Consider the following 71,804-nt stretch of genomic DNA (forward strand, 5'->3'; position numbering starts at 1 on the left):
CTTTAGTGTAATGCCAAGGTTTGCGCCGACTAACGTCTACTCAGCTGTTGTTTTTCGCGTTCTGCGATTCCCTCTTAATGAAGTGCATGACTGGACTTGCCGAGGCAGTTTTAATATGGAAGCTCCAGCTTAGAGTTTGTTACAATACCAAGAGCGTTGGTGGCTTGGTGGTAACTATGCTATAACTTCCTAATAATGAGGCGATGTATTAGGTTGCACGGGAGTGGAAAAGTCTTCGTTCCTTGCGAATGTGTCCTCCTCCTCGGCGTGTGAAATGAGCGGTGAAAGGTGGTTTTTAGGAGCAGTCCGCACGAAATTACTCCCTCTTGTATGGGGACCTACTTGTTGCATGCAGAAATCCTTAACAACACCGTGGTAACGTACCGAGACCAGACGGCGACGCAGAAGGCGGCCGCACTGTTCCAGTCCTGCCTCAATGTCGGTGAGTCTGCGGCGACCATAATCACTGTTATCATCAGCGTGACTACGTCCACCGCAGGATAAAGGCCTTGTCCATACCTCTCCCAAGTAACCCTGTCCCGTGCCAGCTGCGGCCACCTTATTCTCGCAACTTGTACAGAACAGGGTTAATTGTCAGCTGCGGGGAGCACAACTTAGCTTCTGCTATCGCATGCACCGGAAATTACATGGCTTATTTTAATTGTTTATTTTTTCTACGTTGTGAAAATAAAAAGTGCGCAACTTTGTGGGAGCATTTGTGGCAGCGATTTTCAGAAACTGCTATAAAATTGTCACTGTGACATCCAGTGCTTCGTTTAATCCGACTCATAGCAGCCGCCACGGTGGCTCAGTGGATATGGCTCTCGGCTGCCGACCTGAAAGACGCAGGTTCGATCCCAGCTGCGGCGGTCGAATTTTGATGGAGGCCGAATTTCTAGAATCTAGAAATTATAGAGGCCGGTCTACTGTGCGATGTCAGTTCACGTTAAAGAACCCCAGGTGGTCGAAATTTCCGCAGCCCTCCACTACGGCGTCTCTCATAGCCTCAGTCGCTTTGGGGCGTTAAACCCCAATCAACCATAACCCCGCCTAACAGCAGGTTCTACTGCTCGGAGAATAACTGAAGGGAAACATGCAATGCAGGTTATGCATCTATTCTTGCGAAAACAGTACCGATTCGCTTTTACTAGTTCTGGGATTGCTTCGTGCACGAGGCCGGTAAAAAAAAATTCTTGAGGTGCTCGCCTAGAAATACAGTTAGCGTTTAAATATTTGCCGAATTTTTCTTTCGAATTTTTGCAAAAATTTCTCTGGAAATACTGCACTAACACAATGCTGCATCGCCCATTATGGCCAAAACCGGGCACCTATCGACGCTCTCCTGTAACTATAGAATTTCAAAACTTCTCGCCTATACAAAAACGTTCTTTTCCTGGATCAAGGATAACATGGAAGGGAACAGGATCCTTCTCGGGCGGCCATTTTACTTAGAAAATAACATTTTTCGTGTGATGAATATCAACTGGTTCTTCGAAACGCGCGCTCTATTTCTGCTGTGGCAAGGCAGCAAAATCACGCGCGTCCAAGTCTGGCCAGCCAGACAGCACAAAACAGCTACAATAGGGGGCGAGCTTGCTCAGTGCCCGCGTATCCATCACCATCGTTATCATCATAGTCAAACCAGTCACGTCACGTTCACAGCAGGAGTGAGGTTAATGGACCTTTTCCGAATAACGTCCGGTGCATGCGCCAAGCCTCCTCAGCCATTTCTGCCGACCATGACCGGCGAAAATGACGGAGGAGTTCGCTGCACGCGTTCATCTACGAACTACATTTCTTCATTCAACAACGCGGCCAACTGCGGAACAATAATTAGGTGCAGTGCTAGCATGCCCTACGTCCTCGCAGAAGCACGCGTGGCCCCGCAAACAGCGGTTCCAAGAAAGGAGATGCGGTCAGGCTCTCCAGCCTTCTTTAATCACGGATTAAACAGAGAAAACGCAGTACGAAAGGAGTGTGCACAGATGACTCACCCCTATGTGCTCTATGTGCATTATTGCAAAATAACTTTCGCGAAAATGATTCAAGGAGCTTTCACGACCCGACCGGGCAAACGTAATTCGTCTGGGGGCCTTTAGAGTGTTGCGCTGCTGAAAAAAATGTTGGTGGTTTAGCACGGATAACCGCGAAATATTGTGCGAAAGCAGGTTTTTGCAGCTGGACACCAGCACCCCGTGCCTGAAAGCGCGATCGGAAGCGCGTTTCCTCTGTTACGCACAGAAGGAAGTTGATCAAGACGACGACGTGCAATGCACAGCGCGAGAGTGTGTTGTAGCTCAACACGAGGCGTGATCGGAGGCGATAGCATAGTGCTCTCGCGTAGTGGCCAACGAAGCTGGTCTATTCGAGCTGCCACGGGTTCAAAACCTATTCGCGGCAATATTGCTTTTATTTTTCCAGGTTTGCCAAGGTCACCCTCATTCAATTCCTCGCTTATATCCCGCATCACGTGACTAACTTCAGAGGCTTCACCACACACCGGAATTTTCTGGGTTACGATTCTAATAGTACTTGCGCACTAAAAAGGCCCATTACTATCTCTCGCCCTGTCAGCCGTGGGTACCTTTTCTCAGTGAATTTTGCAATCTTACATGACTAACTGCCGCCGCCTGCTATGTCGACGTGCTCTTGGAGTTCACTTCTGAGCAGAACGGACTATCGGTTGCATGGGTTTCCGTAGACATGCGCAACAGCAAGGGTACGCGGCCGCTGGAGGAGCTGCTGTCGTACGTGGGCCTTCCGCGGTGGCCCCTCCTGAACCGGACGGCCAAGTTCCCCACCTACCTGATCCTGGGAAACGTCATCCGGGAGTTGGGCCTGGACGCCATCGTGTCCGTGCGCGTGGGCCTGGACTACTACGACAGCGACCGATACCTGGTCTATGTGAGCAGCACTGCATCAGTCTCCGCTGTCGCGTGTGGCGCGAATTAGGGTGCCTCGATCCAGCTTTCTTTATAGCGCGAGTGGTTGATCAGAGCTGCTTCGCGGGCGCCGTGAGTAACAGGCAGCGACGTCCTCATGAGAAAAAACATGTACAGTATTGCATTTACGCAAGTGCCGAACAAATCTTCGAGCCTCAAACACAACTGCCGGAGAGAGTGAAATGTGCATATAGAACGTTGACACGGCTTCGCGAAAACTCGGTGCAGAAGGAAGCCTCACATTTCATGTTCTGCGCCTGTTAAAATCGTGATGGCGAGTACATTGTCATGCACATTTATAGCACGCAGCGTTAAATTTCTCTTTCAACCCTGAGTGGAGAGCGAAAACCTTTTTTTTTTGTTGTTGCCGAATTCCTCCTCGGCATAGCAATGAACTCATGAAAGGCGTAACGAATCGCTGTCACGAAACAAAGATACAGACCCATTGGGAACCATGAGCCTGGTAGTTAACGCACGGCGACTTAGAAGAGAGATTCAGCTAAGCACGGTCCGCGGCCGCTGCCGCGATCCACGATCGACCACGCGCCACCAGTGCGCACGTGCTGATTGGTACCGACGCAGCATGCCCGCGCGCAGCTAGCCGTCACCTTGCGGCATCTCGTGCGCTCAGGATAACTTGCACATGCGCAGTGGGTTCCCATGGTAGTGGATCGCGCTATGCTAAATCTCTCTAAAGTCACAAGAGAAACAGGCTTGCGTACATGGATGCGGCTTCTGATGGCACATAAAAGGAGCTTCTCGCGCAGCGCTTTGCGTCATTAAGCGGACTTTGAACTGTGTAAGCGCAACGAAGGAAGAACAAGCCCCGAGAAAGACTTGGCTAAGGATTGATGATGATTGCTTTTCCGGCTCCCAGATGTCGCGAGAAATGGGGGTCGGATACCTAGCGCACAGCCTTAGCTGCCGTTTCCCGCCCGTACACAGATCGGGCAACCTTCGTACGGCGTGGAGCCCATTGTGCTGCGAGGCCGCTACCGGTCGCCCTTCTTCCGCATTCTTCACCGCTACAAACTGTACATGTACCGCTGCGCGCTGCTCATGGGCTCCAACGTGGCTGCCGCCGACCTGGTCAACGAGATCGTCATCTTCGAGGCCAAGCTGGCCGCCGTGAGTCGGACCTATTGCTTTGATCTGTCCCGCCTCGCCCTTCCTCTCTTCTTCAACCACCGACGACCTTTATGCGTTACCGACCCCTGAGTCATTTCTAAGGAGACACTGTCTATCCTGGAGCACATCCACTTTATATCAATACAGCTGCAACTAAAGAAAAAAATGCATGACCTTGCCGCTCGTACTGACACTGTGCGATTGACTTGCGCGAAGAGGTGCAGGCAGTAAGTTAATTTTGGCGCCGTAGTGTTGCAGCTACGACATTCAATTTTTCATTTTTTAACCGCGCCCAATTTGCGTAGCCTTTTGCTCATGTAGCAGGCATTCAGATATATCCGGTCTGAAGCGTAAGCGCTGTTAGTCTCCATGACCATGAAATTCCAGTCGCCGAGCCTCCTTCTAAGTACGGTGGCATTTTTACCATGGTATGCTTGTTTCTAAGTGTTGTATGAGTGATTAAGAAAGCACGGCGCTGCTGCACGAGTGAAATCGACATTGACGGCTCGAGATAATCGTCCCTCTTCCGCCAGCAATCCGCTCTAAACAAACGCCGAATGGTTAGCTCGGTTTATACAGGTTGTATCAGCGTAACATAGACTAAGGTTTTAAAAAATAACGGCCACGTAGCTGGTACAGAACTGAGACAACAATGATGTGGTTGGTTGGTGAAGGAAGGAGGAGCAAACAAAACAAATTACCTCACGAAAGGAACTGACGGTCTTTTGAGTTTTGACAGGCGAGGAAATTTTAGATTGGGAACTAATACAGAGCGGGAAATGGCTCAATTTTTTTAAATAGAGCCAATTTTTCTGAACGCGTCTTACACTTCCTAGAGGAACCGCTCGAAACTACACAGAAACACGAGAATGGGTCAGCTTGAGGGCGCGTTGACGGCGACTGAATCATCGTAACTTTGGACTTGCCTTTGGTCATCCAGCACCTCTACGCGTTCTGGCCTTGTATCTTTGCGAAAATGTTTGATGTTGGGCTGATGTTTACCTTCGTAGATATCGGAACCGGAGGACGTAGCGCACAACCCGAGGAGAGTCTACAACCTGATGGCTTTGAGAACGCTCGAGGGTGCTATTCCTGAAGTAAGTTTCGAAGAGTTTTCAACAACCGCTGGGAACGGGGTTAAAGGCACCTGCGCCCACCGTGATATTGCTATAACGTTGTACCTTCAACACACATTTCGGATGTAACTTGGATGGTAATTATACATCAACCATGCATCGACTAACTTCGTTGCTTGCATCTACTAACTTCGTTGCAAGCGGGGATATGATGCGAGAGCATTCCACCATTATGCGACCCTACTTACATGAATTCGCTCCGCATGCGAAGTTAGTGGGAATGAAGTTATTGCTCTACTCAAGAAAACATCACAACAACGCTCAAAAAAGAATACTTAGGGCCACGCGGACTTGACGTGCTACTGGTGCTAACCTGTCGTGATATGACTTCAGTATTTAGAAGCGTGTTTCAAATGGAAAGCCTGTTATTCACACGCACTTAAATATTAATAATTACTGTCAGGCATTGCGTTTCTAAGAACGCTTATTTACTGACATTTGTTTATTGAGCGACGCCCAGTGTGAGATGACGCTAGTCGTCTGTAAGAGGGCTAGCATGCGCCATGTGAGTTTATTCCCCCCTTCCCCCCTCCTTTCTCCGCGGCTAAGGAAGGGGGGCTTCGTCGTTGAGCGGGCCCCAGGGAGATATGGGGATGCGCGCGGTCTCATTAGGAGCGCCCATCTTTCTGTCGCCTTTGGTGTCGCCGCTGCAGAACCCGGAGAGCCCCCGGCGGGGGGGCTGCGAGGAGAGCAGCAAAGCGGGCTCACCCAAGCCTCCCATTGTCCCCTTTTGGGGAAGGACGCGTGTTCCTCGCCTTTGTGCCAGTGCACAAAGAACCAAGAGCTTAAAAAGGTCAAGCCGCCGTTTCATCTTACGCCGACAGCTCACCGCGGCTCCACAAATACCACTTGCGGCCCAATTAAGTTTCGGACGCTTCGTTCGGAGGTTCGACCGCTTCTCTTTTGAGAAGAGAACACTGCCGAACGAAGCGGGGTCCGGTGCGTCCGGATGAATGGGAGCTGTGGGCGGCGGTGCAGCTGGCTGGCGTCCGGGATAGCCCCGAGGCTCGACGACAACGCGGACTCAAGAAACGGGCCGCGCGCAGAAGACGCCGCCGCACAAAACGAGCACTGCCACCTGCTTAATTGGGGACAGTGGCGGCCGCTTGACTGATGTCGCCGCCCCGACCCCGGAGGACAACTGGCGGCTTCGGCAGTCCATTGTGATCCGACTCTTATCGGAAAGTGGATCTGCGCTCCCTGGCGATGTTTGCGACAGTCGCAGCTGGGTTGGGGCCGACAATTGCCCTAGTGCCGGGAAGCGTCAAGGTCACGGGTACTGGGGAGACAGACGTGGGAGTGTCTTGCTATGTTGTTTTGTGTGTTTTGCTCCTTCCTCCTTAGGGGAGAGAGTTGGTCTGATATAGTGGGAGTGTTTTGCTATGTGGTTTGTAAGTATTTTGCTGTTCTTTCCATAGGGGAGAGAGTTTGTTTAATACGGTGGAAGTGTGGGGCGGGGCACGTAACCCAGGGGGCCAATCCGTGTGTGTGTGAATTCTTGGAATGTACTATGTTTTAAGGGAAAAAGATGCCCTTTTTACAGTATGTACATTTGGGAGAGAGTTATGTGCCTTAAGGAAGTTGGAGGACGGGCCACACGGCTAATAACCAATCGTGTTAAGAGTTTGACCCGATTGGATGCTGATGAATGTGGGTCGGGCCCATGTGTCTTTAAAACTGGGTCCCGGAGCCCGGAAAAGAGGTTCTGGCTACGGAGTTAGATGTAACGCATCTTCGGCTATGCCGAGTAGGGGCCTCCCCTAAATGTTAGCCAGTCCCATGTTGTTGTTGTGCTACCTCACTGCTCAACTTGTATATATATGTAAACTATTGTATATAAAGCTTCAAGTTATATCCCCTGCAAGTTCTCTGTTGTTTGCAAGTATAATCTCCTATAGACCTTCAGCCTTCAAGTAATAACAAGCCGTCTCCGACGGGGCACCCCTGGTGCAAGGGAAAGAAGAAAAAAAGAACCTATTCGCTTTTGCTATCAGAAGGAAGCAAGAGCGAAACTTTACTGGCGCAGTCGACAGGATCCTGTTGCTATCAGAAGGAAGCACAGGAAAAAGGGAAGGCAAAGAAGGGGAGACGTCCAGGCATCAACAAGTCGAACATCGGCGGTTCGGGAGGACAAGGTGCAGGCGGAGAGAAGCGGCAGCTGTCGAGGAAGCCAGGCCTGGTCATCGGAAGTCAACTGACGTCGGCACCAGTGGAGCGGCGACAGTCGAGGCCACCGGGCGGCAAGGGACAGCTGATCGCAGGCGGCCAACTTCAGGAGGGACAGCGACGAGCTACGAGGGACAGCAGTGCTCCGGTTCAAAGGGGTGAGTCCTCTTCGTTCTTCGCATTGGTGCGAATGCCGCTGTCCGAATAAGGCTTCCAGCGTGCATGGAAACACGCTTCGGTCACTTAAACCCCGAGAGACAAAAACTCCAGGAAATGAGTGACGAGGAGTACGGTGAGGGGGCCGGGACGAGTGATGTTCCGGTGGAGCCGGTTGCGTCGAGGAACCAGATGTTAGATAAACAGATACTGCTCGTAGAGCGACAAATTGAGCTTGCAAAACTGCAGTCTATGCTGCGGAGAGGCGGAGGAGAGAGCTCGGACTCGCCAGAGGCATGGGACGCGCACGGGGAGCTGAGGCGCTTCTCGAAGCTACTCGCAGGAGCCCTCCCAAAATTTCCGGCGGACGCCGAGGTTCCAGTGTGGTTTGAGTCCGCGGAGAACACGCTCCAGGCGTACGACGTCCCAAGAGACCGATGGGGGCAGATCATCTTCCCGCTAATAGCGGAAAAAGTGCAGTTTCTCTCGACCAGGCTGACGCCATCTCAGCATAAAGATTATGACGCGCTCAAAAGGGCGGTGCTAGAAGAGCTGAGGCTTTCCTCTGGAGAGTACCTCAGCCGCTTCCGAGGCTCGCACAAGAGAGCGAACGAAGGGTGGCGGACGTTTGTAACGCGCATCCAGAGTTACCTCCACTTGTATCTTGAGTCGAGAGGAGTCAAAACCCTAGAGGGACTAACCGCGTTACTGGTGGCGGATCAGGTAAAGAGCCACCTGTCGGAGGAAGCTCTAAAGTACATTATCCTTCAAGAAGGGAAGGAGTGGGTGAAGGCGCCCGAGATGGCCGCGCTCCTTCAAACGTTTGAGGAGGCGGAGGGTAAGAATAGCGCCGGCAAAAAGTCCGAGCAGAAGAATTTCGAGGATCCCAGCGCACGAGGTATCGCGCCAGTCAAGGAAAGGGGTAAACCGTTGACGCTAAATTCTCAGGTGCCGAGCGCTAAGGCGCGCTCCATCAGCTGCTTCAGGTGCGGCTCAACAGGACATTTGAGATCGAACTGTCCGCATAGCCCAAGCCAGACCATCCCGAAGGCACGCAGTGAGAACGCAAATAGCCTGTCCGCTCGGGTAGCTATGGGGTGTGTAGGAAGCGGGCGTAGTGAGCTGACGGCCGTGGCACTCCGTTGCAAGGGTAAGGAAATAAACGCTATCCTTGACACAGGCGCGGAAATTACGGTTGTGAGGGAGAGTGTCGTACCACCTGGGCTGACGAAGCCTCACGGGAAAATAAATTTAATATCCGCATTCGGTGAAAAGGTGGAAGCCAAGCTGGCGGTACTGCCAATGACTATGCACAAGGACACAGGAGTCTTCGCTGACGTAATGGAAGCCGTACCGGTGCTATGCGCCCTCACTGAAAAGTTGGTCACGCAAACCGATTGCCTTCTGTCGCAGGAGGCATGGGAGTCCCTCGAGGTAGAAGGAAAATCCCAAGGGATTATAGCTTCAGTTGAAAGGGGAACCGCGGACTTCATACAGTCAGGTGATACTGAGCAAGCCGCGGGAGAGACAAGTGGTACGCTAGTCGCCCAGACTTCCCTACACGATGAAGGAGTAGGCTCTGCGGAGAGTGGAATTGCTGAGCCCACAGTAACGCCAGGGAATGCGAAAAGCATGGCGGAGGTGTTCAGGGAGGAGCAAAGGCAAGATGAGACTCTACAGAAGGCATGGAAAGATGCGCAGACAGGCAAGGGAGGTATGACGGTAGTCGATGGGCTTCTCTACCACACGGATAGGATAGTGGGGCAGCCGGTAATGCAGCTGTTACTGCCCAAGTCCCGGCGTGCAGAGGTCCTTCAGACTGCGCACGAGTCGAGCTGGGGAGGCCACTTGGGGTTTCGGAAAACAATGGCTAGAATTAAGTATACCTTTTTCTGGCCGGGGCTGCGGGAAGACGTGAGACTACACTGCGATAGTTGTCACAGCTGTCAGACGCGATCAGACCTACGCAGGGCGGACAACGTGCCCATTCAACCGTTAGTAAGGCCCCGCTATCCCTTCGAGCAGGTGAATATTGATGTAATCGGGCCGCTGGAGCCTCCGTCAGGGAGAGGTCACAGGTACGCGCTGTGCGTCATCGATCTGTGCACTCGCTGGCCTGAGGTGGTTTGTCTACGCTCCCTCAGTGCCAGGGCAGCCTGCGACGCCCTCCTGACGGTGTTCAGCAGGACCGGGGTGCCGGAAGTAGTCGCGTCGGACTGCGGCACGAATTTCACCGCGGAACTCACTAAAGAGTTTCTGGCAAAATTGGGCTGTTCGCCGAGATTCTCAACCCCGGGCCATCCGGAAAGTAACGGGGCAGTGGAGCGCTTCAACAGGACTTTTAAGAACATGCTGTATCATGTTATACATAAGGAGGGCAGGAATTGGGACAGGTACGTTCCTTTCCTTCTGTGGGCCTACAGAGAGGTGCCCAATGACACGACCGGGGTGGCCCCTTTCCAGTTGCTCTACGGGCGGCAACCGACGGGCCCGTTATCTATTTTGAAGCGCTCTTGGACAGGCGAAACGAACTTGCCACCAACATTAGCTACGTCCCCCACAGAGTACTTGAGGCAGCTGCAAGCGCACTTACAGCAAGCGGCGGAAGCGGCGGAGCTGATCAGTGAAAGGCAGCAGAACGTGTATGCCCGCCAATATAATCAGCGTGCTTCCATCAAAAGCTTCGAGGTGGGGGAAGCGGTGCTCGTGTTTGACGATCAGCGCGGAGGGAAAATGCTCCCAAGGTGGAAGGGGCCAGGTACGGTCACCGGCAAGTACCGTGACCATTCCTACTTTGTAGAGATGCCTGAAGGGGGTAAAAGGCTCGTTCATGCCGGGAAACTCCGCGCATATCAGAGTAGGGTAATGGCGCTCAGCGTCATGCTCGAGGAGGACGACGTGTTCGGGGAAGTTGAATGTGCACCAAGCCCAAAGAGCTCCCAGCCAGGAACAGAGATACTCTCCGCGGAAATGACCGCCCACATGCAGGAGAGGGACCGAACTGCGATTCGGGACATATTTAAGAGGTACCGAGACCTGTTCGACGAGAAACCCGGGGTGGCTAAAGTAAAAGAGCACGACATAATCCTGGCAGAAGGTTTTGCGCCTAGAGCGTCGCATGCATACCGGGTGCCAACCAGCTTGAGAGGGGAGGTGAGCAAGCAGGTAGATGAGCTGCTGAATCTCGGCTTAATTGTCCCCTGCGAGAGCCCGCACGCCCATCCCGTCGTCTGCGTATCAAAACGGGATGGTAGCATAAGTTTATGCGTAGACTTCCGCACGCTGAATGCGGGAACGGTCGCAGACGCCTATCCTATGAAACCACCGGGAGAACTAATAATGAGAGTAGGTAGGGCGAGATTTATCACACTCCTAGACCTCCGAAGGGGGTACTGGCAGGTGCCGATGGCCCCCTCCGCTCAACCCCTTACAGCATTCGTGTGCCACCGGGGGCAGTTCGCTTGGAAGGTGATGCCCTTCGGGCTAAAGAACGCCGCTCAAACCTTCCAAAGGGCGATGGACGACCTCCTGCGGCCACATGCGGAGTACGCGTGTGCGTATCTGGACGATATTGCGGTGTTCAGTGAGACCCTGGAGGAACACCTGCAGCACCTACACAGGGTTTTCGAGACTCTGAGGCGCGTGAACCTGAAGGTAAAGGTAGAAAAGTGTCAGATAGCGCGAGAGTCGATAAGATACCTGGGACACATCGTCGGTTCGGGGAGGCACGCGCCCGACCCAGAGAAGTTAGCCGCAATCCAGGGGCTGAAAGCGCCGACGTCAAAGAAAGAGCTCCGCAGCGTTCTGGGTTTGTGCGGCTACTATCGAGAGTATGTGCGCAACTACGCTGAGGTGGCGAGGCCGTTGACAGAACTGACAGGAAAAAGGGTCGCGAACAAAATTCCGTGGTCTAGCGAGGCCGACAGCGCGTTCCAACGCCTCAAGGCTGCGCTTTGTGAGGCCACTGCTCTTGGGACGCCGTACCCGGACAAGCCATTTTGGCTTTACACAGACGCCTCCGCGTTCGCCGCCGGCGTCTGCCTTTCTCAGCGGGATGAGGACGGTGCGGAGGTCCCGATCGCCTTCGCGAGCCACAAGTTCTCTCCGACGCAAACCCGATGGTCCACTATTGAGAGGGAGGCCTTTGCAGTAATCTGGGGCCTAAATAAGTTCGACATCTGGCTTTTCGGCGCACTGGTCACAGTCGTATCGGATCACAACCCCCTTGCATTTCTAACGCTCAGCACTCCACACGGGGCTAAGCTAACACGTTGGGCGCTAGCGCTGCAAAGGTACAATGTAGTGGTGCAGCACCGCAAAGGGAGCTCGCACAGCAATGCTGACGCATTATCTCGGCTACATAACTGTTGCTGGCATTCGGACGGCGGCGTACGGGCCGTGGCGGAGGACGGGGAGGAACCCCTGGTGTCATCCGCAGCAGTGATGTGAACGTGTGTGAAAAGTGCGAACTCTCCCAGCGGCACAGTTCAGACATGAGAACACTGTGCCGCGGGCTGTGAAGAACACTGCATGCAGTCCGTGAAGCCGTAGCTTTCATTGTTTGTACGCGCGTTGGTAAGCAATCCTTGAACGGCAATTCCTCGCTGGCATGGACAGCAAGTGCAGAGTGCCGTCTCTATTTGTCACGCGCCATGTGTGTACGCGACGTCGCTTGTTGGCCACGCGGGAGGGAAACGACCGACTGCAGCCGCAGGGGTAGCGCGTAACGCGGAAGCTGTAACAGAGTTGCGGGACTGCTGGCGTTGTAGTTAAGCCACTAGCCCTTTTGTTTGTGTGTTTTATTCATCTAAGCGTGCTGCAACCCTTAGATGAATTTTGAGGGGGGCGTGTAAGAGGGCTAGCATGCGCCATGTGAGTTTATTCCCCCCTTCCCCCCTCCTTTCTCCGCGGCTAAGGAAGGGGGGCTTCGTCGTTGAGCGGGCCCCAGGGAGATATGGGAATGCGCGCGGTCTCATTAGGAGCGCCCATCTTTCTGTCGCCTTTGGTGTCGCCGCTGCAGAACCCGGAGAGCCCCCGGCGGCGGGGCTGCGAGGAGAGCAGCAAAGCGGGCTCACCCAAGCCTCCCATTGTCCCCTTTTGGGGAAGGACGCGTGTTCCTCGCCTTTGTGCCAGTGCACAAAGAACCAAGAGCTTAAAAAGGTCAAGCCGCCGTTTCATCTTACGCCGACAGCTCACCGCGGCTCCACAAATACCACTTGCGGCCCAATTAAGTTTCGGACGCTTCGTTCGGAGGTTCGACCGCTTCTCTTTTGAGAAGAGAACACTGCCGAACGAAGCGGGGTCCGGTGCGTCCGGATGAATGGGAGCTGTGGGCGGCGGTGCAGCTGGCTGGCGTCCGGGATAGCCCCGAGGCTCGACGACAACGCGGACTCAAGAAACGGGCCGCGCGCAGAAGACGCCGCCGCACAAAACGAGCACTGCCACCTGCTTAATTGGGGACAGTGGCGGCCGCTTGACTGATGTCGCCGCCCCGACCCCGGAGGACAACTGGCGGCTTCGGCAGTCCATTGTGATCCGACTCTTATCGGAAAGTGGATCTGCGCTCCCTGGCGATGTTTGCGACAGTCGCAGCTGGGTTGGGGCCGACAATTGCCCTAGTGCCGGGAAGCGTCAAGGTCACGGGTACTGGGGAGACAGACGTGGGAGTGTCTTGCTATGTTGTTTTGTGTGTTTTGCTCCTTCCTCCTTAGGGGAGAGAGTTGGTCTGATATAGTGGGAGTGTTTTGCTATGTGGTTTGTAAGTATTTTGCTGTTCTTTCCATAGGGGAGAGAGTTTGTTTAATACGGTGGAAGTGTGGGGCGGGGCGCGTAACCCAGGAGGCCAATCCGTGTGTGTGTGAATTCTCGGAATGTACTATGTTTTAAGGGAAAAAGATGCCCTTTTTACAGTATGTACATTTGGGAGAGAGTTATGTGCCTTAAGGAAGTTGGAGGACGGGCCACACGGCTAATAACCAATCGTGTTAAGAGTTTGACCCGATTGGATGCTGATGAATGTGGGTCGGGCCCATGTGTCTTTAAAACTGGGTCCCGGAGCCCGGAAAAGAGGTTCTGGGCTACGGAGTTAGATGTAACGCATTTTCGGCTACGCCGAGTAGGGGCCTCCCCTAAATGTTGGCCAGTCCCATGTTGTTGTTGTGCTACCTCACTGCTCAACTTGTATATATATGTAAACTATTGTATATAAAGCTTCAAGTTATATCCCCTGCAAGTTCTCTGTTGTTTGCAAGTATAATCTCCTATAGACCTTCAGCCTCCAAGTAATAACAAGCCGTCTCCGACGGGGCACCCCTGGTGCAAGGGAAAGAAGAAAAAAAGAACCTATTCGCTTTTGCTATCAGAAGGAAGCAAGAGCGAAACTTTACTTCGTCCATTAAAAAAACAAAAACAAAACAGATAGTACGTTGTCACCCGCTTTTTGCTACGCATGCATGCCACAAATATTTAGAAAGGTACGTTAAAAAACGCCATCGAATTTAAAGTGCGTAGGCGTGGTATGCCGTTAGTAAATTCTGTTTCGTTTCAAACGTCATGAGATAAAAGTACTACAGCCATTCAGAAGAAATATGAACGGTACTTGGGGCGATCACGCCAGCGATATTGCAGAGATACAAGAGCTAGAACTCGCTATGGTGCCGTAAATGACAATAAAGTCTTAGCGATGCACGTCAGCTTGTTTTCTGCGGAGACCTGCCGAGATATGCCTCTTTCAGTTTACTCACCCCGTGCGGTGTAGGTTCGGTGGACGTACTTCCTCAACCTCGTTCTGCGCGACGTGGGCGTATCGATGGACCTCAACGACCATGTGGTCGTCACGCACCCCATCTACCTCAAGAAGCTCTCCAGGTTGCTCAAGGGAGTACCTAGGTAAAGGGCACAACGCCTGCTTCTCATATTCGTTCTACAGAAGCGCCCGTGACGGTCATACGTTATCCCTTATGCGACCGAAAAAAGCGGATGAAGTGCTGCAGCGTCTGACGCTGCCCATGAACGCCATAGCCTTTAAATTCGGACCATCTCTTTCAGTCGTCTTTGAAGGTTTCCCCACAATTCCACACGGCACTCGTGCACGAAAAACCTATGTGTCCAGTAAAGTGAACCGCTAAGACCTGCTCATTCATCTCTATGTTGACGTTTGCGCACAATCGTGCAGTTCACCAAGCCTGACCACAAGCACAGGGTGTAGACATGTATGTATAGAGACTGCAAGCCCGGCACAGGCCCCATAGCTAAAAGTAGCCTTTCAGTGTTAATGTGTAAGCACGTTAGGCTGATGGAATGAAGCATCCAGGCGTCATGTACTACATAGTGGCCATAGAGCTCAGAACATCTGCGGTGCGTTTGTTATGAAAAATGTACACTTTGTTTCAGGGGTGTTCCCTCATTTCATGCTAAATATCATTGATTCTGCATACCACGGTGCCCAATGCACGGATTACTCGGTGCTTTAAAGCTGAAAAACCACCCTCGATAGTTTTTTCTCTCGCAAAGCACCCCGACCGCTTCACCTTCATATAGTATGTCACGTTTTCGTTCCGAACTGCATATGTATATAGTTCAGTATACTATCGCCGCTCCTGATCAATTTGGATGAGCCAGTTCGTCTGTGTCCCCAGTTGGTGCCGGCGGGATTAAACCAGTGAGACCTATGCTAGGATTAGAAATACACAATTCACTCGAGCGCCACCAATGGCTACTCAGTTACCTATAAATGCATTACACTCCGGGTGTTCAATTTTACACAAGTTTGTTCCAACATTCCACAACTGCAGCAGGGTCTTCGTGTTCATACATACTGTAGCGTGGCGCTGCCTAGGTTGTAGCCAAATGGTGTATAGTGGAACAAAATTCAAAAGCGAAGCGGCAAATACCTTTTAAAAGAGGCCCTCATGCAGCTAATGACTGACGTCGTCCGATCGTCATGACGCCGCAGTTAATCCGGTTCATCATCATCATTAGCTTAAATACGCCCACTGCAGGGCAAAGGCCTCTCCCATGTCTCTCCATTAACCCTGTCCTTTGCCAGTTGCGGCCACTGCATCCCCGCAAACTTCTTAATCTCATGCGCCCACCTAACTTTATGCCGCCCCCTGTTACGCTTGCCTTCTCTTGGAATCCACTCCGTTACCCTTAAGGACCAGCGGTTATCTTGCCTTCGCATTACATGCCCTGCCCAAGCCCATTTCTTCCTCTTGATTTTGACTAGGATGCTATTAACCAACGTTTCTTCCCTCACCCACTCCGCCCGCTTCCGATCTCTTTATGTTACACCTATCATTTTTCTCTCCATAGCTCGCTGCGTTGTCCTTAACTTAAGCTGAACCCTCTTTGTTAGCCTCCACGTTCCTGCCCCGTAGGTGAGTACCGGTAAGATACAGCTGTTGCCGGTTAATACTGGCTAACACCCCGGCACCTGCCAGCCCTATGCGACGTCGGGCTAACTGGTGTAAGGGTATTAACCGCGACGTCATGACAGCCGGTCGACGCCATTGTCTGGAGGGCCTACTTTCAGGGAGTATTTGCCGCTTCGTTCTCGAGTTGTGCCTCGCTAGAAGAGCTTCCGGCTGTTCCGGATTTAAGGCAGACTTGTTCAGTCTGCTCGGCCTCTTTAAGCAGCGTCACAACCAAGTATACGTCGGCGTGCTTCCCGTTGACACGCAGCTCGATGGTGGCCAACTACCTGGGCTGGCGCATCGTGGAGTCGCTGGGCCAGCACACCCTGGGGCGCTTCAGGCAGGCGCGCTTCCGGTTCGACCACTACCGCTACCTGCTGCTGGAGCCCACCGAGGTGCCGCGGGAGTGCGTGCGCCTCACCATGCGCCTGCTCAACTTCGCCGTGGGCAGGCTCTACTACGACCGGCGCGTCACCAAGGCGGAAAACCGATACAGGGCGGTCAGTATATTGACCAAATGTTTAGGGGAATCCCCCAAGGTGGAGTAGTTTTGTAATGAGGGAGTAATTACTCATTGACTCCACTTATAGGTCGCGGCGCCCCCATATTTGCTACGCACCCCTTTTCCGGTTTCGGTCCCGGTTAATGTCATGGGCCGCTAATGAAACCTTCGGCGTCAAGGCGGCTTGAACCATAAGGAGCCGGAAAACTTCATGAACAAAGGAAAATGTTTTCTTTATTGAAATATACGTGCTCTAAAAGATTTATAAGGGGGCTACTGTGTATGAGATGCAGAAAGTAATTCATGGTTTTAGAATTAAATAAATGGGAATAACTGCTCCCGAAGACTGTGCTGTTAGTTCTATGAACACGTTATGTACGAGACGTCTTAATTTTCTCATTGGTGTCTAAGCCGCCACCGTTTCTTAGTGGCTTAGTGACGACGGTGAAGAGTCGCTGAACGGCAAGTGCGCCCGCGGCCGTGAGGCCTAGCGACAGCAACGCTTATTCCTCCTGAGAGTTTGACTCGGCATTGGAGTACGTCAGTGCCTCGCAAAAGAAGATCGGACTTTTTGACGACAATAGCACGAGATGAGGATGCAATCATGGACCTGACAGCACTGAATATTCTTTTGCACGGTGCGATTTGCCCAACGTGTCGACGTTCGGCAATTCGCGTCCGTGAACCGGCCGACAAACGAGACGGACGACTCTGCTTGGAAGCGCCGCGAGGGAGAAACTTTTGGTGCTGGCTCATTTTAGTGGCAGTGGCTGATGAAAGGACAGTTTGACTCTTTTTTTGCGCAACTTTAATCACATTTCAGGCCTTCTTTTGTAAATAAACGTTAATTATAACTTTCAAATTCGTTTTTCTCGAAATGCAATTTCTGATACGTTTTCGACTTTGCCCACCTTATTTGTGGTACTTCTAGTACTCGGATCTAAATTAAATTTTACTCACATTTTCTCTAAGGTGCGGTGAACGCCGTTATTTTAATTATATATCAATATTATTTATATATATGTGACAAATTTCAAATAAAAACCTACTGGGGCCTGGGGAACTTCCCAAGCACCAGTTTTTCACGTGCATATGATATTTTATGCACTCTTCTTACTTAGTCTTTGGAATTCTACAGTTCAAAAGGAATAATATGAACCATGAATGGTTCATAATTATGGATGTTTAATGATGGAATAAAGGGGGCACAAAAGCCTACATTTTGCACTTTGGCATAGTACAGAACAAAAAATATGCAACTTGCAATAAAACTAAATGTATATTTGAAATCAGTATGAAAAAAACTATATAAGGAGGCAGAATTTCATTGTTCTAGGGTATGTTTTTAAGAAAAAGTGTCTTCGAGTAGCATCTCTCTTTAATTTTCTTTTTTGTGTCTAGGTCGCTACCGTTTCTTAGTGGCTAAGGCATTCGACTACTTAGCTCAAGGTCGCGAGATCGAATCCCTGCCGGGGTGGCCGCCCTTCGATGGAGGTAAAATGAAAGAGACGCGCTTGTGCTGTGCAATGTCAGTGGCGAGTAACAGCATGAAATGGTCCAAATTAATCCGGAGCCGTCCAGTACGGCATCCCTCATGGCTAATGAGCAGCTTGAGAACGTTAAACCTGTACACGTTATACCAGGTCACAGCATACCATATCATTGTTGTATTCATTGGTTTCGGCTAGCATGGAAAGCCAGCTGCGAGCGCACTCTTTTTGGCTTGAGCTGTTTTCGTTGCTCACCCCTCCACTTCGGTAACTCTCTCAGTACGGCAAGCATATCATCGCGGCTCTGATAATAAACGCTTTTGTTCACTGCCTATACCAACGTTCATGCTGCTGCGCAGTGCCCGTGGGCGTTACTACAACCATACCATACCATACCATACCATACCGTACCGTACCGTACCGTACCGTACCGTACCGTACCGTACCGTACCAAACCATACCAATAATGCCGCCGCGGTGGCTCAGTAGTTACGGTGCTCGGCTGCTGACCCGAAAGACGCGGGTTCGATCCCGGCCGCGGCGGTCGAATTTCTTTGGAGGAGAAATTCTAGAGGCCCGTGTACTGTGCGATGTCAGTGCACGTTAAAGAACCCCAAGTGGTCGAAATTTCTGGAGCCCTCCACTACGGCGTCTCTCATAGGCTTAGTCGCTTTAGGACGTTAAGCCCCATAAACCAAACCAAACCATACCATATAATATCATACCATACAGTACCTACCTTTGTGTTAATCGTTAACAATTTATCTCTCAATTTTCTGGGTATCCATATGTTTACGCCAAGGACAACCGTTTGCCACCCCTGTAAGCACCCTAGATACGGGAGACGAGAAGTACTAAAACTCCAGAACTTTTTCGTGTTGATTCACGAAACTAACTTATGCCATCAGACAGCATTTGATGAAAGGTTTCGAGTGGTATATGTGCCCGTATATATGGATCCCTTGACACAAGGCGGGTGCGTAAAAGTTTCAAGGCGAAGTTTCAAATGCTTGCGATTGAAACGGATTTGTGAATTGCAAACCGTACAAAGCGCCGTGCGCTAAAGAGATCGTTATCTTTATAAAAGTTACATTTCTAGCTCTCAAAATCTGTATGCCACACGTTTGGTTACTTTTAGTTTACCTGACCGACGCTCGAGATTGGCGAATTTCCTGAAATCGTTTTTCTTCTTCCCAGGTTTACGACATGGCCGAGGAACTGCGGCAGGCGTTCAACGTCCTCATCGACCTTAATAACTGGATGGACCCTGAGACTAAGGAGCGGGCGATGGTTAAGGTGGGTGTGCCTCCCCCCCCCCCCCCCCCCCCCCCCCGCTTTTATATACAGTGGCAGTGCAGGACGAACCGGGTACGTTCACTAACTTGTTTACGAGTGCATCTGTCTCAGTTTGTGGGCTGAGTTCTTCAATTACCAGAGAAAGATGCAGGTGCGATACTCGCCGACATAGAAGATCTTGCAATTCCCGCGATCTTTGTCACAGCGATGAAGATCTTGTGTTACCGCGGTGTCGTGTTCGCTGTGACATTATAGACGTGTAACGTCAGAATGCAACATACCCAAGATTCCGAACAAAAGGGCGATTCGGCAGCATCGCTTGCAGTTCTTTGGTGTTTGAATCCGGCCTATAGATAACGGAATCAACAATCGTGGCTCTATCAGTGAAGCTCCAGAAGCAGCGTATGTTCCAGGTTTGAAGAATTAAGTTAACCTGAAATAATTATATCATTACTTATTAGAATATCATAGTTGCCTCGTATGCCAAGATCCTTTCAGAAAAATGCACATTTGTTTTCTTCATCCTTCTTTTATGGCTGAAACGCCTAATGTAGTACATTGATCTGTATGTGAAATTTGCAGTTGAATTCAGAACTTGAATATTCAATTTGTATTCTGTAATATCTGCACATTTTATACTTTCTGGTTTATTCCAGCTCTCTCGCCTTCAACTGAACATTGGATTCCCGCCATGGATAAGGAGCGATCGCGATTTGGATGAGTACTACAAAGAAGTGAGTCAAATTGCGAGTTAACTTGCGAACAAATACACAGTTAAGTTAAGCTTTACGTGTTTGTTCAGGACTAGTTTCGGTAGGCTCGTAGCTAAAGCACGCGTACAATCAGATGCAGTGATATTTGGTCAAGGCTCGTAGTATAGGCGTCTATAAATAGCCTTGGTGCATGACGAAGACGAAAAGACTGCGTTGAGCTTAAACATCGGCCGTTATGGAAGCATTCCGCAACCAGGGTATGTGGAAGCTCATGCAGGCATACAGGAAAATTTCTGCAGGTACTGCACAGCGATCATAGTTCCTGGAAGCGGGACGCAATCTTTCTCACTGGAATCATTCTTCCACGTCATCGCCATGAAATCCCGCAGCTCCTGCAGTTGATGCAGCTATGCCGGTGGAAGTAGTGGGGCTTGAAAGCAGCGTACCGGCGGCGACTATTGCATTAACGGTGGACGTGCTCCATGAACACATGAACATAGATGGGCTGACCATAAGGCGACAGCAACAAAGCCCCGCCGAAGTTCGATGAATGCCAGGTGATTAACAAAAGCAGGAAACAGCTAACACGGGAGATTGTTGAAGCAAGACGAATAATAAACTTAGAAGATAAGTGTGTAAGCATCCCATCTGTGTATTTATCAAAGAAGGAGATGATTTTTCTTGATGGCTTGTACAAAATGTGAAAAGTGACTTGCGGTGTGATAGCCTCGTGGGAAGATATGTTGATGCTTGCGCAATATTTAAAAACTGTTTGTGCATTGAATAAAGATTCAGTTGAAAGTTCGCGCATGTGTTGTCGTCTTCGTTGTGTCCTCGTCTCGAGCGCTACAGTTTTTCATCCCGAGAGGAAGGTCAAAGGAGAAAACCTGCAGCGTTGTGACACCCCTCCACTGCTTGTGAGACGGAGTACCACCGGAGCAAGTTTTAATGCCTCTTTCAAGGAAGGGGCGCACCACATGATGACGAAGGTGACCGAGAGTTACTGATGAATATTCAGAGATGAAGATGAAGTTCATGTACAATGCTTCCAGTAACTATAATAGTGCAGTTCAGAGTCGAGTGACCAGAGTCTTCAGCCGTCGGTTGTTTCTGCCGCTAATCTATGCTAGTCTCTTCTGTGGGTAGAGATTGCGCATTGAGTCGTAGTGACTCGACGTACGCGTTGTCATTCAGTTAACTTGCATTCCTCTTTGCTTGGCAGCTTCCTGACCTCAGAAAGGAAGACTTCTTTGAAAGCATGCTTCACGCGAAGAGGATTTACTACCGCATCCTCTATGGTCGGCTGAGACAATCCAAGAGAGCTCAGGATTTCGGGTACGTATGTCTGAACTCCGTATCAAATCCAGTCGAAAGATATTGCAACCAGCAAATCACTAGGGGATGCGTCACTCGGCAGAAGCTGGCTAAGCTTTCTTGTGTCAAACAAACACTGGCAATAATGAGGCTCTCCACAGAACTTAACGTTTTTGGCCCGCGCTCATTAAATCCTGAATTATACGGGGAGGATGTTTATGTTACATTCTTTTACATCATTTTAAAGTTTTTGAACATACGTGCATCACTCGGTACATCGGTGATGGGTTTCACTGGTGTAGTCAAACCTGCAATTCCAGCAGAGATAACATACAAGCACAGCGGATGTGAGTACTGCACTCAGTTTAACAAAGTGGCTTAAATGACAATGCGGAAGGAAGTGTGAAGGTCTTCTGGATTGCAATCATGAACAACTATACTTCTGGATTGCCCCTGACTTTTGGGATAACTGCGTCCAATCACAGACGTCGGTATATCGCACTAATTCAGTGAGAGAAATCTGATTGGGTGCCCTTTGCTAAGTTTCATTCAAATGTTTGATCGAGAAAGAAACGATCGGCTGTAGTGTGCGAGTGGCTTGACTCAGGGTAGCTCGCTACATCCGTCAAAGTATAGTTCACCTAAATTCATGAAGCTTTTTCTTGTCTAAATCTTATTTCAGATGGCTTACGTCTGATCCCACATCGACAATGCACTACAGTCTAGTGGGAAACTACTTGCGTGAGTGACTGCACATGTTGTCGTCATTGCTGGGCTCTCTTGGGGCGGACTGTTTGATCTTTGTTCTTTTATTTTTGCCTGAATGGTCCTAAAGGCGTTGGACACTACACGCCTTACAGGCTGTTGTTGTGAAGTACACATCTATGGCCTCAGTACGGGGCTCGCTTTTCAGCTGCAGAATAAGGCACTTGCGGCACTTATGGACATCCTAAGTTTGGCCAAGACTGTTAGTTAAGCTATACGTATGTGGTACCCTGAGCCGTATTTGTTATATTTGAAATGCATTTTTAATGCGTGCATTCGGGAAAAGCTTGAGCATGCGGTTCTTGTTACCAAAACTGTATGAGCTATACAATGGGAGGAGCTACGCGAACTAGTCCTAGGCAGCCGAGCAGCCTGATTGGCGGCCAGACATCCTGCTCCATCTTCCAGGCCGTGACATCTCTTGGAAGCAATAAATCGCTGGATACGGTTTTGCTGAGAACCATGCCTCATATCTTAGTTCATTATCATGTGCCAAGTCATACATGGCTAGGGAAGAGTTTGACGTTTGTACTGGCATGTCCGAGTCCCTTTGTCTAATACACTTGCACATATATCGACATATACACGGCTCAATCGTAAGACGCTACGCGGGAAGAGCGACCTGTATTGCAACCCAACCCAAGTCCCACCGATGGCAGCACCTGCCATGGAAGCGCAGTGGCGCATCGCTTGACCGCTGCACCACTGCGCCAGGTGTGGTAGGATGACTCCCGGGGCCAATTCCGCATGTATGGACATTAACCTATTATCGCTATGCGAACACTGTCATCCGTGAACACTGGACCTGAACACCGCAACTGAAGTCAAAACCGAAGTGCTAACGCACCTAATTCGCATATGGCCTAACTACGCAAATCGTCCATAGTTTTTTTGTGGTTGTCTTTCAAACTGTGTTGCAAATATAATGCCCTCTTTAATTAAGTACCTGCAAAACAGTGCACAGGAATCCGTATCAACAATGTGCGCTTGATAAGAATGCTTGTTGGATAAACTGAAAGCTCCACATTTCGTAGTGCGCAAAGAGCGCTGCCCGTGTGCAGTTGCTGTTATATATCAGGGTGAACAGGTGCATGCAATTAAACATTAATCTAGCAATGGAAGAACCAACGTTATTAAATTAACGTAGGTTACGCTGGTGAAAACCGAAGCTGATTTTCATGTCAAGATTTAGGCAATCTAGCGGGATCAAACAATTAGTGTCTTCAGCCACTAGCCAGCACTGGCGAACGAACAAACGAACGAACGAAAGAGCGAACGAACGAAAGAACGAACGAATGAATGAATGAATGCGCGTCCTTTCATTCGTTTTTTTCCCCATTGGTTATCTCTTGAACATCTCGAGAACACTTGAACTTCTGTTCAGATCACCAACTGTACAAACCTATCTTATTTCTTTCAGTGTTGCCACTCGAGTACATCCAATTCCCGTTCTTTCTCGTCGACATGCCGCCGTAAGCTTGACATCTCAATGGTGTTTTCTTCAGTTTTTTTTTGTCAAATTTATCCTTGCCGAATTGATACACCAATGATAAGAAATTAAAACCAAATCAAGTTTTGCCCTTGACCTTTCAGTATCCCGTCGTACTTCGCCGCGGCAAGTTATTTGTAGCACCAATATATTTTTATTTACCTCCCCGCGATACACCGAGATTTGTAACGTGCGTGGTAGTGTAGAGCTCTCGATTTGATGCTACCTTCAGCAATTCCATTCATTTTCCTGAGATTCAACACACGGGTGTCATTGATTTCGTGTTCCTTGAAAATGCGATCCGGTATTTTCTGTAAGCTTGCATTGAGCAGCACGACACTATATCGCACATCACCTCGGCGGGTCACGCGATTTATTACGCAGCGTTTTATTATAACGGTCAGTGGTTGATGGGTGGCTCGATTCGACAACTGGGCCTGTAATCTGCTAGAAGTATCGTATACTGGGCTTCCCGTATCTTGTGCTCACCGTCGGCAATTTGCACTGATTGTTACTATTTCGATTCGTGAAACGATGCAGGAGCTATTGCTCGCTCCACATATTATAGGTAGAACGTACCATTTTATCTTAGTGATGGGCACATCCCCTTTGGTATTCCACGTAGGCCAATTAACTTCGGCGCCCTGGGGACTATACTGGCCCAGCAAATAGTCTACGGCTTCGGAGAGCAAGGTGAGAACATTACACTGGCCTCTTGACGTCACTGTTATTGCTGACGTCTTGTTGAAGATTTATTCGTCTTCTATTCCCTCGTGCAATCCACTCTAACTAAAAGTGAAGGGATGTCAATGAGAAAGAAAGACTGCATGCATTTCGAAGACCCTCTCAAAGGTGATGTCAGTTGAAACTTTGGTGACTGGCAGATTGTTTCGGCGCCAGCGAGCATGCGCGAAAGCACTCGCCGTTTACCACAATGGTTTTTCTTCGTAACGGTCTTGAATTACATGCCCGATAGGGCAGTCTTTGTTCCACTGCGGTTTTCGTTCATATTTCTTTAGCGTCTAGCACTCTATAATACAGCTAGCGGAGAGCCAGCGCTACCAACGCTATGCCCAACCCTTACGCTGTTTGTTATGTGGCTGATATCTTATACTTTTGTGAGTCGCTCTCAAGCCAACACTGGAAGTTTTTGATAACAGCCATGACCCTGGCAGAAGCGGTGGTTTCACCAATGCCCGGATATTAGTTTACCGGAGGACCGGCTTCAAAGGTTTTATGTGGTGCAGGCAACACTTACGTACTGCAATGGGCGCCTCTCTGCGGCATATTATAACACGCTAGCTTCTAATTTTTCTTCCACTCCTCTTTTTGCATATCTCCTTTCTTTTTTTTATACTTTTCTCTTTCTGCCAGGATCTCTGTACGACGAGTACGGCAAGCTTTCCGAGTGGTGGTCTCACGAGACGCGACGAAAATACTCGCCGGGCGTCCGCTGCCTTCTGGAGCAGTACGACGCCTTCACCAACCCCATCACCGGGCTGAACGTACGTCCGCAGCCGTTCTTCGGCGTTGCAGCCATTGATTCACAGCCGACCCCCCAGCAAAACAACTCATTGGCTTAACATTGGAAATATACTGGCCATTGTCGCTCCTATAAAGGACCATAGTGACACCATCCATTTCCAATACTGGGTCGGTTACTTGTGCTGTTTGAAAGCTAGTGAAGCCGTCTCGGTCTCACATAAAAAAAAACTGCTTCGGCACGAGCTCGAAGCGTTCGAAATGTGTTCATCGCATGTTGAGGTTGTCGCCGCCGAGAATTCCTGGCAGCTGTGTGTTGCATAAGGTGCGAATTAGATCGCGATATTGTTGAATTTGATGTCACATTGGGGCTTGATTTCTGAACCTCGCGGAACCGGCCTCCGCCGCCTCGCTTCAAAGGTGTCCGGTCTTTATTCGCCTGTCAATTCATCCATTATGCAATAATCTCTGCATTTCAGAAAACCGAATCACGCGTCTGCGTCCAGCGGTGATATCTTCTTTGCACACTGAGTATTTAGTGTAAATAATGTTAAGCAAACACTTATTTCTCGTTTGCATGCACGAATTGCTTGTAAGGTGTTGCTGCAGCGGAGAAAAAAGCGTTCACCTAGTCCAGTAAAATAACACCGAAAAGAACGTCACTTCAACGAACTTTTTCTGTTCAGCGAACTTCCACGAAATCAGCTGCGAATTCCTGTTGTATCCGTCCAAACGAATTTGAGCTCACTGCAACGTTTGGTCCAGCGAGCATTAAACATTTGGAAGCATTAACGTACTCTTTTCTGATCAGAAGGCACGACTTCGATAGACACGCAGCAGTTTTAACCCGCGAAACTTCAGACGCCGCTATTCCTAAACTGTGCAGTTTGTGAAACCTCGCAACGCCATACTTTGGCTTGCTAAGCTTTGGGGCTCTACGTCTGCTCTAGTCTGCTACGGCAATGCAGCTGGCTTCTAGCTTTATCAGCAGGTGACAGTATTGGCTAGAGCGCTTACCTCACTTCAGCCTCGGGAAGAAACCAAGAAAGAGCCAGCTTTCGGAGAAAAGGCAACGACAATTTCAGCTACAAAAACAATAACATATCAGTAAAATTGGAAGGTCTTTGCCATTAGTTGGACGGTTGTTTCGAAAGAGGTGCATATAAGCACACATGAACATGCTAGTCTACAAAGTTGGCGATGGTGGATAGAAAAATGCAGCAGAAAATTACTGCACTTCATCAAAATTTGGAAACCAGCAGTCACCGAAACAAGAAGCGTAGGGGATCTCTTTCTTTTTTAATTTGTAGCTTGTATTTGGTTTCGATGACTTTTGGCTTCCATCATGTATGTCATAACAAGCACCTCTGCTGAATAGTGTACATCAGTAGAGGCTTGTGCATTGTGAAATAAGTGCCTCTAGGAGCCATTCGCATTCTAGCGATATAGTTCAAGCCAAAAGAGTGCTTGCGTTTTAATTCATCTTGATTAATTGAACTTTCGCTTAAACAAGCAATTCCTCATAATCCACTGAAATTCGTTAAAGCGGTGTTCCACTGTAGTCGTCGCCGTGCCTGGGTCGTCGTTTCTTGCCGTTTCGTCCGTGCGTACCGTTATCCACCTACCTCGGCCTGACCTTACGGTCTTTTGAGGCGAAAGCCTTTAATGGCTCACACTGTCGTCCGTCCGTTAACATAGGGTGTCAGAGGCGTTTAACTCGGGAACTAAAAAAAGATAGACAAAAATCAATGGTTGCTTCAGATATAGAAGGCAAAAATGAACCTATAAGCCAAGTTTGATGACTGTAGAGTAATTAGTTAATTAATTATAGGCAAAAATGTTGAAATTGCTTCGAAATAGCCCAGAAGCCGCTATAGCCACGGGAGTGGTGTGAAGTCACATCAACCCAGAAGTCGTCTTGGCAGAGCGAAAATTGTCACAGAATGATCAGAAAAACGTCGGATTTGTGTCAAATTAGATAAAAAAAATGTGTAATTAAGTGTTTTAGCACTTAAGATCCACGAAAGATGCATAATTTGGGATCAATGTAGCAACGCGAGTGATGTGACGTCACATCCACCGGAAGTCGTCACGACATAGTGTCCTCGGCTTTCGCCTCTCAACACTTTAGTTGCCAAAGTGTCCTCGCAATTTTTATCATTGAGCGCATTCGTATACAACACAATCTGTAACGAACATTGTCGTGCTTTTGTGAGACGTTTAAACGGCATCCTACTATTTGTACATCAGCAACTAATTGCATCGTACATCCAGAACATAGAACGCATTCCTTCCCAAGGCAGTGATAAACGCCCACTAACGTTCGTGTCAACGCAGATGAAGCCTATAGAGCTTCATGATCTCACGCTTAGCGATAGGCTGGGCTTCTCAGAGAATAACACATACTTTGGCATTGTAGTGAAAAGCGCTGGGCCGCAGAAAGACTCATGTTGAGCCGATATTCTTCTACCTCTTTTTCTCTTTCAGCTCGACATAAACGCCACCAGGGAGACCGGCGTGTCCGATAATGCAGGCATCAGACTGGCCTTTAAGGTACAAGTGAAATAACTAGAAGAATACGAATGGGGTTGGGCGCATATGGCAGGTTCTCTCAGATCATGAACGGCAGTTTGCCAATTTCCCTCAAAAGAAAAGTCAACAACAGCTGCATCTTACCGGTACTCAACTATGGGGCAGAAACATGGAGGCTAACAAAGAGGGTTCAGCCTAAGTTAAGGACAACGCAGCGAGCTATCGAAAGAAAAATGATAGGTGTAACGTTACGAGATAGGAAGCGGGCTTAGTGGGTGAGGGAGCAAACGCGGGTTAATTACATCCTAGTTGAAATAAAGAGGAATAAATGGGCTTGGGCAGGGTATGTAATGCGAAGGCAAGATAAGCGGTGGTCCTTAAGGGTAACGGAGTGGATTCCAAGAGAAGAGAAGCGGAGCAGGGAGCAGCAGAATGTTAGGTGGGCGGACGGAATTAAAAAGTTTGCGGGGATATGATGGCTGTAACTGGCAAAAGACAGGGTTAATTGGAGAGACATGGGAGCGGCCTTTGCCCTGCAGTGGGCGTAGTCAGGCTGATGATAATGATGGTGATGATGACTGCCTGACTTAGTGAGCGAGGAGAACACAGCTGCCAGACTTGTTAAACAATAATTAATTCGTCTTCACTTTGTGTGACCACATGCAGGCGTTTCGAGTGTACGAGATGAAGTACGAAGAGCGTTATTCACTCTACACCATACCTGGAACAGAGCCTCGAAGCATGGAGCAGATATTCTTTATCGCTTACGCCCTGGTACGTGTCCTAGAATGACGCCAGATGCTTTGCCATTGGCAGACTCAAAACGGAGCGGTAGTTTTGATCAAACGATATTCTCACCTTGCCCTTAAAGCTCCGTACGATTCCAGGGGTCCGCGATTCTTTCTGGTCCACCAGTGCATCCTGATAAATGAAGTGGCTTGAATAAGTTTTCTCTCCTCAACTCTAGGTTTATCATTAATCAATTAAAATGAGAGATATTCTATTCGAATGAAAATTTAAACTGACCTCTTCGCGAGCAGCATTCGGTGACGCTCTTTGTTGGCGATGGTCTTCAGCAGAGGAACGAGAGCGGCAGTTTCGGTTCGCCCGCTCCTGTAGCCCGGATGTTAGCAGTTTTTCTTTTTTAAATGAAGGACCATCTGAACGGTTAACTACTCGATGTGAGTGATAGATACACTTTAAAAGATTTTTTGCTGCGCATCGGAAGAATGGACCATTACTCCCTCAATATTTTCATAACAGTACCTTACAATGCTCCACAGTTGCTTCCCAATTAAAATCGATGTCCAAAAATGTTGGACTTCAAAAATACCTTAGCGCTAACACGCAGGACGCAGACAGACGCACATGCCTCACGAACGCTAGCTTTCAACAGAGCATTTTGGCGAGCATCGACCCACATAGAAATTAGCGCTCGTAGCGCCCTCTGTGTGTGCGCGAACCTGTTTTGAAAATTAAATTCTTAGGTATTCGCAATTTGCTCTTCAAGGACGGAGTGCTACCTGGTAGAGGGGCAAAGCGCATAGGAATGAGCTGGTTTTACCAGAAACATCAGGCAATCTTTCCCAATATGCAGCAGTTCCCGCGGAATCTCGCCCAGAAATAGACCTGTGGTGTTCACGGTTATTAGGGCGATTCATGCAGTTCTTTGGGTCCGTAATCAGTTCAGAATTAGTGTTTAGATATATTTTTATATACAAGCGTTTAACTGCAAGAGAAGAGGTTTTTGGGCGTGCCTTATTCAACGAGGTGGACGCAAAGTGGGACACTTCCGGGGTCAGTTGTCTACTTCACTAAAATTGCTTTATAAACGTTTTATTTCCGGAACTTAGCGCGGATGCTTTTATTAGAAACTTAGAGAGGGTCGTATACCCAGATATTTACTCTTGGCAAAATTGTGGTGGCAAATATGGGTTCGGAGATATTCGCCTTCAAATGTCCAACGTAATATCTGTCATACACTTGCGAGGCAGTAGGCGCGAAATTCGTCCCTAGTGTGACGAAGACGTTGCTTACGGCAATTCTTTGGTTTCTGTGACCGATATTAAGAAGGAAACACAGATAAGATTCATATGCTGCTTTACGTGGTTGGTAGACGAGATCCGATACGGACCATCTGCGCCACAACAGAAACACTTTTGAGCCCGTCCTCACCACATCATAAGCCTTACTGCACAGAATGCGAGATTTGGAGGCGAATGTTTATAACACTGGCGTGTAGCGAGTATTTTACCAAGTGCAAATATCCTCACGATTTTGAAAGGGGCTGGCACGAGAAAACACGAACATGGGAGAAATATTCAATTCAAAGAAATATCATCGAACACTCTTAGGTTTCAAATATAAATTTACGCTATAACTGCTGGGACTAGCTAATTTGTTTATTAATTTTAGTAAGTTAAAAGATTGAAGGTGACTTTTGTGATCCTCCTTTGCGTCCGCCTTCTAGCACAACTTACATCCGCTTTCGTGTATTACTCGTTGCTTCGTTTTTAAAGTATCCTCAAACCCAATTCTGAACCGCCTGTATAGAATATAATGTATACCGATTCTAAGAGCCCCGATCACCATCGCCACAATTTGGCGCGGTAATGTCGGCGCGTTTCTCAGGAAGAAGAAAATGGGTAACTGTCCAGATAAAAAAAAATACTTCCAGAATTTCTCCCCTTCTTTTGAGCGAAAGGGTGTCAACGAGAACTTGTAAGAACCCCAGTGCAGTGAAAATGTTCGTTCCAAAGCCTGCCCAAACCACTTGACCATAGGTAGCAAGTAGACAGGCTGAGACCGGAATGTGTTCTATATCGTTTCTATGTTTGGATTCTCGCTAGCCTGCGCTTTCTCCGCCGGGTCACGTGGCTCCCGAGAACTTTATGGTCATAACGCACTACGGCGGCGGCGCTGTTTGCCTATTAGAAAGTCCAACATAACGCTACCGTTGTCAAAAGGCGATGATCGCTGTGAGCTGGACGGATAATCATCTCGTTGTGTGTTCTGTCGCCTTCTCTTGTCCTGTGTCTGGAATTTCGCTAGTCAATATGTGTGACAAGTCTTTTTGGGTGGTCCTGGGATTAGAGTGGGCTTGGTCGGTCTTCATATTCCAGTGGCCGCTTTATGGAGAAAAGGGGAAGGTCTAGGGGAAACATAAATATCCCTATCCTTTCTTCACTCCGTGAGGACAAAACAATCGGCCAATTTTTTCTCACATTATCATTTTATTCTTAGATAACACTTACTCTAGAAACCTTTCTCCGTGCTGTGTAGTTAACTAGGCACCCTACACCATCAAATTTTTGATGCGTTCATCCTGTGCTCGCACAAAACAGAAAAGGGTCTCGAATCATGCATAATAACTTTGTGGTGTTTTCTTTCGTTTTCTTTCTGACCGCAGTCCAGGTGTGAAGTAAGGCGCAAGCATTCCATTTACCATTTCCTGCGCCCGAGGGAGCAGGCGCCCAATCGCTTCAGGTAAGGAGGAACACCGCTAAGTGACACATGGACATGAACTTCAGTGCAGGACCCTACAACGTGCCCTTTACATACAGTGCCGTGCAAAGGGTCAGTGCTCACCACAGTTGCGATTAGCGCACAAGCACGTGGTGATGGCCCTTGTGAGAGCCGGATTTCTCCCAGATAAAGGTGTGCGTTTGCAGCACTACAAGGTTTAGCCGATGTAAGGCGCGGTGACCAATCTGGGCAGTTCAGAAAAGTCCCGCTTCAACAACTCGGCCCGCGTATGCTTGCTGAAGTCGTTCTTTCCCTTGAGGCTGCTACGTAAGGACAGATTCGTGAATAACTCTGAGAGGGGTCAGTCGATGGAGGAAGAAGAGAAACAACTTTATCGTAACGATTTAGCCGCCAACACCGAGCTGTACTCGTCTTCGAAGGTTGTACCAATATCGCGAATGACGAGTCACGCTCGTTCACCGCGATGCTGCGCTGCTCCCACCGCCAAAAAAACGAGTTACAGCCGGTAATTGCGTATCTTGGAATTTTCAGCACTATAGAGGGGTAGTTGTCCATGAAGAAATGTGTTTCAAGCCTTTAGCGCGGGTTTAAAGCCCGACAACATTAATTTCGTAACGGCGTCACACAAGAAGAATGCAATGTCCCGAGAAGAGCTACTTGTTTGTGCAGTTTTGACAGCAGCGTTGTGACGATCTAGAATTTGTTTCTGACAGTGACTCTTATTTCGTCTGCGAGCTGGAAATGGCTTCAGATGACAAGAGCAACGGCGATGATGTCGATTGTGACGCGCTGGGTAGTGTACGTTAATTATTACCTAATGATTAAACCTCGTGTTAATTCGAAGTAACGTCCATGCACTTGACAGTGTGTTACAGCGCATCGGATCAAATAAATACAGCGCATTTCTATACCTTGTTACCCACTACTAACGCATGTACTGAGAGAAAGCCGCCCTCAAAATAAACTTTTTCTTTTCGTTTGAGATTTTTGCGTTAGTATTAACCAAAAACCAATGAAGTTATATATTTTCCGAGCCCATATTGCATGGAAAAAATTATGACTATTTAAAAATATATGGCGATTTTTGTATGTTTTTGGATAACTCATTTGGCGGTTGAACGGTTAAGAAAAGAAAACAAAAGATTGACTCAAGGGTGTGCTCTCACCTGTATGCGAGTCCAAGGGCCTTGTCCTGACGGAGTGCTCTGTCCCCTAGGCATGCTTGGCCAGCTGCTTGAGCAGCCGGTCAACCAACTCCCCAACCAAATCCCTCCAATGAACCCTGTCCTGTACGAGCTGCGGCCACCTACCTGGAGAGATATCTCCTTGCCTGACACCTTTTCTGATCCGTATTTTATCACTGAAGGACTGTGGCCGCTGTGCAACCGCTACAGATACTTTCCAGGACCTTTTGCATATGAATCTTCTACACCCTCGTTGCGCAATTCCTGCAATAGTGATGAGGTTTCGACTGAGTCAAGTGCTTTCTCGTAATCTATGAAGGTGAGCTGGAACCAGCGAACACGTACTATCGGTGTCAAAAGTGACTGATCCCCTCATCCAAGTTCCGGATTGTGCCGCACTGCATGAGGGCGCCACCTGACGACACACTCCTGGTGTCGAGACCGGCACACTGCGCATGTCTCGACACCAGGAGTGTGTCGTCAGGTGGCGCCCTCATTCAGTGCGGCACAATTCGGAACTTTGATGAGAGCGTCAGTCACTTTTCACAGATAGTACGGGCTCAGCGGCATAACGCCATGCAGCTCCAACCACCTCGGTCGCCGCATGCAGAACCAAGACCTACTGAACCACAGACCTGCACAAATGGTCCTGCTCCAGCGCGCATGTTCTAGTTCATGCCTTTTGCCGCTAGAATAGAAACATTACGGGCGGCGTGGCGCTTGTATATACCTGTTAAGAAAATGGCGTCCTCCATCATTTTATTTCAAACAGAGCAGTTTTATCATTTGTCCACGTAATCATTACTATCCATTTATCTATGATAGGCACGGTGGTGCCGACGAGAAGAAAGCGGACAAAATGGAAGACATTTTCCCGCTTCGTCCCGTGTGTTCGTCCTTTTTTCGTGGTTTTTTAGCGCTCAACATTCCTTCAAGAAGATATTTTGTATACTCTTTTAGAGCGGATAAAGTCGTTATTATGGCTATTTTTATTGCTGATGTTAAGGTAGCACAGAAAGACAAAACAAATGTATTAAATAGCACGCACAAAATTCCAAACGATGATGATAATAATAGCAGACGAACAGGGCAACCGAGCGCCCTCAACGGGCAAAAAAGCTAACGAAAGTTGGCGCACGCTGCTCCATAGGACCACGCCATGTGTGCAGGTATGTAGTTCAGTAGGTCTTGTGCAGAACGCCGTCCATACGAATGCATACTCAAGCGGCTGCAGTGCGAAGCGTTGCTAACTGGGTGGCGTACACGCAGTATGAAGATACTGGCGGTTTCGTTCAGTACGCTGGCTATGGAACGTAGATACAGAAAATAAGTTGTATATATTAAGACAAACTGAAGCAGCGTTGTCGGTGGTGTCCTGACGATTGTACAGAGAGCACAAGCGTGCCTCCGCTCAAATGAATTTCGTAAGTTAAGATTATTTGGCGTTAAGCTTTTGCCAGTTCTCTAAAGAGCTCCAATTGGAAAATGTCGAAAAAATGTAATCTACGGAAGCCGCAGTATTAGAGAATATAGAATTAATCTGAACTAGTTTTCCCGCATTCTCAAGGAGCAACGTGGACTGTCTTAAAGTACTGATAGTGTTTCTACATATTTTGTTCCCTATACTATACCGGGTTCTTCAAAAAGTTTTCAATAAAAATTTTGAAAAACAATAAAATTATGCCTTTTGCGGCATAGTACTACCAGCGTTGGCGGACACCGGCAACCCGATGAATTGCCTTAAGTAGTAAGTCGGTTCACTAATTTTTGAAAATTAAATTTTTAACTATCACAAGTAGGCAAGTGGTTGCAATTAAAGATTTGCAGCCAGTCATTAGTAATAGCCATATCAGACTCTAGAATTTCGAAAACGCAATTATCTTTAGCACTGTTGCTCAACAAAATATGACTACATCGTGCCTAAACACATGCGCTTTCCAAAAGCGTGCATGCAAAGCAACCATTTCCAGTGTACTTAACTAGTCAAGAAAGCCAAACCTTGTCGAGCCCCAGCGCCAGGGGTAATGTAGATTTTTATATTATAAAAACTAATATAGTTATTACTATCAACCGACTAAAATCTAATTGCAACTGGGTGCCTAACTATAATAGTGAAAAAGTTAGTTATTAAAATTTATTCATTCAGCTAACTACTAAGATGATTCGACGGTTTTGTTGTGTCCACTAGCACGGGTAATACTGCGCTAAAATCCATATTTCTGCCTCCAAACACCCATTTTTGATAATTAAAGTCCTCCCTGAAACACCTGGTATATCGCAACGGTTCTAGTGGTACACTACACAGTACTTGGCGCCAGTTTTGGCAGGCCACGATATCCTGAATAGTGTTTATCAAAAACGAAAGCTAGTTTCTTTAATGGCATACGCTGGGCCTGTTCTCAGAGCCCTTTGAGATGACTGACAGACTTGCCTTCAACTTTTGCACGCGCTGATTTGGATAACGGAAGAGCAGGCATTTACTTTCCGTATCAATAATAGCGGGCTCTCGTTAAAACTTGTGTTCTCTTGCTGGAACGTATGGCGACAGGCGAACGTCACGCCTCCGTGCGCACTCAAAACAACCGCTGCTGTTTACCAAGTCGAAGCTTATTCGTTCTCGCGTTTGTTTATTCATTTATTCAGTTGTTCATTCATTCACTCATTCATAGAATCATGCCCTGAACTCTCCCGCTTTCTTTTCCGCAGGACTCTGATTCCCCTGATGAACTTCGAGAGGTTCTCGAACGCATTCGGCTGCAAGACGGGAACCTTAATGAGCCCCGACCAGAAATGTCTCGTCTGGTAGCTTCCCGACACGCAACCAGGTGGCGCTCGCTACGTTAGCATAGCAATACAAATAGGCTGATCGGAGGCAGTTTTTTGTTTTTTAGCTTATACATAGCTTACGCGGACGGGGAGCATTCGTTGCCAACTTTGTGTATTAAAGCCTGAGCACGAACCATACTTATCCTGTGTGTTTTCCTTCCGAAGACCTGGCGACATGCGCTATGTTGTGAACACCGTGAGACTTACAGCATAAACCACGAGAAAAACAAAAAAGTCACAGGGACATGTAATTGACGTTGCAAACGCGATAACATTAGAAGCTATTGATGCCTTCAACTGAAGTGACGTCATTTCCGGCGTAATGACGTCGCTCCCGCTATGGCTACGTCACTTCCTTCCAGCCGATGGGAATGATGCTGTCTGGTGACGTCACTTACCTCCAGCCAATCAGCGAATTTAACTTCCGACGACACATTTTCGTCCTGATGTGGCTTCTAATCACATCACTGAAAACACCTGCGTGATGCTAGGTGTGTTCACTTAAACGGTGGTGGCCGAATGGTTTGAAAGCTCGCAGTGTTTATCGGTGAATTTTGGGGAAAAAAAAAGCCCCATGAGCTTTCAATTTATCTACAGGGACGTCTTCAAACAAATCACATTGCACGACTGCTTTAAAGATCTATGTGCATTTTTTTTGTAGATTGCGTATTTTGCAATCGCAGAGATTTTTCGGTGGTTTGTGATTTCTCGTTCGATTTCTTAAGATCTGCTCACCCGTGTAACGCCACGGGCCATGAATGTGAGCCATGACGATCATAGAGTTTCTTACTATTACAGGACTATGATGTCGGCCAGCGTGACGTCATGTTGAGGAGCCGGGGATGCTTCGGCGCACCCGAGCGCGCTTTCAGCGCGCGTTGTTTCTCGTGCTGCATGCGTTGTTCCTCGTACTGTGTGCGTTGTGACGTACAGCCTCCCTGATTTTTAATAATATAGCGCGAGCGTCGACCGAACTGCTGGTCAGCGCCTTATAACGGCGATAAGCGTGCAACAAGGCGAGAGTTCGCGCACGCGCACGAAGGCAGAGCGTCGTCTGCTAGGCTGTTCCAAGCACGAGGACACACGCCCTGCCGCAATATCAGTTCGCAAGATCCCGCCAAGCCGTAAAGCGCATGCGCATTATTAATATGTGAGACTGCATGAGACATGATTTCTTTCTCTCTTTTTTTTTTGTTTGCCTATTACGGGAGGCCAGCCTGGCGATGCAAAGTGATAAGAAAAAATAAAAGTAAAGAAATATAGCAGCACATTGAAACCATTGCCTGGATCGCGATAAGCGGGGTTCCAACCAGCTCTTTAATGAGCCTTGCAGTGTCTCGACGGTATAAAAAGGCACCGCAGCTCTCAAACGCCCACTTCGGCGGAGAATGCCTCCTTGCGAGTTATCATTTTTCGGTTTTTGTGGCTCTGGACCAAGGCCCACTTATGCTGTCTTTTTTTGTTGTCTCAATTCTGTAAAGTTTACCCGCTCACTCCTGAACTACTTAAGCAAAACCACGGAGCCACGAATGGTTGCGCCTCCTTTTTTTTCTGCAAGAAGGTTGCCGCTTTCAGCATGCGTCACCTGAGCTGGAAATGGCAGTCGCCACGTTAGGAGCGATGAATGCATTGAGAAGCGTGGGGTGCATAAGCTCGTTCTTTCAGGAGAGGAAGGGGTAGTAAGACACAGCTGCATGTATCCGCGAATGTAGAACACTTCTGTGTATTTTCATCAAATAACCTTTATTTCCTTGGTGCATTTTAGAACTGAAACAGGGCCTTGTCTCAAGGCTCTCACACATCATACATATAAGTTAATAGCGCTGAAACTCGCCTCCGGACTGAGCAACACCCGCGATGCGCCTGGGCAGGGAGTCGAAGAGTGCGGGTACAAGGTCCACGTCATCCTTAAGGGCATCCCATGCACTCTTCACGGCTTCCCACAAGCCGTCTGCCGATGCATCGTGGAGACTCATCTTTGACAAGTTGGACTTGAGGATACCCCAAACATTTTCAATTATATTCAGGTCCGCTCCCTGGGGAGGCCAAGACAACGTCATGATGCCTAGTTGTTCCAAATGTTCCTTCACGGCGCGTGCAGCATGCACCGGTGACAGGTCATGCTGTAGGTAGAAGCAACCATCCGTGAAAGGGCCGTCCAGAAGATGGGGAAGAAGCTCCTGATCAATAATTTCCAGGTATGCTTCAGCACAGAAGCGGCCCGATATACGACGGAGCGGGCCAAGGCCGTTCTTAGTTATTACGCCCCAAATGTTTACGCTCGTCCTGCCACTAGACTTGACCTTCTGAACATAGTGTGGATCATACCTGCAACAGTGGAAGAAAATTTTATACACAACATAAAGTGTGTCAATGACTCCTAGACAATATTAAACGACACGTAATGAAAATATTACAGCGACAATACACCCCCTCTTCACATGGAAGTATAATCCATCCACAATCTCAGCAAACATCTTTTAAATTTAACCAAGTATAAGTAATTCTATTTAGGAACCATTTTACCCGCCTGTGCTGCATCATCTATTTCTTGAACAGTGATAGCTGACATTGATAATCACATGTCACCCCGGGAAGCAAATGCCATATACTTTCGCAGGTTTAAGCCAAACATAGCCAAATCGAAAAAATGAACAATGATAAATCACCAACCTCATGAGGTCTGGCCGGTAAACTTTCTGTTGCTGGCTCCATTTTGTGCAAACCGTGGACTCGTCTGTGAAGACAACATTTTCCCAGTCCTCCACGGTCCATTCAATATGGTCGCGTGCAAACTGTAGCCTTTTCTCCTTGTTAGTCGCCGAAAGCTTCGGCTTCTGCACCGCAACTCGATTGCGAAGACCTGCTTCTCGAAGTCGGGTACGCACCAAGTTGTCACTCACGTCCACTCCAGCAACCTGCTTCAATTGGCCAGCAGTCATGAAGGGCGCTACACAAGCCGCAGCAACAATGGCATGGTCCTCTTCTTCCGTTGTCTTGCGCTTCAAATGTCGAGGAGCGTCACAAATGCGCCCTTCGTCGCGATAAGCCTGAACTATTCTGCTTACGGTAGCCTGAGTGACTCCAACGCTCTTAGCAATTTCATTCTGAGACTTCCCGCAAAGCGACATTGCGATGACACGGTGGCGTTGTTCCAGTGGCACGCGTGGAGGCATTCTCCGCCGAAGTGGGCGTTTGAGAGCTGCGGTGCCTTTTTATACCGTCGAGACACTGCAAGGCTCATTAAAGAGCTGGTTGGAACCCCGCTTATCGCGATCCAGGCAATGGTTTCAATGTGCTGCTATATTTCTTTACTTTTATTTTTTCTTATCACTTTGCATCGCCAGGCTGGCCTCCCGTAATAGGCAAACAAAAAAAAAAGAGAGAAAGAAATCATGTCTCATGCAGTCTCACATATTAATAATGCGCATGCGCTTTACGGCTCGGCGGGATCTTGCGAACTGATATTGCGGCAGGGCGTGTGTCCTCGTGCTTGGAACAGCCTAGCAGACGACGCTCTGCCTTCGTGCGCGTGCGCGAACTCTCGCCTTGTTGCACGCTTATCGCCGTTATAAGGCGCTGACCAGCAGTTCGGTCGACGCTCGCGCTATATTATTAAAAATCAGGGAGGCTGTACAAAGCGTGTCAGCCGACCTTGAGAATCAGATTCAACAGGTACTACTCTGCGTTCGTGTCCACGAACAACTACGGCCGCGACTGTGTCGTCTTCCACTGTTTTCCGCAAGATCACAAGCTCGCAGCGCAACCGCTCGCTGCTGTGACGAAGAATTCAAGCCGACTAAAGCAAGCTTACTCTGCTCGAAACACTTTCGTAAGAGCGGCTACAGGCGGAGCTTGTCCTAGTGTGATCTCTGGAGATTTCTGTCGAAAAGGCGCGGCTGAACCATGACACAGTTCCATCGATTTCCTCGCGCATAAGAGGCGTGTCACCATTGTGAAGAAGCGCCTCTTTTAAAAGTAGAAACATGCTCACTTAGCCCCTGAAGAAACCTTATAGAGGCTTAAGCATGTGTCGCTCTCCTCAGCTTAGGTGCGGCCAAACCACCTTAGACGTGCTCAGCAAGGCTCGGTTAGTGATTTTATACTCGGTTCGACGTGTCCAAGCAAGCTAGCAAGATAGCAAGCTAGCAAGCAAGCAAGCAAGCAAGCAAGCAAGCAAGCTAGCTAGCTAGCTAGCTAGCTAGCTACCTAGCAAGCAAGCAAGCAAGCAAGCAAGCAAGCAAGCAAGCAAGCTGCTAGCTAGCTAGCTAGCTAGCTAGCAAGCTAGCAAGCTAGCAAGCTAGCAAGCAAGCAAGCAAGCAAGCAAGCAAGCAAGCAAGCAAGCAAGCAAGCAAAGCAAGCAAGCAAAGCAAGCAAAGCAAGCAAGCAAAGCAAGCAAAGCAAGCAAAGCAAGCAAGCAAAGCAAGCAAGCAAAGCAAGCAAGCAAAGCAAGCAAGCAAAGCAAGCAAGCAAAGCAAGCAAGCAAAGCAAGCAAGCAAAGCAAGCAAGCAAAGCAAGCAAGCAAAGCAAGCAAGCAAAGCAAGCAAGCAAAGCAAGCAAGCAAAGCAAGCAAGCAAAGCAAGCAAGCAAAGCAAGCAAGCAAAGCAAGCAAGCAAAGCAAGCAAGCAAAGCAAGCAAGCAAAGCAAGCAAGCAAAGCAAGCAAGCAAAGCAAGCAAGCAAAGCAAGCAAGCAAAGCAAGCAAGCAAAGCAAGCAAGCAAAGCAAGCAAGCAAAGCAAGCAAGCAAAGCAAGCAAGCAAAGCAAGCAAGCAAAGCAAGCAAGCAAAGCAAAGCAAGCAAAGCAAAGCAAGCAAGCAAAGCAAGCAAGCAAAGCAAGCAAGCAAAGCAAGCAAGCAAAGCAAGCAAGCAAAGCAAGCAAGCAAAGCAAGCAAGCAAAGCAAGCAAGCAAAGCAAGCAAGCAAAGCAAGCAAGCAAAGCAAGCAAGCAAAGCAAGCAAGCAAAGCAAGCAAGCAAAGCAAGCAAGCAAAGCAAGCAAGCAAAGCAAGCAAGCAAAGCAAGCAAGCAAAGCAAGCAAGCAAAGCAAGCAAGCAAAGCAAGCAAGCAAAGCAAGCAAGCAAAGCAAGCAAGCAAAGCAAGCAAGCAAAGCAAGCAAGCAAAGCAAGCAAGCAAAGCAAGCAAGCAAAGCAAGCAAGCAAGCAAAGCAAGCAAGCAAAGCAAGCAAGCAAAGCAAGCAAGCAAAGCAAGCAAGCAAAGCAAGCAAGCAAAGCAAGCAAGCAAAGCAAGCAAGCAAAGCAAGCAAGCAAAGCAAGCAAGCAAAGCAAAGCAAAGCAAGCAAAGCAAAGCAAGCAAAGCAAAGCAAGCAAGGCAAAGCAAGCAAGGCAAAGCAAGCAAGGCAAAGCAAGCAAAGCAAAGCAAGCAAAGCAAAGCAAGCAAAGCAAAGCAAGCAAAGCAAAGCAAGCAAAGCAAAGCAAGCAAAGCAAAGCAAGCAAAGCAAAGCAAGCAAAGCAAAGCAAGCAAAGCAAAGCAAGCAAAGCAAAGCAAGCAAAGCAAAGCAAGCAAAGCAAAGCAAGCAAAGCAAAGCAAGCAAAGCAAAGCAAGCAAAGCAAAGCAAGCAAAGCAAAGCAAGCAAAGCAAAGCAAGCAAAGCAAAGCAAGCAAAGCAAAGCAAGCAAAGCAAAGCAAGCAAAGCAAAGCAAGCAAAGCAAAGCAAGCAAAGCAAAGCAAGCAAAGCAAAGCAAGCAAAGCAAAGCAAGCAAAGCAAAGCAAGCAAAGCAAAGCAAGCAAAGCAAAGCAAGCAAAGCAAAGCAAGCAAAGCAAAGCAAGCAAAGCAAAGCAAGCAAAGCAAAGCAAGCAAAGCAAAGCAAGCAAAGCAAAGCAAGCAAAGCAAAGCAAGCAAAGCAAAGCAAGCAAAGCAAAGCAAGCAAAGCAAAGCAAGCAAAGCAAAGCAAGCAAAGCAAGCAAAGCAAAGCAAGCAAAGCAAAGCAAGCAAAGCAAAGCAAGCAAAGCAAAGCAAGCAAAGCAAAGCAAGCAAAGCAAAGCAAGCAAAGCAAAGCAAGCAAAGCAAGCAAGCAAGCAAGCAAGCAAGCAAGCAAGCAAGCAAGCAAGCAAGCAAGCAAGCAAGCAAGCAAGCAAGCAAGCAAGCAAGCGAGCAAGCGAGCGAGCGAGCAAGCGAGCAAGCGAGCAAGCGAGCAAGCGAGCAAGCGAGCGAGCGAGCGAGCGAGCGAGCGAGCGAGCGAGCGAGCGAGCAAGCGAGCAAGCGAGCAAGCAAGCAAAGCAAGCAAAGCAAGCAAAGCAAGCAAAGCAAGCAAGCACAATAAAGCAAAATTTCGGATGCAAATTTATGAGAGAAATGGATGCCAACCGAGTTTTTGCAAAAAAACACCGCAACCTTACTCGGTTTCTTCATCAAGTTGTGGCAGCGGGCGAGTTGCAGCTAGCTTGGCAACAAACATATAGTTGGCAACTACTTCACTGAACCTAAACTGCAAATCTAGGAAGGGCGAACATTTCCGAGGCAGCGATTAATATTTTCTGACATCTGCTGAACGCGCCAGGAGTGAAGCGTATTTGTGCGCGTATTTGGCTTGGTTTCCAGCGCACCATGATTGCGTCACTATCTTGTGGTCACATGCCTCGCTGTGCTTGGCCACTGCGCTTCGCTAATTTTGACACCAACTTTGTGCTCCTTCATCGTTTCCTTGAAATACTTTCTTGCCCCAACCTGCAACGCCGGGTACTGAGAACAGGATTTTTTGTACACAGTGCTTTGGGCCTTTTCTTTAGGATGACGCTCTTCCGGGCGAGCCAGGAGGCGTCCGGTGGTGGTAACTGACTTGAGTATTGTTCGCACCCCTTCCTTTCCGAGAATACGAGCCGAGGTTGTGCTGGCACCTTTTACGCATGGTCTGCATCGCGTCTTTGACGCTGGCGTATGCTTGTGCTAGGCATAGAATTTTTTGCTTGTCTTTTTTGGTTTCAGGCGATACGTGGAGTGAGCAAACTGTAGTATCCTTTTCTTCGGTGGTCAGTAAAAAAAGAAAAAAGTCGCCGTATTCGCTTTTACAACGACACGGAAAGCTGCGATCTGCCCTCAACGCAGCGCCGGATCCGCATCGGCAGCTTCTCCAGTCCTCAAAGTGACGTCACGACCTCTCTTGACCAATCACGGGCGGCGGCGCGCCGCGCCCCGCGGCACAGGCCGCATATTTCGGCTAAAAAAGGCAATTCACGCTTGTTTTTGCCTTATTTAGATGCGATATTCCAGTATACAGCATGAAAAACTATAGGATGCCGCTGCTAGCCCGATTTTCAGAAAAAGTGCTTCAGTCTCCCTTTTTTTGGCCTTGGGCGGCTTCGAGCGTGATGCCCCGCATTTTTCGAGGCTGGGTCGGGACAGTGCTACGATGGACCGGCTGATGCTGAGCATGATTAACGCGATGCGTGATTGCCGTTTGAACGGGATAACTGTTGACTGGACTGAGCCGAAAGCAGGTTGCGGTTCCAGCAACGACCCTGATGTGCTCGCGCTCTTTTTAAACAAACTTCGACAGTCCTTCAACCGTTACGGCATGGATCATATTGTTTCCGTTGTGTTGAGACCCGAACCTGAGTACGAAGCAGTCGCGGACAGAGTCGCTCTCGCTGTGAACTACTTCTCTATCGGAAGGCACCCCTGTACCCTTCCGGTCCAGTTTCGTCACCTGGTTTCTGCTCTCGTGTGACCGACAGTGTCCTGCGGACAATGCGGCCGTACGCTCTAAATGCGCCACGGGTAGCTCTTGACCAGTTGTGCATTGTGGAAGACTTGGCACCACAGTATAGTCAAGGTTATATAGATTTGAGAACGCGTGCCGTAACCACTGGACGCCGTATATACAAAACACGCTTCTACAGTGCGTGTATGCTTCGGGGTATCTGTAGGAATGACAGCTACGCAGCGTCCTCCTGCGCGTTACATTTCGCATACAGCGGGCAAGGGAACTCGACGAGCGCTCCCGTTTGGTTCCTCACGGCCAGCTCTTCTGACACACTCAGGGAACGGGCCGACGTGAGCCGCCTGCGCGGGTCACCGAGTTCACCGAGTTACGAAGGACCTTGCGTTCTGGCAATTAATTTGCTCACGGACAACTTTGCCAAGCAATGCGCTCCGCGTTACAACCACTACATTCTCACGGAGCACCTGCATTACGCTATTCTCGGCCAGAACGCGACCGGGGGCTCTCTTCTGAATGTGGCTACGGCGTGTTAGTTAATTTATATAGTCTGCCATTTAAAAAAACATTACGCAACCTGGAAGATGCAACTTACACTTATTAAAGATATATTAACACCTGTTATTTTAACTTACTCCTTAGCGCTGTTATGATTTATCAATGCTCCTCTTTGCCGTTCTGCGGCTTATTTTTTCGGGGCTGCCACTTTTGCTAAGCCGCTGCGGTGGCTCAGTGGCTATGGAGCTCTTCTGCTGACCCGAAACTCGCGGGTACTATCCTCGCCGCTGCTTTGGTATGCCGATGTGGGCGTAGAGCTAGAAGCCCGTGTACTGCGCTATATCCGTCCAAGCTAAAGAACCCTAGGCAGTTGAAATCATCCGAAGCCCTCCGCTACGGCGTCCGTCATTCTCTGAGTCACTTTTTGAAGTTAAAACCTTCAAACCACACCAAACTTCTTCTATAGTCTGTCGGGTTTTTGAACAAAAGAAAACGCTGTCAGCTGCTCAGGAAAAGGAATCATGATAGATAATGATCTTCATTTTAGGTTCGATTTTTTCGGAACATGGGCGGGTATTAATGGCGCGATTTCTTTCTTGATCTGAAGTTGGGGAAGAAGTCGAGTTACTGAGGGAAAAGTTCTATATTGCGGGTATTTTTTTTTCTGAGGCTTCCTTTAGAGCGCAGCTCTTAGGCGCCCGTTACTGCGTTTCGCGGCGTCGCCGTCACCGTTGTCCGTTTTAACCAGCAGTGGACACTCTTTAAGCTGCGAAAGCAATGAAGCGGGAGCTTGGAAAGGAGAAAGCAAAAGCGAAACCTCCTCCCCTCCTTAGCAACCGTCGCGCCGGTGGGGGGCGTAGCTGTGCATAGCAACCGTGTCGTTAAACAGTAGCTGTAGAACGAGCGCGCGCGCGTCGGCGGTGGCAGCTACACCGCCGCCCCTTCGCCAGACGTCTCGTTGCACTCGAGTGAGTGAGACGCATGGCTCTGAAGCGGCCCAGTGATTCCGCGCCAAGCCGTTCGGGGAAGCGGCAGTGGGTTGAACACAAGGATTTCGTCAAACACACTTTATAATTTCTAAAGTGTCTTCGGTTTTTTTTTTTTTTTTTTTGAAGAAAGGAAATGCACAGTACCTGTCTCCCGCGGCTGCGAAACCAATAGGGCGGGGGCTTGGAAAGCAGAGGGTAAAATTTGTAAAATGATTTTGAGGAAAGGAAATGCGCAGAAACGAAATGTCTCGCACATCTTGGTGGACACCTGAACCAGAGGGAAGGCGCATAACTGCCCTCTTGGAAGAGTGAACACCTCAATCATGCTTTAAGCTACATGACGGCAATAAAAGATGTGCACTACATTCTTTGGCATTGACAGCGTCCTGCCAGAAACGTTGCCACCTGCCAGGATGGCAGAGTGGGTGGGGACTTTAATGCAGATGTAAAGACAAGCGGGAATTTCTTACCACTTATGCGGGAGAACATCCCGTTCTTCTCGTTCGTAATGGCTCCGGCAGCTGTGACACCTCTTCTTTCTCGTCTGCTACTAGCACCTTTCTAGAGCAATTAAAGTATTTCCTACCTACCTACCTCCCGAAACACTTGCGCAGACCTCGTCTTTGGGAACCAGGCATTGGTGCAGCAAGTCGAGCATATATCCATCTATTTCTCCGTCCACAAAGCTTCCTTCATGACAATCAAGAACTGTTAGTGGAGTGTTCCTTGAAGAAGGAATATGTGTGAAAAATAACAAGTCTGTAATTGTACATACATGTCTTGCTCAAATTCTTTGCCTCAATCAATCGAAAAGCTGACACAGCTGATGAGCTGCGCTCAAATTTCGCATTAGGAAGTAGCGTAACTGTGGCCAATTTTTTTTTCAGCAAGCCTTCATTTGCTGCACAAACTCATTCTTGTGCGGAACGCGAATAGCCTTTTTTTTGCTCATAACTGCTTAAACAAATTGGTGGGTCGCTCTAAAAAACTGTTTACACAGACAGATTTCGTTGTTCTTATCAGTTGCAATTACTTCGTTGCATACACAAGAAACCGCTCAATCCAACATGCACAGTACTGACACTTTTACCCTGCACAAAGCAACAACGCTACAAGTCGCACGCATGATCACCCGCATCACCAACAGGTGACATGGCATGCGTGAAGAGGACACACTAAAACTAGTCAGAAGCTTAGTAGTTAGTCCAATTACGTACAGCCTACCCTACCAGTGCCTCAACAAAAACGAAATACAACAAGCGGATGCCTTGCTACGCAAAGCGTATAAGACCGCGCTCCGACTACCACGCAACACGTCTACAAAAAAACTCATGGCCCTGGGATTACATCACACCTTTGAGGAGCTGCGAGAGGCGCAGCTTGAGTCGCAAAAACTCAGGCTGTTGCAAACAACGACTTGGAGAGCGCTCCTGCAGAGGCTGGGATACCGCGAGCAGATGCGAGAAATGTCGAGGACGGCAACGATCCCCGACGAGCTTCGCAAGACCCTCAAGGTAGCGCCAATACCAAAAAACATGGATCCCAACCTCCATCGAGGCAGAAGAGAAGGGAGGGCCGGGTTCATCGAAAAAACATACGCTCCTGAAGACACGACCGTGTATGCAGACGCGTCTTGGAGAGGAGGAGACACCAAAATCGCTGTATCGGCGGTGGTCGATTCGTCTTTACGCGAAATGACCAGCGCGTCTCTCCGAGGCTGCACAGTTTCAGATTCCGAGGAAGTAGCCCTTGCTCTAGCGGTAGCGGAGGGCTATAGAACCGGGCGGTCGCTAACAATACTCACGGACTCTCAAACAGCCTGCCGAAATTACATGAATGGCAGGATAGGTCGTCACGCGCTCCGCATACTCCTCGCAGCGAGCGACAGAATTAAAAACCAGGAAGAACAAAACGACAAGATCCTACACAAAATTGTGTGGGTACCGGGGCACACGGGGGTGGCAGGGAACCAAGAGGCCGACAGGATAGCTCGAGGATACATTACTTTCCGAGCATCCGACGAGACCACGGAACTCGCGCCAGCACCCAGGGAATACTCGGCCATACTACAAAACTATAGAGGCAGAAGAATGCGATATCCCCCCCCCCCCCCCCCCCACAAATCTCTCAGCAGAGAGGAAGCTGTCACTTGGAGACAATTACAAACAGGCTCTTTCCCAAACCTACATATACTAAACAAAATGCGCCCTACGATATACGCGGACAAATGTCCCTGGTGTGACGAAAATCCTACTCTATTTCACATCACATGGGCCTGCCAAAACATACACGTGGTCCCCAAAATACAAAACCCGAGTGCGGAGCAATGGGAGACTCTGCTGTCCAGCGACCGCTGTGAAGACCAACAAGGTCTGGTACAGCGAGCTCAACGGGCGGCAGTGGCCAGCGGAGCCGTGGTCTGAGGGCAACCGACCATTGATTAGAGGCGGACTACTTCGACAGAGAAGTCTCCTGGGGGTAGAACCAAGACGTCTCTGAAGATGCCCCCAAACCGCAGGAATAAGCATTAGTGAAAACAAAGTCTTCCCTTCCTTTTCCCTTCCAAGGCACCACTTCAACCTTCGCGAATGACTTCCGTGCTTTTTTCGGCGAAGACATTTCTTTAAAAAACTAGTAGCAGTTTTAAACGCGCAAGAGCCACGGAGAGGAGGAGGATAAACTTTATTTGCGCCGAAAAATGTAGCAGATGCAGTGGGGTTATAGCCCCATCAAGTGCTCATGATCCCGTGGCGTTCGGCCACTTGTAGGGCTTTTGTCACAACCCGGAGTGCAATGCGATTACCCACTGGTCTGGATTCGAGGGCTGCAAAAATCGAGGAGGGGAGTCCCGAGGGCAAGCCCAGAGTGTGTGGAATAGAGTTTCATGTTGGCCATATAGTAGACAAGGAGGTGAGTAGACCCCATGGTATATGCGGGCATATATCGGGGGGTTGGGGAAGGTGTTCGTGTGGAGTTGCCTCCTCACAACCTCTTGGGGTTTGGTGAGAGAACTATGTGCGGGAGGAGAGAGATATACAAAAAGGGGGAAAGGCAGGGATGTTAACCAGAAATATTTCTGGTTGGCTACCCAGCACGAGGGAGAGAATGAGGGGATTAAAAAGGAATGGGAGAAGGAACGAGAAACACAACCACGAGAAACCTAAGAGGTAGTGTATGGTTATGTCACGAAATGTAACCATACGATCTCTCGCCGTCCACGGGACGGGCGACACCACATCCCGGTCGACGAACCCGTGGGAATAATTGTGGGCCGCCTCATTCCCTGGATAGGATGAGTGCGCAGGGGCTCAGATCAATTGGATCGGGCGGAGTTGGAGGTTCCTGGAGTAGAGGACAGTTAGGGCGACCGGGGACACCCGGCCTTTTGGTGAAATCACGAATCGCAGGTTTAGAGTCGCTGAAGATGGTTTCTGCAGGGGTGGAGACCTTTGCCAAGGGACGCTTCCTCGGCCTCTTCAGGCGATCTGACGGGAATGGAGCCCGCAACCAGCGGCCGTCCACAGTAGTTTACAACCGCGAGCGAAAAAGCTTCGCGGTCGGGGTATTCGGCGGCGTCGACATAGACCGCTGTCCGATCTGTTAAATACTTTTTGTGCAGAGACTTAGCCCTGTCCTTGCGGCAAACGACATGATACTCTGGGTGCATTGTTTTAGGAAGAGGGGTAACAATAAGGTTACAGTGGATATGATATGGAAGCTGGGCCTTGTCGGCGACGGTCGTTTCGAAGCTTATTCCAAGCTTGTCGAGTATGTGACGTGCCGTGGAGGAGTGGGTGAGACGCTCGCACTGAGAAGTGAGATGAGCTTCCGAGAGCTCCGTCACAGTATTGTAGACCCCTAGTTTATAGTAGTTTATAAGGGAGAGTCCGGCGGCGGAGATAAAGAGCCGCCTTGTATACCGGTCTAATAAGGCAGACAACGCGGTCCCGTTCCTGGCAGCTAAGGTAGAGGTAAGGGAGGGTATATGTGAGGCGACTGATAAAAAACGCCTGAACAAGACGTCAGAGGTCAGCTTCTCGCATGCCTCTATGTTTATTAGCAATGCAACGAATTAGACGAATGGTCTGCTAGACAGAGACTGTGAGTTTAGGTTTGGTTTATGGGGTTTAACGTCCCAAAGCGACTCAGTTTATGAGGGAAGCCGTAGTGAAGGGCTCCAGAAATTTCGACCGCCTGCGATTTTTTAACGTGCACTGACATCGCACAGTACACGGGCGTCTAGAATTTCGCCTACATCGAAATTCAACCAACGCTGCCGGGGGACTGTGAGTTCAGCCAGAATGTCGGTGTTTTTCCGATTGCTCTGGATGAGAAGCCCATATACCATAAAGATGGGTACTTCGTGTATGGGTTGGCCAGTAGCAGTAATGTAGTTGGGAGGATGGCCATGGAGGCCGGGTTGACCTCGGATGAGCAGCAGCTCGGTCTTCTGAGGGGAGCACGAGAGGTCGGCTCCGGCTACATGGCGCTCAATGACATCCACCACTTGTTGAAGTGCGGATTCAACCTCAGCATCGTTGCCTGTTGAAACCCAGAGGGTGATGTCGTCTGCGTATAAGGTATGGGATAGCCGGGGGATAGCATCTAATTGAGAAGGTAGCGTCAGCAAGCGACATTGAAAAGAAAGGGGGATTGAACAGATCCCTGGGTGGTGCCGTTGCTACCGAGGGTTATAGGGTCTGAGAGTAGAGAGCCAAAGCTAAGTTCAGCTGGCGCGCCGGTTGCTAAGGAGGGGAGGAGGATGCGCCGCTGCGCGGAGGAGAGGCCACAGTTGACCAATGTCTTATCCGGCGGCGGGAAGACCTTTCGGCTCAACTTGTGATTTGTAACGTCATAGTTGAGAGAGAAAGAGAGCATTTTCCGACACTGGTCCTGATCGCAGCCTCATATCGGATAATTAAGCCCATATCGCCCAACACATGGAAGATTTGGGGGACGACCACTGGTCGCAGTATTGAGGAGAGTGCAAGACAGTTACTGCGCCTTTCATTTCCCCGAAACCTATTTTAGAGCGCAGCTTTTTGGCGCCCGTTTCTGCGTTTCGCGGCGTCGGTGTCGCCGTTGCCGTCGCCGTTGTCCGTTATGACCAGCAGTGGACAGCTTAGTCACGCTTTAAACTGCGAAACCAATGGGGGGAGCGATCGCCGGCCGCGTCTCGAGCGGACGCGCCTCATTTCGGCTCCGGCAATTTTCGTCCGGATTACCGAAAATTTCCGTACGACCGCAAAAATTTTGCTTGTACTAGACGGTTAACATCACCCGGCACCCGAAGACATCACTCTCGACCGGGTGGGCCAATTTTTGGGCCTTTTAGGCCCCTTTATGTTTCCATCCCGTGGAAGCCCTACATAGGCCTAAAGCCAAGCAGCCGGTCTCCAGCGTTCTCCGCGGACGCCATGGCCGCCTCCACTCGCCGTGGGTAAGATCCCGAGACGATGGCATGGACAGAACTCGTCGTAGAAGCCGCGTCTTCGCCAGAAAGCCCATCTTCGCCTGGTGTAGGCCGTGCTCGCGGTGAAAGTTGGGTAGCCGGCTGGTCAGCAATCCGTCGACGATTCCAAGTGACCAATAGATGACGTGAGGGCAGAGAGAAAACGGCAATGTCTCGAACAAGAAGTGCCACTGTGTGGTGCTTCTTACCACGTCCTTTTTGTTGTAGGCGCAGCAAAAGGGCATGGTGGTCACATTTGCGCCCGTGCTGTTGTAGTGAGGGCCTGGTTGTAATATTGCAGGGGGCGACTTGTGAACGACTGGATGGAGACAATGGCTGGGCACTCCGCTCAAGACATCGGTGGTGGTCTCTGGGGATGTCATCGTTGTTGATGTCGAGAGGTACGTTGGCACGTTAGATTATGACGCTGAAAGCGTTGCCGAAGATGATGTCACTGCTGTGGATAGCGAAAGATACGTTGGCACTGTGGGCGTTGGCACAAGTGTGGGCGCAGGAGAGGGGTAGGTTGCCACCGTAAACGCCGAAAGTGGAAGCGAGGACCTAAATGTTGTCGCCAGAAATGATGCTGTTAGACTTGTCATGCCAGATGTTGGCGCCGGTACCGACTGCGAAGGATATGCTGGCAACGTGAGCATTTGTCCACCCTCAGGCAGGACGGCTCCGCTGTTGTGGGCCAGGTAAGGGACCAGCAGCAGGCACGTAGAAAACACGAGCGGGAAGCATACAGGGCGCACACCATCCAGGTTTGTATGCACAAGCGCTCGTCCTGAGCGGTCTCTTCGTTCCGGTCCTTAAACCGAAGCTCTGGAGATGTCGCTGTTTCTTCTGGACTGGGAGGGGGAACTACGGACGTCTGGATTACGACCACAATGTCCGGATCCTCTGGTGACGCTGCAGGCTGAAGACTAGCCGCCGACACTCTGGCAATTGGGTACACGTGGACGTGAGCACTAAAGTCATCGAAACTTGGTGGCGAGGCGTCGGTTCTCAAAGGCGGCTGGGAACCCATTCTTGTTAGCGAGGATTGTTGGAGGTATCCCTTGCTGCATTCGAAGTCCTTGCTAGCGCAATAATGATGATGATGATGATGTCCTCGGGCTGAATGGCATTAATCAAAGGACGTCGGCTTTTTAAACTTCTTCTTTGTTCGCCATCATTCTTTGGTGCGGGGATTTTCTGCTGCTATTTACTTTTCTGCTTGCTCTGTTTCAATACTCCTCGATGCTGACCAGTTTTAGACGAATACTTGTCTCTCTCATAACATACGCATTAGTATGCATTATTTAAGCTCACATTGTGTAAGGGCATTTAGAATTGGGTACACGGGGTTGTGAGCGCCGAGGTCATCGAAAGCATCAGTTCTCAAAGGTGGCAGGGAACCAATTCTTGTTAGCGAGGATTGTCGCGGGTATCCTTGGTTGCGTCAGAAGTGCTCGGCGGCGAAACAACGGAACAGCCGCCGGCTTTCAAATTCTTCGCTGTTCATCCCTATTATTGTTGGTTTCCCCAAAATAGTGGCGCGTACCCACTATGGGAGATTGGCCAAGACATAGGCGGTGACTGACAGACTGTTCAAAATGTGAAACAATGAAATAAATAAAGAAAAGAAATATAACGGTAGTAATAATAATAATAATAAGAAAATAGATTAAAGGAATTCCGATTTGTAAATTAAAATAAACTAAAAAAATACTGTGAGACAGCAGACTGAAAGAGGGGACGGGGCTAAACATGTTCTGTTTAGGAAGCTTTCGTTGCACAGAATAATTGCTCATGAGCAAGAGCTTAGGACTACAGTCATTTAGTGTCTAAAAGGAAAGTTTGAATGGCATAGAGCCCATACCAGTTACTGTGCCCAAGGCAGGCACCAACAAGAGACAGAACAACCCCAGCTGACAGACTTAGACCGAGCTGTCGTATCGGATGCCCTAGCAGGCCCCTCCGTAAAGAGGAGAAATGGCAGCAGGTCAACAAGAAGTTATCAATCATTTCAATACTCTTCGATTTTGCACATGTTAAGACGAATACTGGTCTCTCTCATAGCGTACTCATTATATGGATTATTTACGCATTCATTTGGTGCATATTTTTGGAACTGTGCAGTTGTCGGCCAGTCTTCTTAATGTAAATGAGGTATCCAACCTATCAATACTTTAATGCTAACTTCCAACTCTGCGCTTGACACACACACCCCCTACACATACATGCCTCATCACGCCAGTGTAATCCAAAAGCAGCACACCGAAGGCGCCAACAGCGACACCGCAACTCATCATCATTATCATCAGCCTGACTGTAGTGTCGGCCTGGGCGGCCGCCAGATTCGTCCGCTCAGGGCAGAGTTGCAAGCTAGAATTCAAGGATTCATACGAAGGACTGCTCAGTTACATTATACGAGACAGGCCGAGAATTTCACAGGTGCAAATGTCTTCCCGAAATGTGAGCCTAAATAATGCAGAATAATGAGCATCTTATGAGAGAGACAAGTATTCGTCTAAAATTTGTCATCATCGAGGAGCACTGAAAGAGAACCAGAAAATCCTGGCGCGTGAGAATGGTGGTGAACAAAGAAGAAGTTGAAAAGGCCGGCGGCTGTACCATTGTTTCGCCACCCAGGATTTTTACCGCAACCAAGAATACCTGCGACGATCGTCACTAACCAGAATGGTTTCCCAGCCACCTTTGAGACCCAATGCCTCGCCGCCCAGTTTCGACAATCTCGGCGTTCGTGTTCCCGTCTACCCAATTGCCAGAGTGCCGGCGGCTAGTCTGAACCCTGGATCATCACCAGAGGATCCGGAGATTGTGGTCATAATGCAGCCGCCCGTGGTTCCCTCTCCCAGTCGAGAAGAAACAGCGACATCTCCAGAGCTCCGGTTTCAGGACCGCAATGAAGAGACCGCTGAGGACGAGCGCTTGTGCATGCAAGCCTGGGTGCTCTGCGCCGCTGTATGCTTCCCACTCGTGTTTTCTACGTGGCTGCTGCTGGTCCCTTACCTGGTCCATGCCAGCGGAGCCATCCCGCCTGGGGGTGGACAAATGCTCACGTTGCCACCATATCCTTCGAAGTCGGTACCGGCGTCAACATCTGGCATGACAAGTCTAACAGCATCATATCCGGTGACAACATTAACGCCATCACTTCCATCTTCGGCGTTTACGGTGACAACGTACCCTCCTTCTGCGCCCACTCTTGCGCCAACGATCAGTGTGTCATCCTCTCGGGTGCCAACGTATGTTTCGCCATCCACAACGGTGACATCACCTTCGACCACGCTTCCAGTTTCATCATCCAGTGGTACAACGTACATCTTGACATCAACAACGATGACACCACCACAGACCACCACCGATGTCTGGAGCGGGGTGCCAAGCCACTGTCTACATCCAGTCATCATCCCATCGCCCCCTGCAATATTACAAATAGGTCCCCACTACAACAGCACGGGCTCAAATGCGACCACCATGCCCTTTTTCTGCGCCTACAACAATAATAAGGTGGTAAGAAGCGCCACCCGGTTGCACTTCTTGTTCGAGACGTTGCCGTTTTCCCTCTGCCCTCACGTCATCTATTGGTCGGTGGGAATCGAAGATGGATTGCTGACCAGCCGCATACCCAGCTTTGATCGCGAGCACGGACTACACCAACTGCGGAACATCACAGACAGCCTTGGATTTCCACGAATCAAGATACTTTTGGCCTTAGGCGGCTTCGAATATGATGCGCCGCATTTTTCGAGGCTGGGCCGGGACAGGTCTACGATGGACCGCCTGATGCTAAGCATAACTAACGCAATGCGTGATTACCGCTTGAACGGGGTAACAGTTGACTGGAAGGCGCCGGCAGCAGGCTGCGCATCCAGCAACGACCCTGATGTACTTGAGCTCCTTTTAAACAAAATAAGACAAACCTTCAAACATTACGGCATGGATCATATTGTTTCCGTTGTGTTGAGTCGTGAACCTGTCTACGAAGCCGTCGTGGACAGAGTCGCTCTCGTCGTGGACTACTTCTTTATCGGTAGGGAGCTTGTGTATCCGTATGGTCCAGCTTCTTCGCCTGGATTCTGTTCCCATCTGACCGACCGATTCCAACAGACAACGCGGCGGTATGCGCTAAATGCACCCCGTGCAGCTCTTGACCAGTTGTGCGTTGTGGAGGACGTGTCACCGCTGCTTACCCACGGTGATATGGATTTGAGAACGGGTGCCGTAACCACTAAAGACCGTGTATACACAGCAAACTTCTACACTGGTTGTAGGCTTCGGGGTTTCTGTAGGAATGACAGCTCCGCAGTTTCCTCCTGCGTGTCGCATTTCGCATACAACGGGCGAGGGAACTCGACGAGCCGCCCCATTTTGTTCCTCACGGCCAGCTCTTCTGACACACTGAGGGAACGGGCCGACCTGAGCCGCCTCCGCGGACCACCGAGTTCCTCGAGTTACAGGGGACCTTGTGTTCTGGCGACGAATTTGCACACGGACAACTTTGCTAAGCAGTGCGGACCGCCTTACAACCACTACATTCTCACCGAACACCTCTACTACGCTATACTCGGCCAGAACGCGACCGGGGGCTCTCTTCTGAATGCGGCTCCAGCCTGCTAGCGGATTAATAGTGTTTGCCATTTTCAAGAGCAATCTCTGCAGCATGGAAGATGCATTTACACTTATTAAATATACCGTATTTACTCGCATATTAGGCGCACTTTTTTTTTCCAGAAAATCCATCTCAAAGTTAGGGGTGCGCCTATTACGCGGGGTAAAATTTCCGGAAATTTTTCGACTCGCAAAATTCAACATACCGCATAAACGTACCCGTGTACGGGCCGCATCCTGTTTTCCCGAAGGAAGTAATTAAAAAAAAATATCCGTGTAAAGGCCGCACCCAAACTTCCCACGGTCCACGCGGGAATGGCCTTCGAAATGCACGCGCCGTGGCCTCTGCGATCGACTCCGGCTGCGAGCAACGTGCGCTTGGTCGCGGAGGCCCCAGACGCGCACAGGAGCTTCTAGGTGCCGCCCACGGATAGCGCCCAAGGTCAAGCTTATCATCATCATCAACTTTTTCGTCCGCCGCGAGCAGCCGCGAGCTATCGCTATCCATATCGACATCAGCATCACCAGCTCCAGTTTTTTTATGGCTGTCAAAGGGCCGGTTTCTGTCGTGTTAGTTCATCGTAGTTGTGTCCAATGTATCTAGAAACATTGGTTGTGGCTTTCTCGCGCTGTCGCCGAGCGTTGCTACTTTAGCACGACGGACAAGCGCCTTAATAGCTACACGGCTGGGAGTTAAATCTCGAACACGGCAAGCATGCGGCAGGCCGGAAATTCGATGTGGACGAGAAGTGCTGCAGTTGCGACTGCGCCGTGCCTAAAATTTTGTATGCGACTCGTGTCGCCGCGGTTTTCGGGGTCCTATGTCGGGAAGGTTTCCGGCTGACGAAGCTTTCCAAACAGACGTTTAAAGTGAGCATCTCTGAAAACTGTGTGCGGCTGTTCCACGCGATGTCGTTGTACGTACTGCGGGTCAGCAGCATCTGCGACGGCAGCAGCACTAGTGAGGACTAGTAGTAAGTTAAGCAACAACTTGGTTAAAATAAAGGTTGTGGGGTGGGGAGGCGTCGGCTTGCAATCGTGGAAATACAGTACTGATCACAGTGCCAAGTTCGGGGTGCGCCTATTATGCGCGGAAATAAAAAAAATCTGATTTTTCGCGACCGAACTGGGGGTGCGCCTATTATGCGAGTAAATACGGTACATTCACACCTGTTCTCTTTTAATTTATTTCTTAGCGCTGCTATGATTTATCACTGCTTCATCCACAAACAGGTTGATATCTTTAAGACTGCTCCTCGTCGCCGTTCTGCGGTTTATTTGTTCGGCGTTGCCACTTCTGCAAAGCCGCCGAGGTGGCTCAGTGTTTATGGAGCTGGGCTGCTGTCCTATAAAGACGAAGCTTCCATCCTGGCTACTGCGATCGCATTTCGATGTGGGCGAAATGCTTTAGAGGTCCGTGTACTGTGCTTTCAGTCGACGCCAAAGAACCATAGGTGGTTGAAATCAGCCGAAGCCCTGCGCTACGGTGTCCATCATGGCCCCAGTAGCTTTGGGGCTTTAAACCTTTTAAACCAAAGCAAACTTATCCTGCTATGATCTCTGAACAAAAGAAAAGGTTGTCATCTGCGCAGGTATAACAAGCACCATTCGTAATGCTCTGTATTTTTAGGCTTTATTTCTTTCGAAACCTTGGCAGGTAATAATGGCCCAATTTTTCTCTTCATCTCAAGTGTGGGAAAAAACGGAATTACAGAGGAAAAAGTTGCATATTGCGGGTTTTTTTCGGGGCCTTTTTTTTTGCACCAAACCACAATTTTCTCTAAGAGATCCATGTTGTTCGGAACGCGAATAGTTTTTTTTTTTGGTCATTGTCGCATAACAACGAAATGGTAGTTAACACTACAATGTTGTTTACTCAGAGAGATTTATTTGTCCTCATCAATAGCGATTACATCGTTTACTACATAAGAAACCACCAAGGCAGCATTTCCGCCTCCGTGAATGACTTGCGTCCTGTTTTCTGCAAATACGTTTCTTTATAAATGAAACAGCAATTTTACTGGCGCAAGAGCAATAGAAGAGGGCGGCGTTAGCGAGCATCGCGATTGATACAATAATGCACGTCACACTTGCGGTCAGTAGCCGTTGTTCTCCCCCTCACCTCCTAAGCGCGGATTTTGGCTAAAACTAAAGTTAGCTCACGTCCTGATTACGGAAGTATTAAAAATGTTTTCAGATTATAAGTTGACTGAAGGCATCCGTCTTTAATAAGCACCACATACCCGGTAATGTTTTTCGTGCGTTGTGTCATGCTCTGCCCACACACTCTTCAGCAATAGGGACACTGCTTTCCCTTAACCCTTTTCCAGCTGGACACGGAATTTAATGCCCGTTAAGAGCTCATGGTATCCAATATGACCAAGAAGAGCTCTTGGAAGGCAAACTGTATCTACGTGGACACGGCGCCAGTTTAGAGAAGGGAGATGCGGTGAGTCATTCAGTCAGGAACGAGAGCTGGATGTTGCGCGAGGGAAATAACATTGAAATATGCGTGAATACATCTGCCTAATTGTAACAGTATTGTCACTTAGATTTAGCAATTCAACTGGCCAGTCTACTCTTCGGAGGAAAAGGTGTGCAAGTGGTTTGGACACTACTTAAAACAAAGGGAAATTTTGGGGGCACTCCAAACGGTACAACTAACTTTGGAGTACAACTAAGTGGAGAGGGGCGGAGCTCAGGGAGTGGTGCGCAGCCCTCTCCGTTTCAATATTACTCTTATACACATGACAAGAAACGTTTCGCGGGGAAAACACATAACGACTTTTGCAGATGATACTTGCACCTGGAGCGCGTCACGTTGACGCTATACTACCCAGAAACACCTTCAAACAGTGTTACCCCACATCTCCATATAACTAGCTCCCCGGGGCCGTCTTCTCTCGACAGAAAAGAGTGTTGCCATGGCTTTGAGAAAAAAAAAAACGTCTCGATATCCGCTCCTCCTAGCTCTAAGGTGACCTAACTTATGTACGAACGTCACATAAAAAAGTTCCTCGAGAGTTTCACTGCATCATCGCAAGTTTTCAGGTTCACGGCGGCAACACAGTGGGGCAGGAACTGTCGATCAATGGTTCTGCTTTGAAAATTAAGCCTGCGTTGAAGGAACCGTGTGCTACTGGCTGCCGGTGATTGAAAGATTATCTCCAACAAGCAAGAAGTTTCTCGAGGCCCTGAGAAACATCTGCCTGCGGATATGCCTTCTCCTCCCAAAGGGTTCCCCTGCATCACCGCCAGTCCCCGCAAATTCCTTGCCCTCATCCACCAACCGAACTTTCTATCGCCCCCTTCCAGGCTTGCATTCTCTTGGAATCCACTCAGTTACCCTTAAGGACTGGTGGTTTCCTTGCCTTCACATTCTTCCTCTTGATTTCCGCTAGAATGTCATTAACCTGTGAGTGTCCCCTCGCTCACTCCGGCCGCTTCCGGTCTCTTAACGTTACACGTATCGTTTTTTTTTTTTTCATAGCTCGATGCGTTGTCCTTAACTTAAGCTGAGCCCTTTTCGTAAGCCTCCACGTTTCTGTCCCATAGGTGAGTCCCGGTAAGATACAATTGCTGTGTGCTTTTCTGTTGGGGAATACTTGTAAATTGCCGTTCATGATTTGAGGGAACCTGCCATTTGCGTTCCACACCATTCTTAATCTTCTAGTTCTTTGCCTCTCATGAACCGAATCAGCGGTCACTACCTGCCCTAAGTAGACGCATTGTCTTAACACTTACAGCACCTCGCTACCAATAGACCTTTCCACAAATTCCGCCGCGCCACCAAGCGGCCGCGCAAAGCACTCTGGGAAAACGGAGCGCCGCGGCGCCCGCGGCGCCGCTCTCGCGTCTTTTCGTTCCGTCTATAGTGAACTAGAATACTAGTTCACTATAGTTCCGTCTATCCGACTGCGCCTGATCGCCGGAAAGCCTTCCTCTGCCATCTCGTCGCCATCGCTGTTTCTTATACCTGTGCTACACGGGAACGTTCGAATGACATCTGAGTCGAATGACATTCGAAAACTGGAATGACATTCGGACTCGACGGACGCGCGCAGTGCTGCACGAAACCTTCCAAGCGCATTCGAAAGCCTCAGCTCGTTTTCAGTGTACAACGATGACGACGGCGGTGGTCACACTGCTCCGACAACGACACTATCACGGTCAACAGCAGCATGTGATTATAGTGAAATATCTAGTTTACTATAATATGATTGCAGTGGGACACGTTTTTCAGGCAAACGACACCGACGAATCCGATCGGCGGACGGTCAGCCTTGTCGGCGGCTGAGCGAAAGCACGGTGATGAGGCGGCGGTGCAAATATGTTCGCGCTTCTAAATGAGCGAAACGAACGGCCATATTTCACATGTGCACACCTGAACAGTCACCAGCGATAAGCGCTTGCCAAATTAATTTCAGTCGACGACGACTCCCTTCCCTTCCGCGACGACTAGGCCAAGCGGGTCCGTGGGATATGGTCTGTGATTGCGGCGGTTGTGATGAGCGAATCACTAGCTTTAGCGAATGAAAATGGTCACCGAGTGTAGTTTTGGCAATAGTGACCTGAAATTAATTATTGCTTACATCGCTGGGCACGCATATGATGAACGTGAAACGCCGGTGTGACCCAGACTGCCGAGCCGTGCTTTACGGCCAGCAGCAGTCGTCGCCGTCGCTAGCTTGTGGATGACAAGTTAGGCCGTTTCAGTTAAAGCGAACGGTCGCCAAACATACTTCTGGATAAAGTAGTTTAAAATAAAGTACTGATCACGTCGGAGGAAGCCGGGACAAAAAACTAGAAGCGCCGGTCCTGCGCGATGTCAACAGCCCGCGGTTGATAAGTGTTTTTCAGGCGTGCGATCCACCATCGCTTCCCACACTTTATCGCACTGCGTAAACAAGCACGGCTACAGCCGGTAAAAAAGAAAACAGGTTGATTAATAGAACTAAAGCGCTGATTGTGTTTTATGTCATAAAAACGAGTACTAATTGTTCGTACGCAGCGATGTAAACAACAGTATGAGTGCAGTTGTCCTCATCGGCGCACTCCTGGGGAAATTTCATGCTGACGCGGTAAATGTTCACTGCTGTAAATATAATCTTCAAGCACTCCCTTAGACAGGACACGAGCTATTTGCTAAACATGACACAGTTGGTTGACACAGTAAACGTGACACAGTCGGATGTTGCGTTCCGCGGCCACGGATCACCAGCCGAGCACCAGCAGACGCAGACCGGAGTTCTCCCAATGCATGTATACACAGAGCCCTCGCCGCTCATGTGCCCATGGTGGTGGTGAATAACTTTATTCATAAAAGCCCCCCCCCCCCCCCCCCCCCCCCAAAAAAAAAAACGAAAATTATGCAGCAGCATTGCGGGCGTCCTTCAGGCTGCCGGTTGTGGCTTCCGCCGTACCTAGTCGCGACGCCCTCTGCCCCGGTCACCAGCCGAAGTTGGAGATTCGCATGTGCCCATTGCTCTGCGTAATCACAGCAGGCGTCCGTTCCGCATACACTCGGTGTGGAAGATCGTGGAGAGACGATCCATGTATCCCTTGCGCCCGCTAGGGTTGAAATGCGTACCATATATTTTGTGGTGTTTCGAAGGCTTCCACAGGGTAAATCGCCCTTGCGAACCTTGCCGATTTATCCTGCGCACCCATTCTAGCGTCAGCTTCTTGTCCTTGGGGAATACGTGGTATGAAATGTTGATGTCCTTTCTCGTGTTGTTACTACAGCCGGGCACGCAGCACCTTTGACCGCCACCGCGATTCTAATCTGCAGACATGTCGAATGTCTAAAAAAATCCCCACATAATTGCAGAAAGACTAAGAGATAACCACCACAGCAGTGCGCTGCAACATTTAAAACGCGCACGAGAAGACGCACAACGCCTGAACACGGCGGCACAACACAGCAACACGCTTGACAGCAGACGACGCGGGCGGCGACCGCTCCTTTCTCCCATCATGCTTTGCGCGGATCCGCTAGGGGATGGCGCGGCGCTGCAATTTGTGGAAAGGTCTATTGTGAACTGCTGTTTGCTTGCTAGATTGTTCAACATTACTTTGGTTTTCTGCATATTAATTTTTACACCCACCGTTCTGCTCTGCCTGTCTAACTCATTGATCATGATTTGCAGTTCATGATCTGAGTGACTTGGCAAGGCAATGTCATCAGCGAATCGCAGATTACTTAGGTATTCTCCATTAGCTGTTATCCCCAACTGCTTCCAATTCAGGGCTCGGAATACCTCCTGTACACAGGCGGTGAATAGCACTGGCGAGATCGGGTCTCCCCGCCTCACGCCCTTCCTTACTGGAATTTTATTGCCTACTTCATGGAGGGCTATGCTGGGTGTGCAGTCGCTATAGATATCTTCCAGTATTTTCACATAACACTCCTCCATACCCTGATTCCCAATGTCTGCATGACTGCTAAGGTTTCCGCAGAGTCAAAAGATTTCTTGTAATCAATGAAGGCTATATATATATAAGGGTTTTTATCCTCTGCGCATTTCTCTATCACCGGATTTATAGTGTGAATATAATGTATTGTGGAATATCCTTTACGAAAACCTGCCTTGTGATTTGGTTGATTAAATTCTTAGGTTGGCCTGATTCTATGAGCGATTTTATTAGCAAATACCTTTTAGGCAACGGACAGTAAGCTGATTAGTCTGTACTTTTAGTAAGTACCGTAAACGACTCGCCATTACCTATTAACTTCCGCAGAATGGTGAGGTACGCTTTTTAGACCTGAGGTTTGGGTTAAGTAATGTACTCAACTGTTGGACGTATTTCCCGCGTGCGAAAAACGAACTTCCGCCTTACGACTCGTCCACTCCAAGACTTTAAAAGGAGTCATTGCATCGCTCTGCATAGAATCTGCGCTTCGCAAGTTGTAACCGTATTAAATCCATGATAGCTCTGAGCATAAGGTACGCAGGCACTTGGCCGCAGGCTTCCCTTCTACGATGCTTATGGCGGTGTCCGCCGAAACATTCCTCAAGAAATTTGGACACATTCGAAAGCTGGCCGAACCCGAACGCGCGAAGGCCAAACCTGAGGTCTTACGCTCATAAGGCTTAACATAACATAAAAAAGTGGCCAGCATACACAAAGTGCCACTTGTATTCTCAGCGCCAAATAAGTTGACGAAGCTGTATCGCTGTTATTCGCTGTCCTCAACTATTTTCCGATCAAGCTTGGCGCCATCGCCTCGGGCAGCCTAATCGATATCCGTGGACACCATATTTGCCAAGGCGCGCTGAATTTTGTTCAGTTTTCAGTGCATTGAAGAATTGAAGAACATGGCAGCCCCAGGCCAAGTCACCGGATACGATTCCACCTCCCTAACGATCGTTAACATGGAAACTGCGGAAATTGAGGAGGCTCTTCCCAGCGGGGAAGAATGTTTTAAAGACATGGTTCGCGCTTGGCGCGGACAGGAAAAAACCTAGGGCCCAAGGGACGCCAACGCGGGCGCCAGCCAACAAAGGATGGTGGGACGCTCTGCGCATACGCAGGGCGAGAACGCGCCCCACGCAGCTGTGCAACAAACCAAACAACCCCGGTGGGGGCCGCACCACACGCCCCGCGTCAAGAAACAATAAATTATCGTGGTGCTCAAGCAACGCGAGACCCTTGTCCTGAAGGCTACCTTAGGTCCTGGTCAAGCCGGCGCTGCCGTTCGCAGCATCCACGAGGACGCGGCAAGTGTGGGATTTGCAGTGTGGCCCGCGTGCGACCAAAACGTTCTAGTGTGCACACTGAGAACTGTCGAAGCTGCAGAGAAGCTGCTCCGGGACATCATGCTGCCGGTTGGAGGCCGCAAGCAACTATTCCGGGGCCACCGAAAGCTCGCCGATGACTTCTGCAAGGGTGTCATTACCGTCTCCCCGGACTAGACGGCCGAAAGCGTGGCGACGAAACTCATCGAGGCCCCCAACGTGGTGCCTGTGCGCAAATTGGGAAATACCCAGATTGCTTTTTTCACTTTGGTGGGGACAACAGCGCAGCGGCCCGTGCTCAATAGTTGCGAGCGTCTCCCCGTCCGCTTCTAAAAGAAGATGATCCCTGCCTGCCCCCTTTTGGCATGGTGGGGCATCCGGCCGACGCCTGCCTGCTGCCGCAGCCTGGGCGCTGTGAACGCTGCGGGGCTCAGGTTGCTGCTGCTCCTGGCAGCGGCTCAGCCGAACATCAGTGCTCCCCGGGCTGCCTCATCTGCGGAGGCAGCCATCCCACCGGGGCGGCTGGCTTCGCGTGCAAGTACTGCAAGGTCATCAAGCCGTGACCTCCCTCCACCCCACAGCAGAAGCAGACGCCGAGACATAAAAAGTTCCCGAAGCCCAAGGCCGGATCCAAGCAGGCTCCGGCAGCCAACCTCGAACCCAAGAAGGCCCAGTCCGGGCCGCCCAAATCTGTAAAGTCCGGGAATGCGACAAGGGGTCCGGTCTTCAAAGCCGGGGATTTCCGGCCCCTGCTACAAGGTCAAACTGAGGTGAGCAGTTGGAGTGGGTTAGTCTCTAGGTCCACCTCCCCCCCCCCCCTCCCTCCCACACCGAATCTGCCCTACAGCAGCAGGTAGAGGAGCTCTTGCGCCAAAACCTAATTCTCGCCCATAAAGTTCAAGAATTAGAAGCCAAGCTGGCCGGGCCGTCTGAGCCCATAGAGAACACTGAGCCAGATGATAGCGATGACAGATCCTCAGCATCATCTTGCCTTACTAGTGTCTCGCGGCGGATCGCAGACAGGGTGGTCGATTCGGCCCCCATTGACCCTGGCCGCCTCGAGGCACTGGAGCGTAGAGCCGATCAGTGGGTGGAGCGGGTGGCAGCCCTCCCAACCAAATCATGATTGCGGTCCGCGAGTCTTTTCAGGACATGTTGCGGTCCGCATTTACTGTAATGCTTCCCAATATTGTGGCCCAGATGACTGACTCTGTCCTTAAGGGGGTGAAACCCTGGGTCAGCTCCCAAATGAAAAATACTATATGCAGCGACCCCCGCAGGTAAAGCGTAAAACAGCTCCCCGACAGGCAGCGGAAGAAAGCGGTTCCGGCCCGATGGCCGCGGCGTTGATGCAGCCCCTGGCTGGGTCTGCGGCGGCCCCTGGACCGAATGGCTACCGAGCACCGTAATAATAAAAACATCAATATGGCTAGCAAACCTTCTCACAAAGGTAACAAATTATAACAATTTCAAATAATTCAATACTACTGCAAGGGTTTCAGAGCGTGGAAAAAACGGTCACACCTCCAGCTTTACCTGCAGTGCGCCGGTGACATGCCGGCGTTTCTTGCTCTGCAAGAGCCCGGTAATGATGCTAAATTCTCTAGATATAAGCTCGTTCCAGGGAGGCCCCTCGACCTGCATCCTGATGCATAAAGCATACGCCGCGATACAGGTCGATCTTGCCCTGGAGATTGAGCAGGAATACACCATAGTCAAGGTTCTGCCTGTCAGGCGCCGCGCCCCGTCAATCCATGTACTCCACGTATACTGCCGCCGCATAAGCCACCCGTTACTTTCAGCGAAATTTTTTATCGTGGATTAAGACTGGCTGACACGGAACCCCTAGTAACTGTTGGGGATTTCAATGCCCCCAGCCCTTACTGGGGCTATCAGTTCGAGAAAACCAGGGGACGCAAACTGTCGGAGCTTATCTCCACCCTTCGTCTCATGTTGATCACGGATCCGGCTTGCCCCACACGTGTGGGCAACTCGGTTACCCATGCCATGTGTCCTGACTTACCTCTGGTTAGAAACACTAGAAACTCCACCTGAGAAAACCTGGGGGATTCCCTGGGCAGCGACCACTGCCTTCTACGCATCACGCTTATGGCGAAGCAGTCCGCAAAAACTGGGGAGAGGCCAAAATAACCAATTGGCAGCAATTTCGAAGGCATGACATCCCTCCCGTACCATTCTCCTGCGGCTATATGGAGTGGGCAACATAGGTCACCAACATACAGAAACAACACACGCAAACACTTCCCACCACCGACGAGATCCGCGCAGTGGACAATCACCTCCTGCATCTGTGGGAGGCGCGCCGGAGATTAACTAGACGGTGGAAGTGCCAAAATATGAATCACAAGCTTACAGCTCGCATTCTACTACTTACAGAGCAGGCTGCGCCATATGCCGCACAACTCACGGACTATTATTGGATAGATAGGTGCAACTCGGCAGCTCGTCAGATGAGCTCGAAGGGGACTTGGTGTCTCTTACGCAGCCTCATTGACCCCTCTCAAACGAAAGAGGAGGCGCAAAAACAGCTTCGGCGGGCTCTGCACGGGTACCAAGGTAAGAGGGCGCAACTTGCGGACACTTAGTGCGACAGGTATCTGTGCCGCACAAATGACCCCGTTAAGCCCGAGTACACGTACTCCGGGGAGCGAAATAAGGATTTAGATGCCCCTTTTGCACTGCATGACCTTAATGCAGCCCTGGCTAAAATGCGCCGAGGTGGGGCACAGGGTCGGGATCGCATAACTGTAAAACTGTTGGAGAACCTCTCGGACTCGGCCTACCTCCATTTGCTACAAGACGTAAATCAGGTCTAGGATGGGTGTCCACTCCCTCCCGAGTGAAAAACATCGCTTGTAACTTTCATCCCCAAAGCAGGTAAAGCCGTGAATACGGACCACTTAAAGATCCATCTTACTGACCTCGTGTATGGGAAAGCTCATGGAGACGATGGTAAGGGATCGCCTCTCTTCATACATTGAAAGGAAGGGCCTCTTCTCAGAGACTACGTTCGGGTTTCGCCCGCACATGTCTGCATAGGGTGCCCTACTCCAACTACACAGGGACCTAATACGTCTACAGTCAAGCAACAAAATGGCAAGGCTATTACCGCCCTCGATGCGCGTTCGCGCATGTTAAACATGGTACCATACTATCTGACTTGAACACCACTAACGGCGGGGCGAAGGTATTCCCCTATGTCAGAGACTTTCTCTCTGCACGTCAGGCACTCCGCCAGTTCGAGGACGAGGAATACGACCCGTACTCTGTGGGCACACGGGGTGCACCACAGGAGACGGTGTTATCATCGCTCCTCTTCAACACCGCCATGATGCACGTGCCCAGCCAACTGGCTCAGGTGGAGGGCATAAGGCACGCGCTCTCCGCAGACGATATTGCAATCTGGACCATCGAGGGGATCCTGGGGGTGATGGAGGACCGCCTTCAGCAGGCCGCCTCCATAGTCGATGAATATGCTGCCGACTGTGATCTCCAATGTGCTCCCGTCAAATCAGAGCTTCTACATGTCAGGACAAATCACAAGGACAACACGTCTGTACACATATCTCTGTCGGGCGGTCCCATCAGTGAAGTGACAGAGTTCGGGATCCTGGGTCTGTTCATGAATTACAAGCCTAGGCAGGACTCTACTATAGCGAAACACAAGCGCATAGTTGAACAGGTAGGGCGCATGATCCACCGCGTTTTCAACAACCGAGGTGGTATGCGGGGCTGGGACGCGCTACGGCTTGCCCATGCCTTGTGAACAGCCGGGTCCTCGACTCCGTGCCGTAGCTACGCACCACCAAACAAGAAGACCAGCGCATTGACGCCATCATCAGGAAGGCAACAAAGCGAGCACTGGACCTTCCGGTGGCTGTGTCCAACGCCAACTGAAGGCGTTGGGGCTGGTAAACTCATATCAGGAGTTGCGGGAGGCCTACCTCGTGAGCCAATATACGCAGCTCTCGCAGATGGCTCCTGGGCGCCGCCTGCTAAACCGCTTACACATCGAACACACATGCATACCAGAAGAGACGGAGAACATCCCGGTGCTGAGGCGCATATGCTCGGGGTCGCTCCGCTCCCGCGTAACGTGGGCACGACATCACATGAAGGCAGACGACAAGCCCGGGTTCGCGCGCTTGAGCGGCAATATAGATCTAGAGAGGGCGTCTACTACGTGGACATCACAGGGCCGTCGCCCGCGCGATTCTACACGGCTGCCGTAGTCCATGGGAAAATGAATGCCGCCGCGGTGGCTCAGCGGTTATGGTGCTCGGCTGCTGACCCAAAAGACGCGGGTTCGATCCCGGCCGCGGTGGCTAGAATTTCTTTGGAGGAGAAATTCTAGATGCCCGTGTACTGTGCGATGTCAGTGCACGTTAAAGAACCCCAGATGGTCGAAATTTCCGGAGCCCTCCACTACGGCGTCTCTCATAGCCTTAGTCGCTTTGGGACGTTAAACCCCATAAACCAACCAACCAAAATGAATGTCGATAGCCTATCTTTTCGAGCACCAAATTCAACGCTAGCGGAGGAAGTTGCAATTGCTCTCGGTGCTGCCGATCCAAAATCGAAAACGGTTATCACAAGCTTTCGCCGGGCATGTGAACACTATATTTAAGGGGAAATATCGCATCTTGCCTCCCAAATTCCAAGAGGGGCTACCGCCGATTCAACTAGTACACACGTAATATGGGCTCCTGGCCACCACGGTCTACGAGGCAACGAGGCCGCTGATGCGCCCTCCCAAGCGCTCACACACTGAGAAATCTTAATTCATTAATGCGACAGCCACCGCCTCTACCCTGCATCTGCCAAGGGGCTGAGTAAGGCGGAGGAACGAACTCTGCGGCGCCTGCAGACAGAAACTCTTTTCTGTCCTGCCATCGCCAAACACTTTGATCCGAACATAGATGGGCGCTGCCCACACTGCGGAGACATCTGCGATATCTTTCACATGGTATGGGCATGTGCTCAGAATCCTCACCTTCCCCTACCCCCACCCGAGAGGCATGGGAGACTGCCGTCCTCAACTGCTCCACACTGGAGTCCCAAAGGGCTCTAGTAAAGCGGGCGCGAGACTGGGCCTCGTCGTGCGGTGTCCCGGACTAAGGATACCGACCATATTGTGGGATCTTCTGACCCCCAGTCTGTCGTTACCTCAACGGCCGACTAAGGGGACGTGCGCGAAACCTAAAGCAACAAGATAAGCTCGCGAAATTATGTGGCATGAACCTGCAATGTGTAACCTGCGAAATTAATTTCGCAGGTTCATGCCATATTTTCAAGAAGCAAAGATTCTTGACAGAGGTGCATGTGCTAATTCCAGACCATTGCTAGAGGCCTTTCACATACAAATAAGGGCGGACAACTGTTTCAGAGATGCTTCGATCGTATTGTACTCTGCCGAGTGGGATGTTCTGAAGAAGTGTACCAATAACTGAGCGCAGAATGGCTTTCGTCTCTCTCCGGTTTACTGCTTGCTGTTGCTTGATGTTTTTGTTCGTAACTTTTTATTTTTATTTGTTCAATATCTGCATCGTACCTAGCTATTTGTTACCCATTACTCGCTTAGCCACACAGTGAAAATAGATAAGTGGACGTGAGCCATGACAGTAGCATTTTTAGGCCTGGTGCCGCCCCATTCTGTGCATGCGGTATGATCTTATAAATAACATCCCTGGAGCGTAAAATAAACCAGTTAGTAGCGTTCTTCTTTTTTCTGTCGTCCTCTCTCTGTGGTTTCCCTAATAGCACCCTTTCTCATTATTAAACAATGAGTTACGAACCAACCCAGCACCTAATTCTACTTCTACAGGAAGCTGCTTTTCGTCTTCAAGGAACGACACTTCCACTGCCAGATATCTGAGTGGCTGGTTGCCTACTAGGGGAGGTGGTCATCATCATCGCACGTCATTGATCTCCAGTCGCTGAGAGCTGTCATGCTAGCTGACCATAGGTGGGTTTTTAGGCGGGGCTTTTCGGTTATTCCTGTGCGTTTTTGCGCCCGAGCTATTATTCGCAATTTCGAATTGAATTCTTCTTGAACTGCCGCATATTAAGCCAGTGTGGCGGTTTGTTGGGCTTTGTGCAGGTTGGGTAAGTTGTTTTTTTTTTCATGTTTTTTCATGGCCTATCGCACTTTATTGATATTCTGTATTTGGTAGGCCTGATTTATGTTGTCTGGCAATTGACATGAATAAAAGTTCCTACCTACCTACCTACCTACCTACCTACCTACCTACCTGCCTGCCTGCCTGCCTGCCTACCTACCTACCTGCCTGCCTGCCTACCTACCCACCTGCCTACCCACCTGCCTACCCACCTGCCTACCCACCTGCCTACCCACCCACCTACCCACCCACCTACCCACCTACCCGCCTGCCTTACCTACCTTACCTGTCTGTCTGCCTGCCTGCCTGCCTGCCTGCCTGCCTGCCTGCCTGCCTGCCTGCCTGTCTGCCTGCCTGCCTGCCTGCCTGTCTGTCTGTCTGTCTGTCTGTCTGTCTGTCTGTCTGTCTGTCTGTCTGTCTGTCTGTCTGTCTGTCTGTCTGTCTGTCTGTCTGTCTGTCTGTCTGTCTGTCTGTCTGTCTGTCTGTCTGTCTGTCTGTCTGTCTGTCTGTCTGTCTGTCTGTCTGTCTGTCTGTCTGTCTGTCTGTCTGTCTGTCTGTCTGTCTGTCTGTCTGTCTGTCTGTCTGTCTGTCTGTCTGTCTGTCTGTCTGTCTGTTGGAAATGGGCAAGAATGTTTTTTGTGTTCAAAAGACTCGGAAGAGAACAGCAGTTTACAGTTGGTAGCAAGGTCCTTGAAGTGGTAATGGAACAAGTCTATTTAGGGCAGGTAGTGACCGCAGGTACAAATCGTGAGAGCAAAATAACTGGAAAAGTAATAATGCGGGGAAGCGCATTTGCCAGGTTCTCGCAGATCATGAATGGCAGTTTACAAGTGTCCCTCAAGAGAAAAGCGTATGACAGCTGTATCTTATAGGTACTCGCCTATGAGGCCGAAACGTGAAGGCTAACGCGTATCCAAGATTCCCGTACAAAAATTTTAAAAAGTGGAAATCGTAATATACTGTTACGAAAATATTCGAGTTAATGATCAATTATTCTGACATGTAGAAAAATCGTTATTTTAAAGTATTTCCATCGATCGCACAGAAAAGTTAAAAATGCCATAAAAAAACCAAAAAGTAACACGTTTGACGACAGCAAAAACGTTAATAGACAAAAATAAAAGATTGCCGTCGTGTGATCTGCGGTTATATTGATTGTAAAAGTGAAATCTTACATGACATGAAAAAATTACGTTGATAAATGGTTTCCCGCTGAAAAACGCTCCTGTCCACAATTGCTCGGTATGGAAAAGGCTTTAGCTTGTATACAACGTAGCGAGGTATCGAAAGAAAAATTATAGGTGCGACGTTAAGGCACCGGAAACGGAACGGGTGGGTGTAGAACAAACGCGGGTTAATGACATCCTAGTCGAAATGAAAAGGCAGAATATAGCTTGAGCAGTGCATGTAATGTGAAGACAAGACGGCTGTGGGTCCTTAAGGGTAACGCAGTGGATTCCAAGAGAAGGCACGCAAAGCAGAGCGCGGCAGAAGGTTAGGTGGACGGATGAGATTAAGACGTTTGCGGGGATAGGGGCCCGCAGCTGGCACAAGACAAGGTTCGTCTAAAAATTGTCGGCATCGAGGACTATTCAAACAAAACAAGGAGAAAAATAAAAAGGAACAGAAAATCCTGCCGCGTGCGAACAAAGAAGACATAAAGCCGTCGTCCCATCTTCGATCTCTCAGCTAACAGGACCCATTTCGTTGCGTCGTCTAATCTGTCAGCCTATACCCTATTAATACTCATGTTCCTCTAAAACTGCTAATCATTCCAACAGTTCACCGCCTGTGTCTTGGCCACTCCCCCGTAGTGGGTATGTGCAATTCTACTTAAGGCCAACCAACCAACCATTTCGCCGTCCAGGACTTCTAACGCTACCAAGCATACCGGCGACGATCCTCGCTAACAAGAATGAGTTGCCAGTAGCCTTTCAGAACCGACGCCTCACCACCAAGATTCGACGACCTCGACGCTCACGACTCCATGTACCCAGTTTCCAGAGTGCCGGCGACTAGACTGCACCCTGGAGCATCACCAGAGGACCCGAACATTGTGGTCATAATTCTGCCGCCCGTGATTCCCCCTCCAAGTCCAGAAGAAACAGCGACATCTCCAGACGTCCGGGTTCAGACTCGCGATGAAGAGACTGCTAAGGACGAGCGCTTGTGCCTGCAAACCTGGGTGGTAGGCGCCGCTATATGCTCCACATTCGTGTTTCCTACCTGGCTGCTGCTTATTGCTTACCTGGTCCACACCAGCGGAGCCATCCCGCCTTGGTCTGGAATAATGCTCGAGTTGCCCACATATTCTTCGCAGTCGGTATCGGCGTGAAAATCTGGCTTGACAAGTGTCGCTGCATCATTTCTGGCGACAACATTTACGCCATCGCTTTCATTGTTGGCCCTTACGCTGGCAACTTACCGCTCTTCTGCGCTCACACTTTCCCCAACGCTCAGTGTGTCATCCTCTCGGGTGCCAACGTATCTATCGCCATCTACAACGGAGACATCACCTTCGATAACCCTTCCAGTCTCATTACCTAATATGACAACGTACCTCTCGACCTCTACAACAATGACATAACGACAGACTACCACCAATGTCTGAAGCAGGGTGCCAAGTCAATGTCTGCATCCAGTCGTTCTCACAACGCCCCCAGCAAGATTACAAATAGGCAGTCATTACAACTGTTCGGGCTCACATCTGACCGTCATGCCCTTTTTCTGCGCCCACAAAAACAAGGAAGAGACAAGAACCAGCACACAGTGGCACTTCTTGTTGGAGACATTACCGTTTTCCCTCTGCCCTCACATCATCTATTGGTCGGTGGGATTCATCGACGCATTGCTGACCAGCCGGCTACCCAGCTTTGACTGCCAGCACGGCCTACACCAACTGCGGAGCAGCACAGACAGGCTTGGATTTCCACGAATCAAGATACATTTGGGCTTGGGCGGCTTCGAATATGAAGCGCCGCGTTTTTCGATGCCGGGTCGGGACAGGGCCACGATGGACCGCCTGATGCTAAGCATAACTAACGCAATGCGTGATTACCGCTTGAACAGGATAACAGTTGACTGGAAAAAGCCGAAAGCAGGCTGTGGTTCCAGCAACGACCCTGATGTGCTCGCGCTCCTTTTAAACAACCTTCGGCAATCCTTCAACCGTTACCGCATGGATCATATTGTTTCCGTTGTGTTGAGACCCGAACGTGAGTACGAAGCCGTCGTGGACAGAGTCGCTCTCGTCGTGGACTACTTCTTTATCGAAAGGCACCTTGTGTGCCGTATGATCCAGCTTCTTCGCCTGGTTCCTACTCCCGTTTGACCGACCGATTCCAACAGACAATGCGGCGGTACGCGCTAAATGCACCCCGTGCAGCTCTTGACCAGTTGTGCGTTGTGGAGGACGTGTCACCGCTGCTTACCCACAGTGATATGGATTTGAGAACGGATGCCGTAACCTCTGGACACCGCGTATACACAGCACAGTTCTACATTGGATGTAGGCTTCGGGGTTTCTGTAGGAATGACAGCTCCGAAATGTCCTCCTGCGTGTCACATTTCGCGTTAGAAGGGCGAGGGAACTCGACGAGCCGTCCCGTTGTTTTCCTCACGGCGAGCTCTCCTGACACACTGAGGGAACGGGCCGACCTGAGCCGCCTCCGCGG

The 71,804-nt window shown here is 49.6% G+C and overlaps 1 protein-coding gene across 1 annotated transcript; it reads left to right on the forward strand.

The window, feature by feature from the left end:
• Positions 1–355: 355 nt before the first annotated feature.
• LOC149362859 (neprilysin-1-like) lies at positions 356–35,024 on the forward strand. Its single transcript, XM_089569832.1, has 16 exons — positions 356–442; positions 2,702–2,904; positions 3,888–4,070; positions 5,081–5,167; positions 14,286–14,416; positions 16,211–16,442; positions 19,132–19,230; positions 19,887–19,964; positions 21,166–21,278; positions 21,940–21,998; positions 23,443–23,494; positions 24,137–24,204; positions 24,886–25,016; positions 27,481–27,546; positions 30,935–31,011; positions 34,902–35,024. Exons 2-16 carry the CDS (start codon positions 2,704–2,706, stop codon positions 34,999–35,001), a joined length of 1,677 nt encoding a protein of 558 aa, XP_089425958.1. The 5' UTR covers positions 356–442; positions 2,702–2,703; the 3' UTR covers positions 35,002–35,024.
• Positions 35,025–71,804: the final 36,780 nt, after the last annotated feature.

Source organism: Amblyomma mixtum, chromosome 2 (genome assembly GCF_055824585.1).
Source record: "Amblyomma mixtum isolate Tamu chromosome 2, ASM5582458v1, whole genome shotgun sequence".
Classification (NCBI taxonomy): domain Eukaryota; kingdom Metazoa; phylum Arthropoda; class Arachnida; order Ixodida; family Ixodidae; genus Amblyomma; species Amblyomma mixtum.

Excerpts from the sequence above, each read along its gene's own strand:
- LOC149362859 (XM_089569832.1), top strand. The coding sequence starts at position 2,704 with ATGCGCAACAGCAAGGGTACGCGGCCGCTGGAGGAGCTGCTGTCGTAC. Across the intron at positions 14,417-16,210 it reads TTGCTCAAGGGAGTACCTAG|CTCGATGGTGGCCAACTACC; the intron begins GTAAAGGGCACA and ends GTTGACACGCAG. Across the intron at positions 27,547-30,934 it reads GCATCAGACTGGCCTTTAAG|TCCAGGTGTGAAGTAAGGCG; the intron begins GTACAAGTGAAA and ends TTCTGACCGCAG.